Consider the following 62,251-nt stretch of genomic DNA (forward strand, 5'->3'; position numbering starts at 1 on the left):
TGCACGCCCCTGTCGTTTTTTAAATAATTCTGCACCACCAAATTCAATGTATGTGCAAAACATGGGACGTGCTGGAATTTGCCCAGATGTAATGCACGCACAATATTGGTGGCGTTGTCCGATGTCACAAATCCCCAGGAGAGTCAAATTGGGGTAAGCCATTCTGCGATGATGTTCCTCAGTTTCCGTAAGAGGTTGTCAGCTGTGTGCCTCTTATGGAAAGCGGTGATACAAAGCGTAGCCTGCCTAGGAACGAGTTGGCATTTGCGAGATGCTGCTACTGGTGCCGCCGCTGCTGTTCTTGCTGCGGGAGGCAATACATCTACCCAGTGGGCTGTCACAGTCATATAGTCCTGAGTCTGCCCTGCTCCACTTAACCACGGACATGTGGACTAGTGGACATTGGGTACAACTGCATTTTTTAGGACACTGGTGACTCTTTTTCTGAGGTCTTTGTACATTTTCGGTATCGCCTGCCTAGAGAAATGGAACCTAGATGGCATTTGGTACCGGGGACACAGTACCTCAATCAAGTCTCTAGTTGCCTCTGAATTAACGATGGATACCGGAACCACGTTTCTCACCACCCAGGCTGACAAGACCTGAGTTATCCGCTTTGCAGCAGGATGACTGCTGTGATATTTCATCTTCCTCGCAAAGGACTGTTGGACAGTCAATTGCCTACTGGAAGTAGTACAAGTGGTCTTCCGACTTCCCCTCTGGGATGACGATCGACTCCCAGCAGCAACAACAGCAGCGCCAGCAGCAGTAGGCGTTACACTCAAGGATGCATCGGAGGAATCCCAGGCAGGAGAGGACTCGTCAGACTTGCCAGTGACATGGCCTGCAGGACTATTGGCTCTCCTGTCTAAGAAGGAAATTGACACTGAGGGAGTTGGTGGTGTGGTTTGCAGGAGCTTGGTTACAAGAGGAAGGGATTTAGTGGTCAGTGGACTGCTTCCGCTGTCATCCAAAGTTTTTGAACTTGTCACTGACTTATGATTAATGCGCTGCAGGTGACGTATAAGGGAGGATGTTCTGAGGTGGTTAACATCCTTACCCCTACTTATTACAGCTTGACAAAGGCAACACACGGCTTGACACCTGTTGTCCGCATTTGTGTACAGGATGCATACCTTCATGTCCAAATTTATCCATCTCATCAGTCGTACCTCAGATTTGCGGTACAGGACTGTCATTGCCAATTTCAGACGTTGCTGTTTGGTCTCTCCACTGCCCAGAGAATTTTCACCAAGGTAATGGTGGAAATGATGGTTCTCCTGCGCAAGCAATGTGTCACAATTATCCCGTACTTGAGCGATCTCATAAAAGCGAGATCAAGAGAGCAGTTGCTGAACAGCGTATCACTTTCACTGAAAGTGTTACAGCAACACGGCTGGATTTTCAATATCCCAAAGTCGCAGTTGGTTCCTACGACTCGTCTGTCTTTCTTGGGCATGATTCTGGACACAGACCAGAAGAGGGTTTATCTCCCGATAGAAAAGGCCCAGGAACTCATGACTCTTGTCAGGAACCTATTGAAACCAAAACTTGTGTCAGTGCATCACTGCACTCGAGTCCTGGGAAAGATGGTGGCATCATACAAAGCCATTCCATTCGGCAGGTTCCATGCGAGGACTTTCCAATGGGACCTACTGGACAAGTGGTCTGGGTCACATTTACAGATGCATTGGTTGATCACCCTGTCCCCCAGGGTCAGGGTATCACTCCTGTGGTGGCTGCAGAGTGCTCACCTTCTCGAGTGACGCAGATTCGGCATTCAGGACTGGATCCTGGTGACCACAGATGCAAGCCTCCAAGGTTGGGGAGCAGTCACACAGGGAAGAAATTTCCAAGGTCTTTGGTCAAGTCAAGAGACTTGTCTTCACATCAACATCCTGAAACTAGGGGCCATATACAATGCCCTACGTCAAGCGGAGACCTTACTTTGCGACCAACCGGTTCTGATCCAGTCAGACAACGTCACCGCAGTGGCTCATGTAAACCGCCAAGGCGGCACAAGGAGCAGAGTGGCGATGGCACAAGCTGCCTTTGCATTTTTCTCCCAAACGAAGGACACTAGAATGAAAATTTTAAAGCCTCCTGTTAGTGCTTCATCTACACGGTATAGCCCTGAATTTTCCAATGCGTAGCTCTTTGCAAAAGAGAGATATTGGCAAGGAAAAGCTGTCTTGTACCTTTGCATTTTTCTCCCAAACGAAGGACACTAGAAAGAAAATTTTAAAGCCTCCTGATAGGCCATCAGCTACACGGCATAGCCCTGAATTTTCCAATGCGTAGCTCTTTGCAAAAGAGAGATATTGGCAAGGAAAAGCTGTCTTGTACCTTTGCATTTTTCTCCCAAACGAAGGACACTAGAAAGAAAATTTTAAAGCCTCCTGTTAGGCCATCATCTACACGGCATAGCCCTGAATTTTCCAATGTGCAGCTCTTTGCAAAAGAGAGATATTGGCAAGGAAAAGCTGTCTTGTACCTTTGCATTTTTCTCCCAAACGAAGGAAACTAGAATGAAAATTTTAAAGCCTCCTGTTAGTGCTTCATCTACACGGTATAGCCCTGAATTTTCCAATGCGTAGCTCTTTGCAAAAGAGAGATATTGGCAAGGAAAAGCTGTCTTTCAACTCTTCCACAACTGAAAAACAGATAGTGTTCCCAAGCCTTCCATCCTGTAATATCTTCAGTCTCTCGTCAATGAAGAAAACAATCCCTCCAGCAGACTCTTCAACCACGATACAAGATCACAGCCAAAAGGGCGAGAAGCAACTACACTTGCGTTTAACCAAAATGGCTAAAACTTAGTGGAGGAAAGTGCAGTGCACCAAAACATAAGCTGACACAATCATGGAGAATGCGCCAGCATATATGCTCTTCTATCTATATTTTGCAAACCTGCTCTTGTCCCCTCCAGCTGCTCCATGTAGATTTGACGCCTGGCAAGGTGCATAACCCACTGACAAGCAGGCACACTCCTGCATGAGTTTTCACTCTCACTAGCAGGATGATACACATTCATTTGCATGTGCTCCACCTCTGACACACCGCCCACCCAACCACCCAGTCACCAGAGCCACCCACAAGCCAACTGGCTCCGTGATTTAATTTGCACAGTGCAGTCATCCAGGCAGCATGTCCTTCTCAATGGAATAATCTCTGGTTCCATGGAATCTTCCGCATTGGAATGCTGCGGAACAAAAAGGATTTAAACATTCAGCTTGCTAGCATTCAATGTACCTGCGGCTTGGCTCTAGCACATGGGTCTTCATCCTGTGGCCCTCCAGCTGCTGTGAAACTACACATCCCAGCATGCCCTGCCACAGTTTTGCTATTAAGGTATGCTAAAACTGAGGCAGGGCATGCTGGTATATGTAGTTCCACAGCAGCTGGAGGGTCGCAGGTTGAAGACCCATATTCTAGCATGCCTGTTCTATGATGCATGTTCCGTGATGTCACAATCAGCTTGGAATGGGGTGTCTAGCATGCATTTGCTGACAGCCACTTGAGGGAGACACACATCAGGAGATGCAGCATATCGGAGGTCTTCGATGCCTTTCCAGCAAATGCACACCACCAGCTGCTGGTCTGGACACAAAACAATACCCACAATTGAAGGCTCAAAATGCCCAACTACAGGATTAATGTAAGTAGTGAATTTAGGAATTAATTTAGAAGTAGGAAATTAAGTTAGTTCACAAGTACATTCAAATTCCGATCTAAAGTCTAGGTAGGCCTCACGTCCTGGCAGCCCCCAGCATTTAAAAATGCCTTGATTAGAGGTAGGGAATTAAATGTAGATAAGAAGTAGACACAAAATAACACTCCACAGAGCAATTATCAGGTGTCTTTATCAATTGTTGCATTTAAAAAATCAAGCAATTAGGGAACACAATGTTGCGACAATGTAACCCTATTTGCAAAATAGTACTAAATAAGTTTGTCGATGTAAGACATTTGCAAAGGCGCAAACAAAACACGCTGGAAAATGCAACTGAATCTGTTTTTGGAGGTTAGAATAGATGCAGGATCAAGTAGCTCAATGGGTAGGGTGTTTGATTAGAATTCAACAGGTTATAGATTTGAATCCTGGGTATGATAGTTTGAGGTGTTATTTAATAAAGTATGTTTATATATTAGTCACACATGGCTTACTTTTACAAATGGCATGTCACCAGTTAGTGCTGACTGCTGATATGCCATTTGCACAAACACCCCATGTGTGACTGTATATGCATTTAAGGAGGGCACCCCGGCAATACCACAAACCATTGAGTGTCAAGTATACTAGATATATCTTCATATCTCATGTGCTTTCTCTGAGACCAATCTTGTTATGCCCCTTCCCCACAAGGCATGCGCCTTTTGTCCATATTGCAAAAATGGGGAGGGGAGGGGGGGGGGGCATATAATTCTCTGTCACAGGGCACCAAAAAGTCTAGTTATGGCTCTGGTATGCATTATGTAATCTGGCAGACCATATCTCCAACACTGGCTGGTTGGAATAGAAATCCGGTTATCTATGTGAGCAAATGACCATCAACGATTTACTCTCAAACACTAGAAAATGGACAAACATGGTCCCCTAAACAAATTGGTTAAATTTTGGGTTTAACCAATTTGTGTAATGACCATTTTTGACCACTTTTCTAGTGTTTGGGAGCAAATGGTTAATTGACATTTGCTACTATACATTACCATATTTTCATTCCACCCATCCAGACTGGATAGATAGCCTGACAGATAATTGTGTAGTGTACGCCCAGGATAACTGTCAGTTGTGCTTTCTTTTATGACGGCACATAAATGGGTGGGCAGATCCAGAGCAAGCACTGCCCACTCATGCATAGTTGTCAACTGATGTGAAGTTCCAGGGGGCAATCTCAGTTATAAAGAAAAGTATCTGGAAATTGTCCCTAGTTTAAAAAAAAATTAAAAAAAAAATTGATCAACTCCATTTATTTAGTATGATATCCCAGCAGTCAGAACAACATACTTTATTAAATAACACATTTCAAACTACCATACCCAGGATTCAAACCTATAACCTGTTGAATTCTAATCAAACACCCTACCTATTGAGCTATTTGATCCTGCATAAAAATTGTGAACATTATATGAAGCTATTGGTACTTTGCAAAAAAAAAGTATCAGCATTACAACGCAGCAGATCCATGCAGTTTGCAGCCACACACTACATGTATCTGCTCAGCCACAATGCTGATTATTTCTTCACAAAGTACAAGGTGAGCTCCAAACAGAATTCTCTAGCTTAGAATTATACCTTTCTATGCCAAACCTAGAAGTCGGGCCCCCCACCCTGGGATCCCCCAGAGGGAGGCCTGCACCGTCATGCGGCAGGCTTGTCCGTTTTGGAAGCAGGCTGATGGGCAGCCCAGGCTTGCTTCAGTCTGGGCTTGGCAGGTCTGGAAGCATGAGCTTGCTTTGGGTATGCCTGACCTTGGGTACGCTTTACCTGAGGGATGAAAGGGCCAAGGGAAAGTACTTTTAGCCTTCTGCGTGGTAGGAGTCATACGAGGTAGGCAAGCTGTTTTAGCAGTAGCCAGATCAGCTACAATCTTATTGAGGTCTTCTCCAAAGAGAGTGTCTCCCTTGAAAGGAAGCACCTCCAGGGTTTTCTTGGAATCCATATCCACCGACCAGGATCTCAACCAGCTGTATAAAGTATTACCTTGGAACTGGCTCTCCACTCCCCATTATCTGGTTATCATGGCTTCCTCCGCCAGTGTCCAGACTCGCTTGCTGAAGCTCGGCCACTTCTTCCTAGCAGCAGGCTCCTGGATCACTGGGCAGCAGAGGTGCTTGGGAGCCGGAAGGGGGCGGAGCAATCAGGCAGGCAGTTGCAGTGCTGCCCAGCTATCTGTGGTGTGAGAAGAAGCAGGGGCACCCCACCGCTGGCAGTGCTGCAGCTAGCGGTGGTGGCAGCGGCGAGGCTGCTGGGCTGGGTCTTGAAAAAGGTGGAAAGAAGGGTTTTACGGCATGGAATGTACAAACTGCGAGACCCTGCTGGTAGCGCCTTTGTCTATTTAGTAGGAAGGGCACGTAACAGCCGGGGGGCAATGGAGGAAGCCCCTTTAGGGCTGGAGCCCATTCAGGGCTGGAGCCCGGCGGCAACTGACTCCGTTGTCTCTGGCAGTTCTGCCCCTGGACTAGAGGAATGGTCAAGAACATGGCAACATTTAATGCCAAAAAATGCAAAATCATACATGTCTCAAAAATGCAAAGGCTAACTATAATATTAAGGGCATTATAATGGCAAGAGGAAAGCTATCTAAGTATTACTATTTCAGGTGAGCAATGTAACAAAGCAATAGGAAAGGCAAGTCAGATGCTTGTTTGCATAGGTTAAAGAACCAGTAGCAGAAAAAAGTAATACAGGTTGAGTATCCCATATGCAAATATTCCGAAATACGGAATATTCCGAAATACGGACTTTTTTGAGTGAGACTGAGATAGTGAAACCTTTGTTTTTTGATGGCTCAGTGTACACAAACTTTGTTTAATACTCAAAGTTATTAAAAATATTGTATTAAATGAACTTCAGACTGTGTGTATAAGGTGTATATGACACATGAATGAATTCTGTGAATGTACACACACTTTGTTTAATGCACAAAGTTATAAAAAATATTGGCTAAAATGACCTTCAGGCTGTGTGTATAAGGTGTATATGAAACATAAATGCATTCTGTGCTTAGATTTAGGTCCCATCACCATAATATCTCGTTATGGTATGCAATTATTCCAAAATACAGAAAAATCCGATATCCAAAATTCCTCTGGTCCCAAGCATTTTGGATGAGGGATACTCAACCTGTAATGCCACTGTATAGGTCCTTGGTACAGCCACATTTAGAATCCTGTGTTCAGTTCCAGAAGCCATATCTCCAGAAGGCTGTAAATACATTAGGGCAACTAAAATTGTGAATGGCCTACATCACAAAACTTACCTGGAAATACTAAAAAATGTTGATGTGTATAGTTTGGAGAAGGGAAGAGGGAACATACAGTAATAGAAACATTTAAATATATAGGGAGGAATGTAATAGGGTGTGAGAATCAGAAAGTGAGAGATTTTGTGTTTTTTCCTGTTGTTTTTTTTTTTTTTTATTGTTTGTTTTTTAAAGTGGCAATCCTTTACATGGCAAAACCAGGTTGATATTTGCCATGTAAAGGATTGCCACCGTGGGCATGTGTAGGAGGGGCACTGCTACTGTTGGCATTATGTGTGTAAGCTGCACTGATATGGTGGTTATGTGTATAAAGGGCACTGCGACTGTGGGTATTATTATTATTATTATTATTATTATTACATGCGGTGTAATGACAATAAGATAGTGCTACTGTGTGGCGTATTTTGATTTGGGGTGCTATTGTGTGGCCATGCCCCTTCCTTGTGATACCACACCTTCTTTTTTTAAGGAGCGCACTGTCCCTTTATTAAGTATTGGAGAGAGGGCCCAAATTAATAGTTTGCAGGGAGGCGCCAAACACCCTAGCACTGGCCCTTTGGTAGGGGACAGGATTTGCTTCTGCTTGTGCACATATGTTATGATTGCCAGCCAACAGCACTGGTTTTGCCTATAACACTAACTATAAATATTTTGAATTGGTCCTGGACCATCAATCCAAGGCACCCCTGCAAGTGTCCTGAGGCACCCCAGGGTGCAGTTTGAGAACCACTGGTCTAGTGAGTACCCAGGATAATTATTGTAGCTGGTCTGCGGGTAACAGCTCTCAGATCCACTTCTAGAAAAAATGCAGCAATGTAATTTGAGTGACAAACTGCAGAGATGAACCCTTTCTGTGACTGCTGCACAGGGATCACACAAACTCTATTCATAGGGCTGACTTCACTTAGGGGAGATGTTCTCACCCCGCAAAGAAGTGCGAGTATATACCGCACTTACGGTACCATTGGATTTACAGATATTTTCTTGCAATACACTATGGGGGTCATTCTGAGTTGATTGCTCGCTAGCAGTTTTTAGCAGCCATGCAAACGCATTGTCGCTGCCCACTGGAGAGTGTATATTCACTTTGGAGAAGTGCGAACACTTGAGCAGCAGAGCGCCTGCAAAATCGTTTCAAAATAAGACCAGCACTGTAGTTACACTTCGTGTGCGTTGATTCTAACAACCGAGGACGGCTTTTGATGTCACACACCCATCCAGCGAATGCCCAGCCACGTCTGCATTTCTTCTGCCACGCCTGCATTTTTCCAAGCACTCCCTGAAAACGGTCAGTTGACACCCAGAAACGCCCTCTTTCTGTCAATCTCCTTGTGGCCTGTTCTGTGATTGGAATAATCGCTAGAACTAGTGCAAAACCACAATGGACTTTGTACCCGTACGATGCGCATGCACATTACGGAGCATGCGCATGCACAGATTAGCCATTTTTTTTCAACTGATTGCTACGCAGCGAACAACGGCAGCAAGCGATCAACTCGGAATGACCCCCTATATACATAGAAACATGGATTTTTACTGCAGGAATTATGGTTAGTTTAGGGGTATCGGTTAGGGTCAACAGAGGTGTAGCTAGGGGTCCAAGCGCCCCTGGCAAAGTAAGGGACTGGCGCCCCCCCTTTCGATAAAGCATTGCAGTCCATTGGCGGTTACCATGTTGGAGCCACAGCAACTGACCCCCTCCCCCACACGCTGCCCTACATCATCGGCTGGGATTCACTGTTGGTGTGAAGCCACTGGGAACATTCTGGTAGCATTAGCAGCAGTCTGTGTCATAGATAGGGAAGGCAGAAGGATAACTAGCTAATAGCAGTCTGTTGGCAGCAGAGGCTGGGCGGGGGGCTGAGAATGAGCCAACGCTGATCAGTGTCCAGTCTGCTCAGACAAAAATATTTTGTGATCAAGGCTGGTTTCTAGACCAAAGGAGCCAATGGCAAAAATTTCCTTTGGCACCCCCCCCCCCCCCACACACACACATACACACACACACACACACACACACACACACACACACACACACCAAAAAAGAACATATCCCAGTTTAACATAACGCTATGTGGTGCAAGGTGTGGAGCTGGTCACTTGTATCAGACCTCTGACATTTGCCTTTTCACCCATATTGCATACTTTTTCTTGCAGGTTGTGTCTTAATTCAAGAAGTGTTCTAAGTACTTCAGCTTAGTATCTTTACTGACCCCTCTTTACCCCACACTACATAACTGACCCCTCTATACCCTACACTACATCACTGACCTTTCTATAACCATCACTGCATTACTGACCCCTCTATACAGTACACTGACCTCTATATACCTGCTAGTACATCCCTGATGCCTATATTCCCTAAGCTAAATCCCTGACGCCTCTATTCCCTACGCTACATCCCTGATGCCTCTATTCCCTATGCTACATCCCTGACGACTCTATACCCTACGCTACATCCCTGATGCCTCTATTCCCTACGCTACATTCCTGATGCCTCTATAACCTACGCTACATCCCTGACGCCTCTATACCCTACGCTACATCCCTGACGCCTCTATACAGTACAATGCATTACTGATCCCTCTAGACCATACATCCTCATTACATCAGAGAGATAGTGAAACACTGGAAAAAATAAGGATAAAGTGGACTACAGAAACTGATGCTCTAAACAAAGGAGAGAGAGAGAAAAGCACAAGGGAAAGTGGGCAATCGGAACACCATAGAGAGAGGAGAGATAGAAATGCCTGAAAAAGTAAAGGGGGTTGGGTATGGCATCCGGCGCTCGGGATTCCAGCAGTCACATGATACCTAATCCTAATCCTAACCCTCTGGGGGGGTGGCGGATAGGGCTAACCCTCAGGGGGTGGCAGCTAGGACTAACCCCCCCCCTCCTAGTGCCTTCCCTAACACCCCCTCCCCCGGTCCTAACCCTCCCTCCAATACTCGCCTTCGGGATGTTGGCTGTCTGTGTGCCGGCACCAGTCTCCCAAGTGGTGTCAGGATTCCAACATCGGTCAAATGACCGCCGGTATACCGTCTGCCGGGATGGTAAATGTATCCTGAGGACAGGTAGTGAGTGTGGAGGGATAGGTGGTTCAGTAAAATGTAACAGCTCAAACTGCGATCATTCACTGATAAATTGATTTATAGCTCTCCCTTTTTAACCATTGCAGTCATAAAAGCAATGTTTTTTAAACTTTTAAATAAAGCTTGTTAGCATCCCCAGCACACTGTATATGCTGGGAGATGTAGTTCTCAATATGAAAACATTTAATTACTGTATGAACTCTAATTCCCCAACTGAAACCTCTCACAAACACACACTCCTAAATCTAGTACACACACACACACACACACACACACACACACACACACACACACACACACATTTCCCCAGTACTGACAACTCTCATCACTTCCACACACTGACAACTCCCTCCTGCTCCTCTCCCCACTGACACTGACAGCTCCCTCACAGTCACACACATCCTCCACCCCCCCCCCCCCGTCCCCACACACACACACTGATAGCACACATGCACAAATCCCCCCCTCCTCGACACTAACTGTCACGGACTGCTTGGGCAGCAGGGGGCAGGCTCTGACTTGAAGTGCTGAAATTCAACAGCTCTCTCGAACTTGCAAGGCATGGCTGTGCAGCTGTCTCCAGCCATCTCCTTGCCCACTGTGCAAAGGGGCAGAGCTAGGAGTGAAGCAGTGGACAGCAGTTGAGGGGCGTTTCAAACTGTAACAGGGTTGGGACAATTTCAGTATCCTTCCCTCACCGTCTAATTGGTCAGTCCCATGCTGATTGCCATAGCGCCCTTTCGAGACTGCAGTACTCTATCCCTTAGCCACGGTTGGCACAGCTGGATGGTGCCCCTGGCAAGTGCCATCCTGGCCAAGGGGTAGATACGCCCCTGAGGGTCAGGGCCAGAAACAGAAATCTCGGGGCCCAGTACACTGATATCTCTGGGGCCCCCTCAACCCCCCCTTAACTTGGCAGAGGGATCTTTAAAAAAAAATGGAGCCTTTGACTCGGACCGTCAGTGAGGCCGGCAGGTGGTTTTCATACTGGGCTATCCAGCTCTTCGGTGGCGGTGGCAGGGACATTCAGAAAAGGGCCAGCACAGCAACATGCATAATAATGGCAATACAGTATGGACCACAGGGACTGGACAAAGTGATGGGGTAAAAGGAGGGGGGAGGGTTTAGTTGGCCTGTTAATTGTTTTCCTGCTTAAATTGAGCAGTTGGTGGATACACTTTAAAAAGCAATATTGGCACTGTGGCCCCATTATTTCTGTTCTTAATACTTGGAGCCCTGAACAAGTGTCCCCTTTGTCCCCCCTGTCACCGGGCCTGTTCAGGCGTTACCTATGGAGAAGCTGCGACATGACATCCTAGGACACGATACTGCACCATGCATCACCATTATATTTCAGTGTGCCTTGTCAATATTTAAATCTTGTTCTGTGTGACGTGAGTTGTAAATGGTTGAAAATCTCTGTGCTACAGAATCGTCACCATGTAGTTATAACAACACCGCAAAACCACCAAAAGATGTGTTTTGGTAGAGGGACTGCTGGAGGGGCCCATTGGGGCCCCCAGTTTGCTACCCCACCCCAGTATACCTGTGCTGTAGCCAGTGGAAGGGGCACTATCTTCCCGGTGATCTCTTCGGGAAGATGGTGCCGCACATAGAAAGCAAAGACTCTGGCTGCACTCTCCTGCCCTCGCTCTAAGCAAGGTGATCGGGCCACAAAAGGACCCCTGTCGGACCCCTACCGGACCCCGGACTGTGGGCCACAAAAGGATGCATTGGGGGCGGCATGCGGCCCATGGGTTTGACACCCCTGCCCTAGAGTATCAAAATTTGTTTCACGGCACCCCTAGGCCAAAGTTTTTTTTATTGAGAAATTCAGAAAAAAATATAAAATTAAGTAAATTGTGTTTATAGCATGTCATCCTCAGGTTCAGTTATGTTGTGAGGGAATGGTTTTGCCAATTTAATAAAGTATAAATAATTTTAATTGGTCCTGGACCACCAAACTATGCTACCAGTGCAAGAACCCCAGTTTGGAAACTACTGCCATAAAATAAACCTTTTTTGTTTTTTTTAAACTACATGTAATACACCTTAGAGCTCAGTTCCTAAAAGGTTTTAAACCCTTGCATACAGTAAACTACACATATTTAAAAATCCTACACCGGGCACAAGTGCTCACGGGCCAATTTCATGGCAGTCTCGGATAGGAGGGCATTGTGGATTCACCAAGGGAATGCTGATGCTGACTCCAAGAAGAAAGGGAGTCTCTTCCCTATGAAGGTGAAGCCTTGTTTGGCGACGGCCTAGTTAATTTGATCTCGGCAGCTCCCGCAGGTAAGTCATCCTTCTTGCCCTATGTTCCCTCTCAACGGATGAAGACGCATCATTATCTGAAGCAGTCATTTCGGCCCAATAGATATGCAAGAAGTTAAGATTCCCCTTTCATTGCAGGTAGAGGAAGGAAAAGAGGGAAGAGGTCTGTAGCCTCTTCAAGATCGCAGGAGCAGAGATCGTCCTCTGCTTCTGCCAAATCCACTGCATGACGCTGGGGCTCTCTTGCAGGAGCCCGCACCAGTGGGGGGCACGTCTAAAACTCTTCAGTCAGTTCTGGATTCATTCGGACCTGGACTCGTGGGTTTTACAAATAGTGTCCCAAGGGTACAAACTGGGGTTTCAAGACGTTCCCCCTCACCGATTGTTCAAATCAGCCTTAGTCAGCAGGGAGAAGGTTTTTATTCAAGCCTCTTCGTGGTCCCGAAGCCGGACGGCTCAGTCAGACCAATCTTAAATCTGAAATCCCTTAATTTCTACCTAAAGAAATTCAATTTCAAGATGGAATCTCTCAGGGTAGTGATCTCCAGTCCGGGGGATAAAGGAGATTTCATGGTTTTGGTAGACATAAAGGATGCCTACTTATATGTTCCCATTTAGCCACTGCATCAAGCTACCTGAGGTTTGCAATTCAGGATTGTCATTACCAATTTCAGACGTTGCCGTTTGGTCTGTCCACGGCTCCGAGGATTTTCACCAGGGTGATGGCGGAAATGATGGTTCTCCTTCGCAAGCAAGGAGTCACAATTATCCCGTACTTGGATGATCTCCTGATAAAGGCAAGATCCAGGGACCAGTTGGTGCAAAACATCTACTCTCCCTGACAGTTCTTCAACAACATGGTTGGCTCCTAAACTTGCCAAAATCGCTGTTGGTCCCAATGACGCGGTTGTTGTTTTTGGGAGTGATACTGGACACAGAAGAGGTTTTCTTCTAGTGGAAAGGCTCTGGAGATCCAGAGTCTGGTCAAACAAATTCTGAAACCAGCAAGAGTGTTAATCCATCAATGCATTCAGTTGCTGGTGAAGATGGTTGCGGCCTACGAGGCCATTCAGTTTGGCAGGTTCCATGCCAGAGTGTTCCAGTGGGACCTGTTGGACAAGTGGTCCGGATCCCACCTACACATGCACCGGAGGATAATCCTGTCTTCCAAGACCAGAATCTCACTCCATTGGTGGCTGCACAGTTCTCACCACCTAGAGGGGCGATGGTTCGGGATCCAGGACGGGATCCTAGGGACCACGGATGCAACCCTCCGAGGCTGGAGAGCAGTCACACAGGGGGAAAACATCCAAGGAAGATGGTCAAGTCTTCCTTGGATGTTTTCATCTCCACATAAATGTTCTGGAGTTAAGGGCCATTTAATAACTGCAGACACAGTACGCACTGGGACGGGTGCCCAGCATCCTCTACGGACTAAGAGAAAAGGATTTACCGGTAGGTATTAAAATCCTATTTTCTCTAACGTCCTAGAGGATGCTGTGGACTCCGTAAGGACCATGGGGATAGACGGGCTCCGCAGGAGACATGGGCACTTTAAGAAAGACTTTAGTTCTGGGTGTGCACTGGCTCCTCCCTCTATGCCCCTCCTCCAGACCTCAGTTTGATACTGTACCCAGTGGAGACTGGGTGCTTTTCAGGAGCTCTCCTGAGCTTTCTGACAGAAAGTATTTTGTTAGGTTTTTCATTTTCAGGGAGCACTGCTGGCAACAGACTCCCTCATCGAGGGACTGAGGGGAGAGAAGCAGCCCTACTCTCTGAGTTGCAAGGTCCTGCTTCTTAGGCTACTGGACACCATTAGCTCCAGTGGGACTGGTACGCAGGATCTCACCCTCGCCGTCCGTCCCAGAGCCGCGCCGCCGTCCCCCTCGCAGAGCCGGAAGATAGAAGCCGGGTGAGTATGAGAAGAAAAGAAGACTTCAGAGGCGGCAGAAGACTTCATGATCTTCACTGAGGTAACGCACAGCACTGCAGCTGTGCGCCTTTGCTCCCATACACCTCACATACTCCGGTCACTGTAAGGGTGCAGGGCGCAGGGGGGGCGCCCTGGGCAGCAATATAAACCTCTTTCGCAAAAATATAACATATATACAGCTGGGCACTTTATATATGTATAAGCCCCCACCAATTTTACAGTTTAAGCGGGACAGACGCCCGCCTCCGAGGGGGCGGGGCTTCTCCCTCAGCACTCACCAGCGCCATTTTTTCTCCACAGCACCGCTGAGAGGAAGCTCCCCGGACTCTACCCTGCTTATACCACGTTAGACAAGAGGGTTGAAAAGAGGGGTGGGGGGGGCACATAATTCGCAAATTACATACAGCAGCACTACTGGGCAAACATTAAGTTACTGTTTTATTCCTGGGTTATATAGCGCTGGGGGGTGTGCTGGCATACTCTCTCTCTGTCTCTCCAAAGGGCCTTGTGGGGAAACTGTCTTCAGAAAAAGCATTCCCTGTGTGTGTAGTGTGTCGGTACACGTGTGTCGACATGTCTGAGGAAGAAGGCTATATTAGAGAGGAGCGGGAGCAAATGAATGTGGTGTCTCCGCCGACAGCTGATTGGATGGATATGTGGAATGTTTTAAATGCTAGTGTAAACTCATTGCACAAAAGATTAGACAAGGCAGAAGCTTTGGGACAGTCAGGGTTTCAACCCATGCCTGATCCTATGTTGCAGGGACTGTCAGGGTCTCATAAGCGCCCACTATCCCAGATTGTTGACACAGATACCGACACGGATTCTGACTAGAGATGAGCGCCTGAAATTTTTCGGGTTTTGTGTTTTGGTTTTGGGTTCGGTTCCGCGGCCGTGTTTTGGGTTCGAACGCGTTTTGGCAAAACCTCACCGAATTTTTTTTGTCGGATTCGGGTGTGTTTTGGATTCGGGTGTTTTTTTCAAAAAACACTAAAAAACAGCTTAAATCATAGAATTTGGGGGTCATTTTGATCCCAAAGTATTATTAACCTCAAAAACCATAATTTACACTCATTTTCAGTCTATTCTGAATGCCTCACACCTCACAATATTATTTTTAGTCCTAAAATTTGCACCGAGGTCGCTGTGTGAGTAAGATAAGCGACCCTAGTGGCCGACACAAACACCGGGCCCATCTAGGAGTGGCACTGCAGTGTCACGCAGGATGTCCCTTCCAAAAAACCCTCCCCAAACAGCACATGACGCAAAGAAAAAAAGAGGCGCAATGAGGTAGCTGTGTGAGTAAGATTAGCGACCCTAGTGGCCGACACAAACACCGGGCCCATCTAGGAGTGGCACTGCAGTGTCACGCAGGATGTCCCTTCCAAAAAACCCTCCGCAAACAGCACATGACGCAAAGAAAAAAAGAGGCGCAATGAGGTAGCTGACTGTGTGAGTAAGATTAGCGACCCTAGTGGCCGACACAAACACCGGGCCCATCTAGGAGTGGCACTGCAGTGTCACGCAGGATGTCCCTTCCAAAAAACCCTCCCCAATCAGCACATGATGCAAAGAAAAAGAAAAGAAAAAAGAGGTGCAAGATGGAATTGTCCTTGGGCCCTCCCACCCACCCTTATGTTGTATAAACAAAACAGGACATGCACACTTTAACCAACCCATCATTTCAGTGACAGGGTCTGCCACACGACTGTGACTGATATGACGGGTTGGTTTGGACCCCCCCCAAAAAAGAAGCAATTAATCTCTCCTTGCACAAACTGGCTCTACAGAGGCAAGATGTCCACCTCATCTTCACCCTCCGATATATCACCGTGTACATCCCCCTCCTCACAGATTATCAATTCGTCCCCACTGGAATCCACCATCTCAGCTCCCTGTGTACTTTGTGGAGGCAATTGCTGCTGGTCAATGTCTCCGCGGAGGAATTGATTATAATTCATTTTAATGAACATCATCTTCTCCACATTTTCTGGATGTAACCTCGTACGCCGATTGCTGACAAGGTGAGCGGCGGCACTAAACACTCTTTCGGAGTACACACTTGTGGGAGGGCAACTTAGGTAGAATAAAGCCAGTTTGTGCAAGGGCCTCCAAATTGCCTCTTTTTCCTGCCAGTATAAGTACGGACTGTGTGACGTGCCTACTTGGATGCGGTCACTCATATAATCCTCCACCATTCTATCAATGTTGAGAGAATCATATGCAGTGACAGTAGACGACATGTCCGTAATCGTTGTCAGGTCCTTCAGTCCGGACCAGATGTCAGCATCAGCAGTCGCTCCAGACTGCCCTGCATCACCGCCAGCGGGTGGGCTCGGAATTCTGAGCCTTTTCCTCGCACCCCCAGTTGCGGGAGAATGTGAAGGAGGAGATGTTGACAGGTCGCGTTCCGCTTGACTTGACAATTTTGTCACCAGCAGGTCTTTCAACCCCAGCAGACCTGTGTCTGCCGGAAAGAGAGATCCAAGGTAGGCTTTAAATCTAGGATCGAGCACGGTGGCCAAAATGTAGTGCTCTGATTTCAACAGATTGACCACCCGTGAATCCTTGTTAAGCGAATTAAGGGCTGCATCCACAAGTCCCACATGCCTAGCGGAATCGCTCCCTTTTAGCTCCTTCTTCAATGCCTCCAGCTTCTTCTGCAAAAGCCTGATGAGGGGAATGACCTGACTCAGGCTGGCAGTGTCTGAACTGACTTCACGTGTGGCAAGTTCAAAGGGCATCAGAACCTTGCACAACGTTGAAATCATTCTCCACTGCACTTGAGACAGGTGCATTCCACCTCCTATATCGTGCTCAATTGTATAGGCTTGAATGGCCTTTTGCTGCTCCTCCAACCTCTGAAGCATATAGAGGGTTGAATTCCACCTCGTTACCACTTCTTGCTTCAGATGATGGCAGGGCAGGTTCAGTAGTTTTTGGTGGTGCTCCAGTCTTCTGTACGTGGTGCCTGTACGCCGAAAGTGTCCCGCAATTTTTCTGGCCACCGACAGCATCTCTTGCACGCCCCTGTCGTTTTTTAAAAAATTCTGCACCACCAAATTCAAGGTATGTGCAAAACATGGGACGTGCTGGAATTTGCCCATATTTAATGCACACACAATATTGCTGGCGTTGTCCGATGCCACAAATCCACAGGAGAGTCCAATTGGGGTAAGCCATTCCGCGATGATCTTCCTCAGTTGCCGTAAGAGGTTTTCAGCTGTGTGCGTATTCTGGAAAGCGGTGATACAAAGCGTAGCCTGCCTAGGAAAGAGTTGGCGTTTGCGAGATGCTGCTACTGGTGCCGCCGCTGCTGTTCTTGCGGCGGGAGTCCATACATCTACCCAGTGGGCTGTCACAGTCATATAGTCCTGACCCTGCCCTGCTCCACTTGTCCACATGTCCGTGGTTAAGTGGACATTGGGTACAACTGCATTTTTTAGGACACTGGTGAGTCTTTTTCTGACGTCCGTGTACATTCTCGGTATCGCCTGCCTAGAGAAGTGGAACCTAGATGGTATTTGGTAACGGGGGCACACTGCCTCAATAAATTGTCTAGTTCCCTGTGAACTAACGGCGGATACCGGACGCACGTCTAACACCAACATAGTTGTCAAGGACTCAGTTATCCGCTTTGCAGTAGGATGACTGCTGTGATATTTCATCTTCCTCGCAAAGGACTGTTGAACAGTCAATTGCTTACTGGAAGTAGTACAAGTGGGCTTACGACTTCCCCTCTGGGATGACCATCGACTCCCAGCGGCAACAACAGCAGCGCCAGCAGCAGTAGGCGTTACACGCAAGGATGCATCGGAGGAATCCCAGGCAGGAAAGGACTCGTCAGAATTGCCAGTGACATGGCCTGCAGGACTATTGGCATTCCTGGGGAAGGAGGAAATTGACACTGAGGGAGTTGGTGGGGTGGTTTGCGTGAGCTTGGTTACAAGAGGAAGGGATTTACTGGTCAGTGGACTGCTTCCGCTGTCACCCAAAGTTTTTGAACTTGTCACTGACTTATTATGAATGCGCTGCAGGTGACGTATAAGGGAGGATGTTCCGAGGTGGTTAACGTCCTTACCCCTACTTATTACAGCTTGACAAAGGGAACACACGGCTTGACACCTGTTGTCCGCATTTCTGGTGAAATACCTCCACACCGAAGAGCTGATTTTTTTGGTATTTTCACCTGGCATGTCAACGGCCATATTCCTCCCACGGACAACAGGTGTCTCCCCGGGTGCCTGACTTAAACAAACCACCTCACCATCAGAATCCTCCTGGTCAATTTCCTCCCCAGCGCCAGCAACACCCATATCCTCCTCATCCTGGTGTACTTCAACACTGACATCTTCAATCTGACTATCAGGAACTGGACTGCGGGTGCTCCTTCCAGCACTTGCAGGGGGCGTGCAAATGGTGGAAGGCGCATGCTCTTCACGTCCAGTGTTGGGAAGGTCAGGCATCGCAACCGACACAATTGGACTCTCCTTGTGGATTTGGGATTTCGAAGAATGCACAGTTCTTTGCTGTGCTGCTTTTGCCAGCTTGAGTCTTTTCATTTTTCTAGCGAGAGGCTGAGTGCTTCCATCCTCATGTGAAGCTGAACCACTAGCCATGAACATAGGCCAGGGCCTCAGCCGTTCCTTGCCACTCCGTGTGGTAAATGGCATATTGGCAAGTTTACGCTTCTCCTCCGACAATTTTATTTTAGGTTTTGGAGTCCTTTTTTTACTGATATTTGGTGTTTTGGATTTGACATGCTCTGTACTATGACATTGGGCATCGGCCTTGGCAGACGACGTTGCTGGCATTTCATCGTCTCGGCCATGACTAGTGGCAGCAGCTTCAGCACGAGGTGGAAGTGGATCTTGATCTTTCCCTAATTTTGGAACCTCAACATTTTTGTTCTCCATATTTTAATAGGCACAACTAAAAGGCACCTCAGGTAAACAATGGAGATGGATGGATTGGATACTAGTATACAATTATGGACGGGCTGCCGAGTGCCGACACAGAGGTAGCCACAGCCGTGAACTACCGCACTGTACTGTGTCTGCTGCTAATATAGACTGGTTGATAAAGAGAAAGTATACTCGTAACTAGTATGTATGTATAAGGAAAGAAAAAAAAACCACGGTTAGGTGGTATATACAATTATGGACGGGCTGCCGAGTGCCGACACAGAGGTAGCCACAGCCATGAACTACCGCACTGTACTGTGTCTGCTGCTAATATATAGACTGGTTGATAAAGAGATAGTATACTCGTAACTAGTATGTATGTATAAGGAAAGAAAAAAAAACCACGGTTAGGTGGTATATACAATTATGGACGGGCTGCCGAGTGCCGACACAGAGGTAGCCACAGCCGTGAACTACCGCACTGTACTGTGTCTGCTGCTAATATATAGACTGGTTGATAAAGAGATAGTATACTCGTAACTAGTATGTATGTATAAAGAAAGAAAAAAAAACCACGGTTAGGTGGTATATACAATTATGGACGGGCTGCCGAGTGCCGACACAGAGGTAGCCACAGCCGTGAACTACCGCACTGTACTGTGTCTGCTGCTAATATATAGACTGGTTGATAAAGAGATAGTATACTCGTAACTAGTATGTATGTATAAAGAAAGAAAAAAAAACCACGGTTAGGTGGTATATACAATTATGGACGGGCTGCCGAGTGCCGACACAGAGGTAGCCACAGCCGTGAACTACCGCACTGTACTGTGTCTGCTGCTAATATATAGACTGGTTGATAAAGAGATAGTATACTCGTAACTAGTATGTATGTATAAAGAAAGAAAGGCTTTAAAAATGATTATACGATACATTATATATCATATCATTGTATGGTTGTAAAATACAACTTAAAAACTTTAATGAATAAATACATAAAGTAGCTTTTATGTAACCTTTTTAAACCTATTAGCATAGACCGAATCTCATCGTGTGTATAGGCCTTTAGTTCAACAACAGCATGGGACCAGTTAGTGTGTTTTGACCACTGCACAGCACCTGGTGTTATATAGTAAGCACCACTATGGCATAGTATACAGCATTATGGGCCTGATATGAGTGTGACCAGCGGTGATGTGGAATGCAGTAGGAGGTGCTGTTTAGCAAGCACCACTTCTATATTCACCATGCAGTATATTGTGTGAATATAGAAGTGTTGGCTGTGTTATGTATTAGAGTAATTATTGCAGCTCCCAGCTAAAATTGCAACAATGTAATTTAGTGACAAGCTGCAGAGATTAACCCTTTCTGTGGCTGCTGCACAACCTCTATTCATATCGCTGAATTCAATTAGGGAGATGTTCTCACCCCGCGAGCAAGCGCAGGTAAATGCCACACTTAAATGTATGGGTATGGTCTCCATAAAATGAGCGTAGCCTTGCAGGCAAAGACTACCTTACACCCCAGTTCTTGACCCTGCACCAACAGACCTCGGCCACCACAGGGAAAAAAGTACAGTAATTTCCACCATGTTAAGCCCCACACATTAATGCCCTTTGGAACATATTATGTCACTCACCACAATATCTGTGATACACTATGCCCTACAGTAAAGCTTCTAATTACTTTTACAAAAACTGCTCAACGCCAAGAGTTTCACGTGCTGGGTGTCATGCTCATTGCCAGGGGTTTCACTCTCTGGGTGTCATGCTCATTGCCAGGGGGAACGCAGTAGGAGGTGTTATATAGTAAGCACCACTATGGCATAGTATATAGCATTATATATATTGTGAGCACTGGTGATGTTGAGTGCAGTAGAGCTGCTGCTGGGTAATTACAATTTACTACAACCACCAATATATTCTGCTGCACTATATATATGCAAAGCTAATTCTGCTGGGTAATTACAATTGACTACAACCACCAATATATTCTGCTGCACTATATCTATATTTGCAAAGCTAATTCTGCTGGGTAATTACAATTGACTACAACCACCAATATATTCTGCTGCACTATATCTATATATGCAAAGCTAATTCTGCTGAGTAATTACAATTGACTACAACCACCAATATATTCTGCTGCACTATATCTATATATGCAAAGCTAATTCTGCTGGGTAATGCAAATTGAAACATTATTGCATAGTATGTGATTTTGAAGTACTTTTTTAAAGTTTTGAATGATATAGAACCAGTTTAATCTTTGTGGAATGCCTGGTTGTTGTTTTTAAGGTAATTTATTGCCTGGCATTTGAGGTGGGGGGGGTTTGGTTACAGATTTAAATTATTGGTTTTACTTGTAATAGTCTTCTACTTAAGTCCAATGGTGTAGGCTGTGCAAAGCCGTTTGGCTGTGCATTTATTGATCCAAGCGTGCATTTTTATCAAAGCGTGATAAAATTGACACATAACAGCAGCGTTCAATCAGCGTTAATTTATCTTCAGCTGATATCGATTGTGAATTGACGTTTCTTCTCTTCTTGTCACCTACAGTTAATTACAATTGACTACAACCACCAATATATTCTGCTGCACTATATCTATATATGCAAAGCTAATTCTGCTGGGTAATGCAAATTGAAACATTATTGCATAGTATGTGATTTTGAAGTACTTTTTTAAAGTTTTGAATGATATAGACCCAGTTTAATCTTTGTGGAATGCCTGGTTGTTGTTTTTAAGGTAATTTATTGCCTGGCATTTGAGGGGGTGGGGTGTGGTTACAGATTTCAATTATTGGTTTCACTTGTAATAGTCTTCTACTTAAGTCCAATGGTGTAGGCTGTGCAAAGCCGTTTGGCTGTGCATTTATTGATCTAAGCGTGCATTTTTATCAAAGCGTGATAAAATTGACACATAACAGCAGCGTTCAATCAGCGTTAATTTATCTTCAGCTGATATCGATTGTGAATTGACGTTTCTTCTCTTCTTGTCACCTACAGGTAATTACAATTGACTACAACCACCAATATATTCTGCTGCACTATATCTATATATGCAAAGCTAATTCTGCTGGGTTATGCAAATTGAAACATTATTGCATAGTATGTGATTTTGAAGTACTTTTTTAAAGTTTTGAATGATATAGACCCAGTTTAATCTTTGTGGAATGCCTGGTTGTTGTTTTTAAGGTAATTTATTGCCTGGCATTTGAGGGGGTGGGGTGTGGTTACAGATTTCAATTATTGGTTTCACTTGTAATAGTCTTCTACTTAAGTCCAATGGTGTAGGCTGTGCAAAGCCGTTTGGCTGTGCATTTATTGATCTAAGCGTGCATTTTTATCAAAGCGTGATAAAATTGACACATAACAGCAGTGTTCAATCAGCATTAATTTATCTTCAACTGATATCAATTGTGAATTGACGTTTCTTCTCTTCTTGTCACCTACAGGTAATTACAATTGACTACAACCACCAATATATTCTGCTGCACTATATCTATATATGCAAAGCTAATTCTGCTGGGTAATGCAAATTGAAACATTATTGCATAGTATGTGATTTTGAAGTACTTTTTTAAAGTTTTGAATGATATAGACCCAGTTTAATCTTTGTGGAATGCCTGGTTGTTGTTTTTAAGGTAATTTATTGCCTGGCATTTGAGGGGGTGGGGTGTGGTTACAGATTTCAATTATTGGTTTCACTTGTAATAGTCTTCTACTTAAGTCCAATGGTGTAGGCTGTGCAAAGCCGTTTGGCTGTGCATTTATTGATCTAAGCATGCATTTTTATCAAAGCGTGATAAAATTGACACATAACAGCAGTGTTCAATCAGCATTAATTTATCTTCAGCTGATATCGATTGTGAATTGACGTTTCTTCTCTTCTTGTCACCTCCAGGTAATTACAATTGACTACAACCACCAATATATTCTGCTGCACTATATCTATATATGCAAAGCTAATTCTGCTGGGTAATGCAAATTGAAACATTATTGCATAGTATGTGATTTTGAAGTACTTTTTTAAAGTTTTGAATGATATAGACCCAGTTTAATCTTTGTGGAATGCCTGGTTGTTGTTTTTAAGGTAATTTATTGCCTGGCATTTGAGGGTGTGGGGTGTGGTTACAGATTTCAATTATTGGTTTCACTTGTAATAGTCTTCTACTTAAGTCCAATGGTGTAGGCTGTGCAAAGCCATTTGGCTGTGCATTTATTGATCTAAGCGTGCATTTTTATCAAAGCGTGATAAAATTGACACATAACAGCAGTGTTCAATCAGCGTTCAATCGAAGTGAAAAAGAAGGAAAACAGAAGCACACCAATCTAACAAAACAAAGAAAACTGAAGAACTAATAACAAATGTGAGTCACTTACTCCTCAGATCACTCACCTCCTGATTGTTGCATCTGATTACATAGCACAGAACTACCTTACTTGGACATTTCATAAACCATCCATTTCACCTACAAATGCCTGTATCTGTATTATTGTAATTTTGTTTTTTAAGCACAGCTGCACCAATGCAATTTTACCTGCAAACACTTAAAACATCTAACATAATTACCATTGCTTCTTAAACCTCTCACAATCCTTTCATTTCTTACACTCCAAATACATTTCTGCACCCACTTTATCTACGCTTTTGACTCATTTCATACTAAATCTACACCCCTTGAGCCTACACTGCTTTTCTCACCTGCATTTCTGCAATTCTTCTGCTCGGATTGCCTTACTGTCTCCTCTCCTACTTCCACTACTTCAACCTATTTACCTACTTAACACTATGTCAAGGTTTTCTTATACTCCCCACATCACTCAGTGTCTACCTAATAATGTATCTTTATCCTTCCCCCACTAGTCTCCTCCACCTCCTCCTCTCTCCCCTCCTCTGTCTCCCCTCCATCCCTCTGTTTCCTTCCCCCACCTTTCCTGTTACCCCACTTTCATTCACCTCTGCCCCATGGTCCTGCTACCCCACAACTCAGCCCTGCTCCCTCTCTCCATTCCCTGTCACCTCCCCACACCCCCATCCACATCACACTGACCTCCCTCCCTGCCCACCTCCTGCAGTTTCCCCTCCTAGCTCAGGCACCCGTACCATCACTACTCTCTCATCATCCCTGCCCTCAAAGTTAATCCCACCTCATCGCTACAGCAACCATGAAAATCTAATTCACATCTCTCCCACAAACTCATACCCCCTATCCTGTGCCCTCTGGAATGCCAGATCTGTTTGTAACAAACTGGTCCCCACTCATGACCTTTTCATTTCCAACTCCCTACACCTACTAGCCATTACTGAAACTTGGATTACGCCCTCTGACACTACTTCTGCTGCTGCTCTCTCTGCTGGGGGCCTTACATTCACACACACACCCCGACCTGGGGGTCGCCATGGGGGTGGTGTTGGGGTCCTTTTACCTTCTAGTTACTCCTACCAACTCATACCACCAGAACCATCCCTTATATTCTCTACATTTGAGGTCCACGCCATATGCCTCTTCCAACCAGTCCATCTTAGAGTAGCTGTCATTTACCGCCACCCTGGCACTGCTTCCAAATTCATCGACAACTTTGCTTCCTGGCTTCCTCACTTCCTCTCTTCTGACATTCCCACCATTATCCTAGGCGATTTCAACATCCCTATTGACATCCCCACACAATCCCCTGCCTCTAAACTCCTTAACCTCACCTCTTCACTTGGTCTCTCCCAGTGGACCTCCTCACCCTCCCATGTGAATGGGAGCACACTGGATCTGGTCTTCACTCACCGCTGTGATATTTCTGATTTTTCCAACTCCCCATTTCCCCTCTCTGACCACCACCTGCTCTCCTTCAACCTATCTCTCTCGACTTCCCCATCTCTACCTCCTAAGGCTACCATCACTAAGCGTAACATTGAAGCTATTGACACCACATTCCTTTCCTCCCTGTTTGACTCACTTCTCTCTCCTATTCTCTCTCTCTCATGCCCTGAACAAGCCACTTCCACATACAATGCTTCCCTTACTTCTGCTCTTGACTCTGTTGCTCCACCAACGACTATTCACCCTTGCAAATTAACACCTCAACCCTGGCACACCAAATGCACCAGATATCTGCAAAAATGCTCATGTACTGCTGAGCGACACTGGAGGAAATCACGCTCTAAGGCAGACTTCCTCCATTTCAAACTTATGCTCTCATCCTTCAGTGCTGCCCTTTCTCTTGCTAAACAGTCATACTTCAAGAACCTAATCTCCTCCCAGTCTTCCAACCCCCGGCGCCTCTTTGCCACTCTCAACTCACTCCTCTGCCCACCTCCACCTCATCTCCCTTCCTCACTCTCTGCTCTTGACTTTGCCACTTACTTCACATCCAAAATTGACTCCATACGTCAGGACATCACATCACACCAGACTATCAGTAACCAGCCTTCTCCCATCCCTTACCAACCCTCCCCATCCCTCGCACCAACTCTGTCATCTTTCTCCCATGCATCTGGAGAGGAAGTCATGGCCCTCATTCGTTCCTGTCCCCTCACCACTTGACCCTATCCCCTCCCGCCTCCTTTGCCACCTCTCTTCTTCTGCTTGTTCCCATCTTTCCCACCTTCTCAATCTCTCCCTCTCATCAGGCACTGTCCCCTCTGCCTTCAAGCACGCTCTCATCTCTCCTATTCTTAAAAAACCTACCCTTGATCCAAACACTCTCTCCAACTACCGACCCATCTCTCTCCTCCCTTTTGCCTCCAAACTCCTTGAGCGTATTGTCTACAACCGCCTTACTTCCTTTCTTTCCTCACACTCACTGCTTGACCCATTCCAGTCTGGCTTCCGTCCTCTCCACTCCACTCCACTGAAACTGCCCTTACAAAAGTATGCAATGACCTCCATGCTGCTAAATCTAAGGGACACTACTCTCTACTTATTCTACTTGATCTCTCTGCTGCTTTTGACACTGTAGACCATCCTCTCCTACTGCAAATCCTTCACTCCATTGGTCTGCGTAACACTGCCCTCTCTTGGTTGTCGTCCTACCTTTCTGACCGTTCATTCTCTGTCTCCTCTCATGACTCCACCTCCCCCTCACTTCCACTAACTGTAGGGGTACCCCAAGGTTCTGTCCTTGGTCCTCTTCTCTTCTCTCTCTATACGTCCTCACTAGGTAAGCTCATTAGTTCTTTTGGTTTCCAATATCATCTCTATGCTGATGACACTCAAATCTATCTTTCCTCTCCAGACCTCTCCCCTACTCTCCTCACTCGTATCTCCAACTGTCTCTCTGCTATCTCTTCCTGGATGTCCCAGCGCTTTCTTAAACTTAACATGTCTAAGACCGAGCTGATCATCTTCCCTCCCTCCCGCATAATCTCACCTCCTACAATCTCATTATCTATTGATGGCACTACTATCTCCTCTACCCCCCAAGCGCGCTGTCTTGGAGTAATCCTTGACTCCTCCCTCTCCTTCAAACCACACATTCAGCACCTCTCACAAACCTGCCGTTTTCATCTAAAAAATATTTCCAGGATCAGACTTTTTCTGACCCAGGATGCTACTAAGACTCTTATCCACTCACTGGTCATCTCCAGACTGGACTGCTGTAATCTCTTCCTGACTGGCATTCCTGACAAATACCTCTCTCCACTCCAATCTATCCTCAATGCTGCTGCCCGGCTCATTTTCCTCACTGCAGCGGAGGCTCCGGTTTCTTCCTAAGGTCAGTCACACACACACCGCCCTCCGGGATCACGAGGCCGCTGATGAAAGGGAGGTAAGGGACTTCTGTGCCCACACTATACCGTGATCCAGCGTGGCTGTAGGGGGCGGGCCATGTGCGCACTGGCGTGGACACTGATTACTGGGCAGCCGCTCCACTAGCCACCAGGGACAGTTAAGGAGCACAGCTCTGGGGGGTTTTCTCTTATATTAACCCCATTTTGTACTACCCGCAGTGCATTGTGATAGGTAATAGAGCCTGATTCAGGTTGGATTGCAATCGCAATAAGCAGTCCAACTGCAAAAATTGCTAAGAGCATACGCATGCGCCTGCATTTTCTGCGGCACCCCGCAGTTAATGCAATCGCCTCTGACTGTCAATCGGTGCTGGGGGGGGGGGTCAGCAACACTCCATTTCCAAGTCGGAGATGGAGCGGTGCGTGGGCAGGGCTTCAAAATGGGGTCGGCAACGGAGAAACAGGAGGCGTGGTCAGAGCGGTTGCATGACATCACATGCAGCAGCTGCGATCACAAAAATGGTGGCGGCTTCCTGCGCACACATACAGTCTGCACCAACAGGAGGCTAACCCATTTTTTATGATCACGCTGAACTGCACTGCGACTGCAATTTCAGCGTGGTCAAGAAGGGAGGCGGCATGCTGGGTGGCCCCAGCATGCGAACCAAAGGATTGCAAATTCTGTTACTTAGCAGAATTTGCAATCCTTACTGAATTAGGCCCATTGATTACAAAATTTATTTGTAAATATTTGAAGTTTTTCTTCAGGGACTAACACAAAAGATGCTTGGGGCTACTAACACATGGGTAAGCCACGTAAAGCTTCCCATTGGTCAGTGGCATCACAACGGGGTTGCGGCCCACACCCGAGTGTCACCCGCCAAGGGGGGTGACACCAAAGTGCCGGCTCCTCTTCAGTGACAGAATATGGGTGTTTCACTGTGACATTACGTGCAACACCCAGTTTCTGTCACTGTGCAGGAGCCAGCACCACTCACACACTAGTCCCCGGGTACAAGTACAATAACTTTTACCATTTTAATTTGTTTTAATAGTATATTGACAGTATTGTTTTCTTTCAAAAATCCACTTCATTTTCTTTACCCTATTATTAAAATGGTAATTGACAAAAACAAACTACATTGTCACCAGAAGAGCAATACAAAATGTACAAGTGATATATTAAAATCATCTTTCCAGCTTGAATTTCAATGATGCATTGGGTCAACAATTTTGTGAGAAACATCTTCACCCTTAAATAAAGATTTTCTTAATTCCTTACCTGTGTGCTAATTAGATATCACCTTGTTTTCACATTAAACAGACTTCCACATGAGAAAGCAGCAAGGATGCAGTGGCGTTAATGTTTCCTGGTGTCAACCTGTATTATTTCAGTAGACATTGAAATGAGGATACATCTTGCTGCCTTTCCAATGAAGCAAGTTTAATTTAGTAATAGGTGAAAAACCATCCCTACAAAGGTGTTAATCAGAGACTTGGCTTTGTGGACACTTTTCAGAGAACAAATTTGTTAGCATAAAAATAAAGCCAGAAAATGAAGAGCTGTTTAATCACGCAATTTGATTTTTTTGCCAGCATATTTCTTTTTCTCTGCAACCCAATGCTAAATTGTGCTTCCTAGATGTTTTTATAAAATCACTGAATCAAATCTAACTCTGATTACATCAGAGAAGGCCAGGTACCCTACACCATAACAGGGGGTATGAAATTTGACTTGTCTACTTAAAGATCACCAAAATCTGATAACAAGGTCAATTAGGTCCCTGGGTGGGATTGAACCACCAACCTTTTGGTTAATAGCCGTACATACTAACTGATTGCACCACAGAGACACTTTGCAAAAGTCCATACTGACAAAGGCTAATAAGCATTCATCTAAAACGTTTCCTAGAAAAACTTTAAAAAGTCAATAATCTGGAGAGTTTTTGTAAGATGTTTCTTCCATCAACCAACGAAGAAACACATTGGTACTTTCCCATGATGAGTGAGTGCTTCAGGATCTCTTGAACTTACATGTGCAGCAGAGTACTGCAATGGAAGCATGCTGGGCTCATAACCGAGAGGTAGGCAGATTGAAACTATCCTCTGCTATATGCATTTTTTTTTTGTTAATTAAAGTAATCCAAAACTGGGATTGATATTTTGTCTCTTTTATTTTTACTTAAAGTACAATAACTTTTACCATTTTAATTTGTTTTAATAGTATATTGACAGTATTGTTTTCTTTCAAAAATCCACTTCATTTTCTTTACCCTATTATTAAAATGGTAATTGACAAAAACAAACTACATTGTCACCAGAAGAGCAATACAAAATGTACAAGTGATATATTAAAATCATCTTTCCAGCTTGAATTTCAATGTTGCATTGGGTCAACAATTTTGTGAGAAACATCTTCACCCTTAAATAAAGATTTTCTTAATTCCTTACCTGTGTGCTAATTAGATATCACCTTGTTTTCACATTAAACAGACTTCCACATGACCACATGAGAAAGCAGCAAGGATGCAGTGGCGTTAATGTTTCCTGGTGTCAACTTGTATTATTTCAGTACACATTGAAATGAGGATGCATCTTGCTGTCTTTCCAATGAAGCAAGTTTAATTTAGTAATAGGTGAAAAACCATCCTTACAAAGGTGTTAATCAGAGACTTGGCTTTGTGGACACTTTTCAGAGAACAAATTTGTTAGCATAAAAATAAAGCCAGAAAATGAAGAGCTGTTTAATCACTCAATTGGATTTTTTTGCCAGCATATTTCTTTTTCTCTGCAACCCACTGCTAAATTGTGCTTCCTAGCTGTTTTTTTATAAAATCACTGAATCAAATCTAACTCTGATTACATCAAAGAAGGCCATGTACCCTACACCATAACAGGGGGTATGAAATTTGACTTGTCTACTTAAAGATCACCAAAATCTGATAACAAGGTCAATTACATCCCTGGGTGGGATTGAACCACCAACCTTTTGGTTAATAGCCGTACACACTAACTGATTGCGCCACAGAGACACTTTGCAAAAGTACATACTGACAAATGCTAATAAGCATTCATCTAAAACGTTTCCTAGAAAAACTTAAAAAAATCAATAATCTGGAGAGTTTTTGTAAGATGTTTCTTCTATCAACCAACGAAGAAACACATTGGTACTTTCCCATGATGAGTGAGTGCTTCAGGATCTCTTGCACTTACATGTGCAGCAGAGTACAGCAATGGAAGCATGCTGGGCCCATAACCCAGAGGTAGGCAGATTGAAACTATCCTCTGCTATATGCATTTTTTTGTTTGTTAATTAAAGTAATCCAAAACTGGGATTGATATTTTGGCTCTTTTATTTTTACTTAAAGTACAATAACTTTTACCATTTTAATTTGTTTTAATAGTATATTGACAGTATTGTTTTCTTTCAAAAATCCACTTAATTTTCTTTACCCTATTATTAAAATGGTAATTGACAAAAACAAACTACATTGTCACCAGAAGAGCAATACAAAATGTACAAGTGATATATTAAAATCATCTTTCCAGCTTGAATTTCAATGATGCATTGGGGCAACGATTTTGTGAGAAACATCTTCACCCTTAAATAAAGATTTTCTTAATTCCTTACCTGTGTGCTAATTAGATATCACCTTGTTTTCACATTAAACAGACTTCCACATGAGAAAGCAGCAAGGATGCAGTGGCGTTAATGTTTCCTGGTGTCAACCTGTATTATTTCAGTAGACATTGAAATGAGGATGCATCTTGCTGCCTTTCCAATGAAGCAAGTTTAATTTAGTAATAGGTGAAAAACCATCCTTACAAAGGTGTTAATCAGAGACTTGGCTTTGTGGACACTTTTCAGAGAACAAATTTGTTAGCATAAAAATAAAGCCAGAAAATAAAGAGCTGTTTAATCACTCTATTGGATTTTTCTGGCAGCATATTTTTTTTTTCTGCAACCCACTGCTAAATTGTGCTTCCTAGCTGTTTTTATAAAATCACTGAATCAAATCTAACTCTGATTACATCAGAGAAGGCCAGGTACCCTACACCATAACAGGGGGTTTGAAATTTTGACTTGTCTACTTAAAGATCACCAAAATCTGATAACAAGGTCAATTAGGTCCCTCGGTGGGATTGAACCACCAACCTTTTGGTTAATAGCCGTACATACTAACTGATTGCGCCACAGAGACACTTTGCAAAAGTCCATACTGACAAAGGCTAATAAGCATTCATCTAAAACGTTTCCTAGAAAAACTTTAAAAAGTCAATAATCTGGAGAGTTTTTGTAAGATGTTTCTTCCATCAACCAACGAAGAAACACATTGGTACTTTCCCATGATGAGTGAGTGCTTCAGGATCTCTTGAACTTACATGTGCAGCAGAGTACTGCAATGGAAGCATGCTGGGCCCATAACCCAGAGGTAGGCAGATTGAAACTATCCTCTGCTATATGCATTTTTTTTTTGTTAATTAAAGTAATCCAAAACTGGGATTGATATTTTGTCTCTTTTATTTTTACTTAAAGTACAATAACTTTTACCATTTTAATTTGTTTTAATAGTATATTGACAGTATTGTTTTCTTTCAAAAATCCACTTCATTTTCTTTACCCTATTATTAAAATGGTAATTGACAAAAACAAACTACATTGTCACCAGAAGAGCAATACAAAATGTACAAGTGATATATTAAAATCATCTTTCCAGCTTGAATTTCAATGATGCATTGGGTCAACAATTTTGTGAGAAACATCTTCACCCTTAAATAAAGATTTTCTTAATTCCTTACCTGTGTGCTAATTATATATCACCTTGTTTTCACATTAAACAGACTTCCACATGAGAAAGCAGCAAGGATGCAGTGGCGTTAATGTTTCCTGGTGTCAACTTGTATTATTTCAGTAGACATTGAAATGAGGATGCATCTTGCTGCCTTTCCAATGAAGCAAGTTTAATTTAGTAATAGGTGAAAAACCATCCTTACAAAGGTGTTAATCAGAGACTTGGCTTTGTGGACACTTTTCAGAGAACAAATTTGTTAGCATAAAAATAAAGCCAGAAAATAAAGAGCTGTTTAATCACTCAATTGGATTTTTCTGCCAGCATATTTTTTTTCTCTGCAACCCACTGCTAAATTGTGCTTCCTAGCTGTTTTTATAAAATCACTGAATCAAATCTAACTCTGATTACATCAGAGAAGGCCAGGTACCCTACACCATAACAGGGGGTTTGAAATTTTGACTTGTCTACTTAAAGATCACCAAAATCTGATAACAAGGTCAATTAGGTCCCTGGGTGGGATTGAACCACCAACCTTTTGGTTAATAGCCGTACATACTAACTGATTGCGCCACAGAGACACTTTGCAAAAAGTACATACTGACAAATGCTAATAAGCATTCATCTAAAACGTTTCCTAGAAAAACTTAAAAAAGTCAATAATCTGGAGAGTTTTTGTAAGATGTTTCTTCTATCAACCAACGAAGGAACACATTGGTACTTTCCCATGATGAGTGAGTGCTTCAGGATCTCTTGCACTTACATGTGCAGCAGAGTACAGCAATGGAAGCATGCTGGGCCCATAACCAAGAGGTAGGCAGATTAAAACTATCCTCTGCTATATGCATTTTTTTTTTGTTAATTAAAGTAATCCAAAACTGGGATTGATATTTTGGCTCTTTTATTTTTACTTAAAGTACAATAACTTTTACCATTTTAATTTGTTTTAATAGTATATTGACAGTATTGTTTTCTTTCAAAAATCCACTTCATTTTCTTTACCCTATTATTAAAATGATAATTGACAAAAACAAACTACATTGTCACCAGAAGAGCAATACAAAATGTACAAGTGATATATTAAAATCATCTTTCCAGCTTGAATTTCAATGATGCATTGGGTCAACAATTTTGTGAGAAACATCTTCACCCTTAAATAAAGATTTTCTTAATTCCTTACCTGTGTGCTAATTAGATATCACCTTGTTTTCACATTAAACAGACTTCCACATGAGAAAGCAGCAAGGATGCAGTGGCGTTAATGTTTCCTGGTGTCAACCTGTATTATTTCAGTAGACATTGAAATGAGGATACATCTTGCTGCCTTTCCAATGAAGCAAGTTTAATTTAGTAATAGGTGAAAAACCATCCCTACAAAGGTGTTAATCAGAGACTTGGCTTTGTGGACACTTTTCAGAGAACAAATTTGTTAGCATAAAAATAAAGCCAGAAAATGAAGAGCTGTTTAATCACGCAATTTGATTTTTTTGCCAGCATATTTCTTTTTCTCTGCAACCCAATGCTAAATTGTGCTTCCTAGATGTTTTTATAAAATCACTGAATCAAATCTAACTCTGATTACATCAGAGAAGGCCAGGTACCCTACACCATAACAGGGGGTATGAAATTTGACTTGTCTACTTAAAGATCACCAAAATCTGATAACAAGGTCTATTAGGTCCCTGGGTGGGATTGAACCACCAACCTTTTGGTTAATAGCCGTACATACTAACTGATTGCACCACAGAGACACTTTGCAAAAGTCCATACTGACAAAGGCTAATAAGCATTCATCTAAAACGTTTCCTAGAAAAACTTTAAAAAGTCAATAATCTGGAGAGTTTTTGTAAGATGTTTCTTCCATCAACCAACGAAGAAACACATTGGTACTTTCCCATGATGAGTGAGTGCTTCAGGATCTCTTGAACTTACATGTGCAGCAGAGTACTGCAATGGAAGCATGCTGGGCTCATAACCGAGAGGTAGGCAGATTGAAACTATCCTCTGCTATATGCATTTTTTTTTTGTTAATTAAAGTAATCCAAAACTGGGATTGATATTTTGTCTCTTTTATTTTTACTTAAAGTACAATAACTTTTACCATTTTAATTTGTTTTAATAGTATATTGACAGTATTGTTTTCTTTCAAAAATCCACTTCATTTTCTTTACCCTATTATTAAAATGGTAATTGACAAAAACAAACTACATTGTCACCAGAAGAGCAATACAAAATGTACAAGTGATATATTAAAATCATCTTTCCAGCTTGAATTTCAATGTTGCATTGGGTCAACAATTTTGTGAGAAACATCTTCACCCTTAAATAAAGATTTTCTTAATTCCTTACCTGTGTGCTAATTAGATATCACCTTGTTTTCACATTAAACAGACTTCCACATGACCACATGAGAAAGCAGCAAGGATGCAGTGGCGTTAATGTTTCCTGGTGTCAACTTGTATTATTTCAGTACACATTGAAATGAGGATGCATCTTGCTGCCTTTCCAATGAAGCAAGTTTAATTTAGTAATAGGTGAAAAACCATCCTTACAAAGGTGTTAATCAGAGACTTGGCTTTGTGGACACTTTTCAGAGAACAAATTTGTTAGCATAAAAATAAAGCCAGAAAATGAAGAGCTGTTTAATCACTCAATTGGATTTTTTTGCCAGCATATTTCTTTTTCTCTGCAACCCACTGCTAAATTGTGCTTCCTAGCTGTTTTTTTATAAAATCACTGAATCAAATCTAACTCTGATTACATCAAAGAAGGCCATGTACCCTACACCATAACAGGGGGTATGAAATTTGACTTGTCTACTTAAAGATCACCAAAATCTGATAACAAGGTCAATTACATCCCTGGGTGGGATTGAACCACCAACCTTTTGGTTAATAGCCGTACACACTAACTGATTGCGCCACAGAGACACTTTGCAAAAGTACATACTGACAAATGCTAATAAGCATTCATCTAAAACGTTTCCTAGAAAAACTTAAAAAAATCAATAATCTGGAGAGTTTTTGTAAGATGTTTCTTCTATCAACCAACGAAGAAACACATTGGTACTTTCCCATGATGAGTGAGTGCTTCAGGATCTCTTGCACTTACATGTGCAGCAGAGTACAGCAATGGAAGCATGCTGGGCCCATAACCCAGAGGTAGGCAGATTGAAACTATCCTCTGCTATATGCATTTTTTTGTTTGTTAATTAAAGTAATCCAAAACTGGGATTGATATTTTGGCTCTTTTATTTTTACTTAAAGTACAATAACTTTTACCATTTTAATTTGTTTTAATAGTATATTGACAGTATTGTTTTCTTTCAAAAATCCACTTAATTTTCTTTACCCTATTATTAAAATGGTAATTGACAAAAACAAACTACATTGTCACCAGAAGAGTAATACAAAATGTACAAGTGATATATTAAAATCATCTTTCCAGCTTGAATTTCAATGATGCATTGGGGCAACGATTTTGTGAGAAACATCTTCACCCTTAAATAAAGATTTTCTTAATTCCTTACCTGTGTGCTAATTAGATATCACCTTGTTTTCACATTAAACAGACTTCCACATGAGAAAGCAGCAAGGATGCAGTGGCGTTAATGTTTCCTGGTGTCAACCTGTATTATTTCAGTAGACATTGAAATGAGGATGCATCTTGCTGCCTTTCCAATGAAGCAAGTTTAATTTAGTAATAGGTGAAAAACCATCCTTACAAAGGTGTTAATCAGAGACTTGGCTTTGTGGACACTTTTCAGAGAACAAATTTGTTAGCATAAAAATAAAGCCAGAAAATAAAGAGCTGTTTAATCACTCTATTGGATTTTTCTGGCAGCATATTTTTTTTTTCTGCAACCCACTGCTAAATTGTGCTTCCTAGCTGTTTTTATAAAATCACTGAATCAAATCTAACTCTGATTACATCAGAGAAGGCCAGGTACCCTACACCATAACAGGGGGTTTGAAATTTTGACTTGTCTACTTAAAGATCACCAAAATCTGATAACAAGGTCAATTAGGTCCCTCGGTGGGATTGAACCACCAACCTTTTGGTTAATAGCCGTACATACTAACTGATTGCGCCACAGAGACACTTTGCAAAAGTCCATACTGACAAAGGCTAATAAGCATTCATCTAAAACGTTTCCTAGAAAAACTTTAAAAAGTCAATAATCTGGAGAGTTTTTGTAAGATGTTTCTTCCATCAACCAACGAAGAAACACATTGGTACTTTCCCATGATGAGTGAGTGCTTCAGGATCTCTTGAACTTACATGTGCAGCAGAGTACTGCAATGGAAGCATGCTGGGCCCATAACCCAGAGGTAGGCAGATTGAAACTATCCTCTGCTATATGCATTTTTTTTTTGTTAATTAAAGTAATCCAAAACTGGGATTGATATTTTGTCTCTTTTATTTTTACTTAAAGTACAATAACTTTTACCATTTTAATTTGTTTTAATAGTATATTGACAGTATTGTTTTCTTTCAAAAATCCACTTCATTTTCTTTACCCTATTATTAAAATGGTAATTGACAAAAACAAACTACATTGTCACCAGAAGAGCAATACAAAATGTACAAGTGATATATTAAAATCATCTTTCCAGCTTGAATTTCAATGATGCATTGGGTCAACAATTTTGTGAGAAACATCTTCACCCTTAAATAAAGATTTTCTTAATTCCTTACCTGTGTGCTAATTATATATCACCTTGTTTTCACATTAAACAGACTTCCACATGAGAAAGCAGCAAGGATGCAGTGGCGTTAATGTTTCCTGGTGTCAACTTGTATTATTTCAGTAGACATTGAAATGAGGATGCATCTTGCTGCCTTTCCAATGAAGCAAGTTTAATTTAGTAATAGGTGAAAAACCATCCTTACAAAGGTGTTAATCAGAGACTTGGCTTTGTGGACACTTTTCAGAGAACAAATTTGTTAGCATAAAAATAAAGCCAGAAAATAAAGAGCTGTTTAATCACTCAATTGGATTTTTCTGCCAGCATATTTTTTTTCTCTGCAACCCACTGCTAAATTGTGCTTCCTAGCTGTTTTTATAAAATCACTGAATCAAATCTAACTCTGATTACATCAGAGAAGGCCAGGTACCCTACACCATAACAGGGGGTTTGAAATTTTGACTTGTCTACTTAAAGATCACCAAAATCTGATAACAAGGTCAATTAGGTCCCTGGGTGGGATTGAACCACCAACCTTTTGGTTAATAGCCGTACATACTAACTGATTGCGCCACAGAGACACTTTGCAAAAAGTACATACTGACAAATGCTAATAAGCATTCATCTAAAACGTTTCCTAGAAAAACTTAAAAAAGTCAATAATCTGGAGAGTTTTTGTAAGATGTTTCTTCTATCAACCAACGAAGGAACACATTGGTACTTTCCCATGATGAGTGAGTGCTTCAGGATCTCTTGCACTTACATGTGCAGCAGAGTACAGCAATGGAAGCATGCTGGGCCCATAACCCAGAGGTAGGCAGATTAAAACTATCCTCTGCTATATGCATTTTTTTTTTGTTAATTAAAGTAATCCAAAACTGGGATTGATATTTTGGCTCTTTTATTTTTACTTAAAGTACAATAACTTTTACCATTTTAATTTGTTTTAATAGTATATTGACAGTATTGTTTTCTTTCAAAAATCCACTTCATTTTCTTTACCCTATTATTAAAATGGTAATTGACAAAAACAAACTACATTGTCACCAGAAGAGCAATACAAAATGTACAAGTGATATATTAAAATCATCTTTCCAGCTTGAATTTCAATGATGCATTGGGGCAACGATTTTGTGAGAAACATCTTCACCCTTAAATAAAGATTTTCTTAATTCCTTACCTGTGTGCTAATTAGATATCACCTTGTTTTCACATTAAACAGACTTCCACATGAGAAAGCAGCAAGGATGCAGTGGCGTTAATGTTTCCTGGTGTCAACCTGTATTATTTCAGTAGACATTGAAATGAGGATGCATCTTGCTGCCTTTCCAATGAAGCAAGTTTAATTTAGTAATAGGTGAAAAACCATCCTTACAAAGGTGTTAATCAGAGACTTGGCTTTGTGGACACTTTTCAGAGAACAAATTTGTTAGCATAAAAATAAAGCCAGAAAATGAAGAGCTGTTTAATCACTCGATTGGATTTTTCTGCCAGCATATTTTTTTTCTCTGCAACCCACTGCTAAATTGTGCTTCCTAGCTGTTTTTTATAAAATCACTGAATCAAATCTAACTCTGATTACATCAGAGAAGGCCATGTACCCTACACCATAAGAGGAGGTTTGAAATTTTGACTTGTCTACTTAAATATCACCAAAATCTGATCACAAGGTTAATTACGTCCCTGGGTGGGATTGAACCACCAACCTTTTGGTTAATAGCCAAACACACTAACCGATTGCGCCACAGAGACACTTTGCAAAAGTCCATACTGACAAAGGCTAATAAGCATTCATCTAAAACGTTTCCTAGAAAAACTTTAAAAAGTCAATAATCTGGAGAGTTTTTGTAAGATGTTTCTTCCATCAACCAACGAAGAAACACATTGGTACTTTCCCATGATGAGTGAGTGCTTCAGGATCTCTTGCACTTACATGTGCAGCAGAGTACTGCAATGGAAGCATGCTGGGCCCATAACCCAGAGGTAGGCAGATTGAAACTATCCTCTGCTATATGCATTTTTTTTGTTAATTAAAGTAATCCAAAACTGGGATTGATATTTTGTCTCTTTTATTTTTACTTAAAGTACAATAACTTTTACCATTTTAATTTGTTTTAATAGTATATTGACAGTATTGTTTTCTTTCAAAAATCCACTTCATTTTCTTTACCCTATTATTAAAATGGTAATTGACAAAAACAAACTACATTGTCACCAGAAGAGCAATACAAAATGTACAAGTGATATATTAAAATCATCTTTCCAGCTTGAATTTCAATGATGCATTGGGTCAACAATTTTGTGAGAAACATCTTCACCCTTAAATAAAGATTTTCTTAATTCCTTACCTGTGTGCTAATTAGATATCACCTTGTTTTCACATTAAACAGACTTCCACATGAGAAAGCAGCAAGGATGCAGTGGCGTTAATGTTTCCTGGTGTCAACCTGTATTATTTCAGTAGACATTGAAATGAGGATACATCTTGCTGCCTTTCCAATGAAGCAAGTTTAATTTAGTAATAGGTGAAAAACCATCCCTACAAAGGTGTTAATCAGAGACTTGGCTTTGTGGACACTTTTCAGAGAACAAATTTGTTAGCATAAAAATAAAGCCAGAAAATGAAGAGCTGTTTAATCACGCAATTTGATTTTTTTGCCAGCATATTTCTTTTTCTCTGCAACCCACTGCTAAATTGTGCTTCCTAGATGTTTTTATAAAATCACTGAATCAAATCTAACTCTGATTACATCAGAGAAGGCCAGGTACCCTACACCATAACAGGGGGTATGAAATTTGACTTGTCTACTTAAAGATCACCAAAATCTGATAACAAGGTCAATTACGTCCCTGGGTGGGATTGAACCACCAACCTTTTGGTTAATAGTCGTACACACTAACTGATTGCGCCACAGAGACACTTTGCAAAAGTACATACTGACAAATGCTAATAAGCATTCATCTAAAACGTTTCCTAGAAAAACTTAAAAAAATCAATAATCTGGAGAGTTTTTGTAAGATGTTTCTTCTATCAACCAACGAAGAAACACATTGGTACTTTCCCATGATGAGTGAGTGCTTCAGGATCTCTTGCACTTACATGTGCAGCAGAGTACAGCAATGGAAGCATGCTGGGCCCATAACCCAGAGGTAGGCAGATTGAAACTATCCTCTGCTATATGCATTTTTTTGTTTGTTAATTAAAGTAATCCAAAACTGGGATTGATATTTTGGCTCTTTTATTTTTACTTAAAGTACAATAACTTTTACCATTTTAATTTGTTTTAATAGTATATTGACAGTATTGTTTTCTTTCAAAAATCCACTTCATTTTCTTTACCCTATTATTAAAATGGTAATTGACAAAAACAAACTACATTGTCACCAGAAGAGCAAAACAAAATGTACAAGTGATATATTAAAATCATCTTTCCAGCTTGAATTTCAATGTTGCATTGGGTCATCAATTTTGTGAGAAACATCTTCACCCTTAAATAAAGATTTTCTTAATTCCTTACCTGTGTGCTAATTAGATATCACCTTGTTTTCACATTAAACAGACTTCCACATGAGAAAGCAGCAAGGATGCAGTGGCGTTAATGTTTCCTGGTGTCAACCTGTATTATTTCAGTAGACATTGAAATGAGGATACATCTTGCTGCCTTTCCAATGAAGCAAGTTTAATTTAGTAATAGGTGAAAAACCATCCCTACAAAGGTGTTAATCAGAGACTTGGCTTTGTGGACACTTTTCAGAGAACAAATTTGTTAGCATTAAAATAAAGCCAGAAAATGAAGAGCTGTTTAATCACGCAATTTGGTTTTTTTGCCAGCATATTTCTTTTTCTCTGCAACCCACTGCTAAATTGTGCTTCCTAGATGTTTTTATAAAATCACTGAATCAAATCTAACTCTGATTACATCAGAGAAGGCCAGGTACCCTACACCATAACAGGGGGTATGAAATTTGACTTGTCTACTTAAAGATCACCAAAATCTGATAACAAGGTCAATTACGTCCCTGGGTGGGATTGAACCACCAACCTTTTGGTCAATAGCCGTACACACTAACTGATTGCGCCACAGAGACACTTTGCAAAAAGTACATACTGACAAATGCTAATAAGCATTCATCTAAAACGTTTCCTAGAAAAACTTAAAAAAGTCAATAATCTGGAGAGTTTTTGTAAGATGTTTCTTCTATCAACCAACGAAGAAACACATTGGTACTTTCCCATGATGAGTGAGTGCTTCAGGATCTCTTGCACTTACATGTGCAGCAGAGTACAGCAATGGAAGCATGCTGGGCCCATAACCCAGAGGTAGGCAGATTGAAACTATCCTCTGCTATATGCATTTTTTTGTTTGTTAATTAAAGTAATCCAAAACTGGGATTGATATTTTGGCTCTTTTATTTTTACTTAAAGTACAATAACTTTTACCATTTTAATTTGTTTTAATAGTATATTGACAGTATTGTTTTCTTTCAAAAATCCACTTCATTTTCTTTACCCTATTATTAAAATGGTAATTGACAAAAACAAACTACATTGTCACCAGAAGAGCAAAACAAAATGTACAAGTGATATATTAAAATCATCTTTCCAGCTTGAATTTCAATGATGCATTGGGGCAACGATTTTGTGAGAAACATCTTCACCCTTAAATAAAGATTTTCTTAATTCCTTACCTGTGTGCTAATTAGATATCACCTTGTTTTCACATTTAACAGACTTCCACATGAGAAAGCAGCAAGGATGCAGTGGCGTTAATGTTTCCTGGTGTCAACCTGTATTATTTCAGTAGACATTGAAATGAGGATGCATCTTGCTGCCTTTCCAATGAAGCAAGTTTAATTTAGTAATAGGTGAAAAACCATCCTTACAAAGGTGTTAATCAGAGACTTGGCTTTGTGGACACTTTTCAGAGAACAAATTTGTTAGCATAAAAATAAAGCCAGAAAATAAAGAGCTGTTTAATCACGCAATTGGATTTTTCTGCCAGCATATTTTTTTTCTCTGCAACCCACTGCTAAATTGTGCTTCCTAGCTGTTTTTATAAAATCACTGAATCAAATCTAACTCTGATTACATCAGAGAAGGCCAGGTACCCTACACCATAACAGGGGGTTTGAAATTTTGACTTGTCTACTTAAAGATCACCAAAATCTGATAACAAGGTAAATTAGGTCCCTGGGTGGGATTGAACCACCAACCTTTTGGTTAATAGCCGTACATACTAACTGATTGCGCCACAGAGACACTTTGCAAAAGTCCATACTGACAAAGGCTAATAAGCATTCATCTAAAACGTTTCCTAGAAAAACTTTAAAAAGTCAATAATCTGGAGAGTTTTTGTAAGATGTTTCTTCCATCAACCAACGAAGAAACACATTGGTACTTTCCCATGATGAGTGAGTGCTTCAGGATCTCTTGAACTTACATGTGCAGCAGAGTACTGCAATGGAAGCATGCTGGGCTCATAACCGAGAGGTAGGCAGATTGAAACTATCCTCTGCTATATGCATTTTTTTTTTGTTAAAGTAATCCAAAACTGGGATTGATATTTTGTCTCTTTTATTTTTACTTAAAGTACAATAACGTTTACCATTTTAATTTGTTTTAATAGTATATTGACAGTATTGTTTTCTTTCAAAAATCCACTTCATTTTCTTTACCCTATTATTAAAATGGTAATTGACAAAAACAAACTACATTGTCACCAGAAGAGCAATACAAAATGTACAAGTGATATATTAAAATCATCTTTCCAGCTTGAATTTCAATGTTGCATTGGGTCAACAATTTTGTGAGAAACATCTTCACCCTTAAATAAAGATTTTCTTAATTCCTTACCTGTGTGCTAATTAGATATCACCTTGTTTTCACATTAAACAGACTTCCACATGAGAAAGCAGCAAGGATGCAGTGGCGTTAATGTTTCCTGGTGTCAACTTGTATTATTTCAGTAGACATTGAAATGAGGATGCATCTTGCTGCCTTTCCAATGAAGCAAGTTTAATTTAGTAATAGGTGAAAAACCATCCTTACAAAGGTGTTAATCAGAGACTTGGCTTTGTGGACACTTTTCAGAGAACAAATTTGTTAGCATAAAAATAAAGCCAGAAAATGAAGAGCTGTTTAATCACTCGATTGGATTTTTCTGCCAGCATATTTTTTTTCTCTGCAACCCACTGCTAAATTGTGCTTCCTAGCTGTTTTTTATAAAATCACTGAATCAAATCTAACTCTGATTACATCAGAGAAGGCCATGTACCCTACACCATAAGAGGAGGTTTGAAATTTTGACTTGTCTCCTTAAATATCACCAAAATCTGATCACAAGGTTAATTACATCCCTGGGTGGGATTGAACCACCAACCTTTTGATTAATAGCCAAACACACTAACCGATTGCGCCACAGAGACACTTTGCAAAAGTCCATACTGACAAAGGCTAATAAGCATTCATCTAAAACGTTTCCTAGAAAAACTTTAAAAAGTCAATAATCTGGAGAGTTTTTGTAAGATGTTTCTTCCATCAACCAACGAAGAAACACATTGGTACTTTCCCATGATGAGTGAGTGCTTCAGGATCTCTTGCACTTACATGTGCAGCAGAGTACTGCAATGGAAGCATGCTGGGCCCATAACCCAGAGGTAGGCAGATTGAAACTATCCTCTGCTATATGCATTTTTTTTGTTAATTAAAGTAATCCAAAACTGGGATTGATATTGTGTCTCTTTTATTTTTACTTAAAGTACAATAACTTTTACCATTTTAATTTGTTTTAATAGTATATTGACAGTATTGTTTTCTTTCAAAAATCCACTTCATTTTCTTTACCCTATTATTAAAATGGTAATTGACAAAAACAAACTACATTGTCACCAGAAGAGCAATACAAAATGTACAAGTGATATATTAAAATCATCTTTCCAGCTTGAATTTCAATGATGCATTGGGTCAACAATTTTGTGAGAAACATCTTCACCCTTAAATAAAGATTTTCTTAATTCCTTACCTGTGTGCTAATTAGATATCACCTTGTTTTCACATTAAACAGACTTCCACATGAGAAAGCAGCAAGGATGCAGTGGCGTTAATGTTTCCTGGTGTCAACCTGTATTATTTCAGTAGACATTGAAATGAGGATACATCTTGCTGCCTTTCCAATGAAGCAAGTTTAATTTAGTAATAGGTGAAAAACCATCCCTACAAAGGTGTTAATCAGAGACTTGGCTTTGTGGACACTTTTCAGAGAACAAATTTGTTAGCATAAAAATAAAGCCTGAAAATGAAGAGCTGTTTAATCACGCAATTTGATTTTTTTGCCAGCATATTTCTTTTTCTCTGCAACCCACTGCTAAATTGTGCTTCCTAGATGTTTTTATAAAATCACTGAATCAAATCTAACTCTGATTACATCAGAGAAGGCCAGGTACCCTACACCATAACAGGGAGTATGAAATTTGACTTGTCTACTTAAAGATCACCAAAATCTGATAACAAGGTCAATTAGGTCCCTGGGTGGGATTGAACCACCAACCTTTTGGTTAATAGCCGTACACGCTAACTGATTGCACCACAGAGACACTTTGCAAAAGTCCATACTGACAAAGGCTAATAAGCATTCATCTAAAACGTTTCCTAGAAAAACTTTAAAAAGTCAATAATCTGGAGAGTTTTTGTAAGATGTTTCTTCCATCAACCAACGAAGAAACACATTGGTACTTTCCCATGATGAGTGAGTGCTTCAGGATCTCTTGAACTTACATGTGCAGCAGAGTACTGCAATGGAAGCATGCTGGGCTCATAACCGAGAGGTAGGCAGATTGAAACTATCCTCTGCTATATGCATTTTTTTTTGTTAAAGTAATCCAAAACTGGGATTGATATTTTGTCTCTTTTATTTTTACTTAAAGTACAATAACGTTTACCATTTTAATTTGTTTTAATAGTATATTGACAGTATTGTTTTCTTTCAAAAATCCACTTCATTTTCTTTACCCTATTATTAAAATGGTAATTGACAAAAACAAACTACATTGTCACCAGAAGAGCAATACAAAATGTACAAGTGATATATTAAAATCATCTTTCCAGCTTGAATTTCAATGTTGCATTGGGTCAACAATTTTGTGAGAAACATCTTCACCCTTAAATAAAGATTTTCTTAATTCCTTACCTGTGTGCTAATTAGATATCACCTTGTTTTCACATTAAACAGACTTCCACATGAGAAAGCAGCAAGGATGCAGTGGCGTTAATGTTTCCTGGTGTCAACTTGTATTATTTCAGTACACATTGAAATGAGGATGCATCTTGCTGCCTTTCCAATGAATCAAGTTTAATTTAGTAATAGGTGAAAAACAATCCTTACAAAGGTGTTAATCAGAGACTTGGCTTTGTGGACACTTTTCAGAGAACAAATTTGTTAGCATAAAAATAAAGCCAGAAAATGAAGAGCTGTTTAATCACTCGATTGGATTTTTCTGCCAGCATATTTTATTTCTCTGCAACCCACTGCTAAATTGTGCTTCCTAGCTGTTTTTTATAAAATCACTGAATCAAATCTAACTCTGATTACATCAGAGAAGGCCATGTACCCTACACCATAAGAGGAGGTTTGAAATTTTGACTTGTCTCCTTAAATATCACCAAAATCTGATCACAAGGTTAATTACATCCCTGGGTGGGATTGAACCACCAACCTTTTGGTTAATAGCCAAACACACTAACCGATTGCGCCACAGAGACACTTTGCAAAAGTCCATACTGACAAAGGCTAATAAGCATTCATCTAAAACGTTTCCTAGAAAAACTTTAAAAAGTCAATAATCTGGAGAGTTTTTGTAAGATGTTTCTTCCATCAACCAACGAAGAAACACATTGGTACTTTCCCATGATGAGTGAGTGCTTCAGGATCTCTTGCACTTACATGTGCAGCAGAGTACTGCAATGGAAGCATGCTGGGCCCATAACCCAGAGGTAGGCAGATTGAAACTATCCTCTGCTATATGCATTTTTTTTGTTAATTAAAGTAATCCAAAACTGGGATTGATATTGTGTCTCTTTTATTTTTACTTAAAGTACAATAACTTTTACCATTTTAATTTGTTTTAATAGTATATTGACAGTATTGTTTTCTTTCAAAAATCCACTTCATTTTCTTTACCCTATTATTAAAATGGTAATTGACAAAAACAAACTACATTGTCACCAGAAGAGCAATACAAAATGTACAAGTGATATATTAAAATCATCTTTCCAGCTTGAATTTCAATGATGCATTGGGTCAACAATTTTGTGAGAAACATCTTCACCCTTAAATAAAGATTTTCTTAATTCCTTACCTGTGTGCTAATTAGATATCACCTTGTTTTCACATTAAACAGACTTCCACATGAGAAAGCAGCAAGGATGCAGTGGCGTTAATGTTTCCTGGTGTCAACCTGTATTATTTCAGTAGACATTGAAATGAGGATACATCTTGCTGCCTTTCCAATGAAGCAAGTTTAATTTAGTAATAGGTGAAAAACCATCCCTACAAAGGTGTTAATCAGAGACTTGGCTTTGTGGACACTTTTCAGAGAACAAATTTGTTAGCATAAAAATAAAGCCAGAAAATGAAGAGCTGTTTAATCACGCAATTTGATTTTTTTGCCAGCATATTTCTTTTTCTCTGCAACCCACTGCTAAATTGTGCTTCCTAGATGTTTTTATAAAATCACTGAATCAAATCTAACTCTGATTACATCAGAGAAGGCCAGGTACCCTACACCATAACAGGGGGTATGAAATTTGACTTGTCTACTTAAAGATCACCAAAATCTGATAACAAGGTCAATTACGTCCCTGGGTGGGATTGAACCACCAACCTTTTGGTTAATAGCCGTACACGCTAACTGATTGCGCCACAGAGACACTTTGCAAAAGTACATACTGACAAATGCTAATAAGCATTCATCTAAAACGTTTCCTAGAAAAACTTAAAAAAATCAATAATCTGGAGAGTTTTTGTAAGATGTTTCTTCTATCAACCAACGAAGAAACACATTGGTACTTTCCCATGATGAGTGAGTGCTTCAGGATCTCTTGCACTTACATGTGCAGAAGAGTACAGCAATGGAAGCATGCTGGGCCCATAACCCAGAGGTAGGCAGATTGAAACTATCCTCTGCTATATGCATTTTTTTGTTTGTTAATTAAAGTAATCCAAAACTGGGATTGATATTTTGGCTCTTTTATTTTTACTTAAAGTACAATAACTTTTACCATTTTAATTTGTTTTAATAGTATATTGACAGTATTGTTTTCTTTCAAAAATCCACTTAATTTTCTTTACCCTATTATTAAAATGGTAATTGACAAAAACAAACTACATTGTCACCAGAAGAGCAATACAAAATGTACAAGTGATATATTAAAATCATCTTTCCAGCTTGAATTTCAATGATGCATTGGGGCAACGATTTTGTGAGAAACATCTTCACCCTTAAATAAAGATTTTCTTAATTCCTTACCTGTGTGCTAATTAGATATCACCTTGTTTTCACATTAAACAGACTTCCACATGAGAAAGCAGCAAGGATGCAGTGGCGTTAATGTTTCCTGGTGTCAACCTGTATTATTTCAGTAGACATTGAAATGAGGATGCATCTTGCTGCCTTTCCAATGAAGCAAGTTTAATTTAGTAATAGGTGAAAAACCATCCCTACAAAGGTGTTAATCAGAGACTTGGCTTTGTGGACACTTTTCAGAGAACAAATTTGTTAGCATAAAAATAAAGCTAGAAAATGAAGAGCTGTTTAATCACGCAATTTGGTTTTTTTGCCAGCATATTTCTTTTTCTCTGCAACCCACTGCTAAATTGTGCTTCCTAGATGTTTTTATAAAATCACTGAATCATATCTAACTCTGATTACATCAGAGAAGGCCAGGTACCCTACACCATAACAGGGGGTATGAAATTTGACTTGTCTACTTAAAGATCACCAAAATCTGATAACAATGTCAATTACGTCCCTGGGTGGGATTGAACCACCAACCTTTTGGTTAATAGCCGTACACACTAACTGATTGCGCCACAGAGACACTTTGCAAAAATTACATACTGACAAATGCTAATAAGCATTCATCTAAAACGTTTCCTAGAAAAACTTAAAAAAGTCAATAATCTGGAGAGTTTTTGTAAGATGTTTCTTCTATCAACCAACGAAGAAACACATTGGTACTTTTCCATGATGAGTGAGTGCTTCAGGATCTCTTGCACTTACATGTGCAGCAGAGTACAGCAATGGAAGCATGCTGGGCCCATAACCCAGAGGTAGGCAGATTGAAACTATCCTCTGCTATATGCATTTTTTGTTTGTTAATTAAAGTAATCCAAAACTGGGATTGATATTTTGTCTCTTTTATTTTTACTTAAAGTACAATAACTTTTACCATTTTAATTTGTTTTAATAGTATATTGACAGTATTGTTTTCTTTCAAAAATCCACTTCATTTTCTTTACCCTATTATTAAAATGGTAATTGACAAAAACAAACTACATTGTCACCAGAAGAGCAATACAAAATGTACAAGTGATATATTAAAATCATCTTTCCAGCTTGAATTTCAATGATGCATTGGGGCAACGATTTTGTGAGAAACATCTTCACCCTTAAATAAAGATTTTCTTAATTCCTTACCTGTGTGCTAATTAGATATCACCTTGTTTTCACATTAAACAGACTTCCACATGAGAAAGCAGCAAGGATGCAGTGGCGTTAATGTTTCCTGGTGTCAACCTGTATTATTTCAGTAGACATTGAAATGAGGATGCATCTTGCTGCCTTTCCAATGAAGCAAGTTTAATTTAGTAATAGGTGAAAAAACATTCTTACAAAGGTGTTAATCAGAGACTTGGCTTTGTGGACACTTTTCAGAGAACAAATTTGTTAGCATAAAAATAAAGCCAGAAAATGAAGAGCTGTTTAATCACGCAATTTGATTTTTTTGCCAGCATATTTCTTTTTCTCTGCAACCCACTGCTAAATTGTGCTTCCTAGATGTTTTTATAAAATCACTGAATCAAATCTAACTCTGATTACATCAGAGAAGGCCAGGTACCCTACACCATAACAGGGGGTATGAAATTTGACTTGTCTACTTAAAGATCACCAAAATCTGATAACAATGTCAATTACGTCCCTGGGTGGGATTGAACCACCAACCTTTTGGTTAATAGCCGTACACACTAACTGATTGCGCCACAGAGACACTTTGCAAAAAGTACATACTGACAAATGCTAATAAGCATTCATCTAAAACGTTTCCTAGAAAAACTTAAAAAAGTCAATAATCTGGAGAGTTTTTGTAAGATGTTTCTTCTATCAACCAACGAAGAAACACATTGGTACTTTCCCATGATGAGTGAGTGCTTCAGGATCTCTTGCACTTACATGTGCAGCAGAGTACAGCAATGGAAGCATGCTGGGCCCATAACCCAGAGGTAGGCAGATTGAAACTATCCTCTGCTATATGCATTTTTTTGTTTGTTAATTAAAGTAATCCAAAACTGGGATTGATATTTTGTCTCTTTTATTTTTACTTAAAGTACAATAACTTTTACCATTTTAATTTGTTTTAATAGTATATTGACAGTATTGTTTTCTTTCAAAAATCCACTTCATTTTCTTTACCCTATTATTAAAATGGTAATTGACAAAAACAAACTACATTGTCACCAGAAGAGCAATACAAAATGTACAAGTGATATATTAAAATCATCTTTCCAGCTTGAATTTCAATGATGCATTGGGGCAACGATTTTGTGAGAAACATCTTCACCCTTAAATAAAGATTTTCTTAATTCCTTACCTGTGTGCTAATTAGATATCACCTTGTTTTCACATTAAACAGACTTCCACATGAGAAAGCAGCAAGGATGCAGTGGCGTTAATGTTTCCTGGTGTCAACCTGTATTATTTCAGTAGACATTGAAATGAGGATGCATCTTGCTGCCTTTCCAATGAAGCAAGTTTAATTTAGTAATAGGTGAAAAACCATCCTTACAAAGGTGTTAATCAGAGACTTGGCTTTGTGGACACTTTTCAGAGAACAAATTTGTTAGCATAAAAATAAAGCCAGAAAATGAAGAGCTGTTTAATCACGCAATTTGATTTTTTTGCCAGCATATTTCTTTTTCTCTGCAACCCACTGCTAAATTGTGCTTCCTAGATGTTTTTATAAAATCACTGAATCAAATCTAACTCTGATTACATCAGAGAAGGCCAGGTACCCTACACCATAACAGGGGGTATGAAATTTGACTTGTCTACTTAAAGATCACCAAAATCTGATAACAAGGTCAATTACGTCCCTGGGTGGGATTGAACCACCAACCTTTTGGTTAATAGCCGTACACACTAACTGATTGCGCCACAGAGACACTTTGCAAAAGTACATACTGACAAATGCTAATAAGCATTCATCTAAAACGTTTCCTAGAAAAACTTAAAAAAGTCAATAATCTGGAGAGTTTTTGTAAGATGTTTCTTCCATCAACCAACGAAGAAACACATTGGTACTTTCCCATGATGAGTGAGTGCTTCAGGATCTCTTGCACTTACATGTGCAGCAGAGTACAGCAATGGAAGCATGCTGGGCCCATAACCCAGAGGTAGGCAGATTGAAACTATCCTCTGCTATATGCATTTTTTTTTGTTAATTAAAGTAATCCAAAACTGGGATTGATATTTTGTCTCTTTTATTTTTACTTAAAGTACAATAACTTTTACCATTTTAATTTGTTTTAATAGTATATTGACAGTATTGTTTTCTTTCAAAAATCCACTTCATTTTCTTTACCCTATTATTAAAATGGTAATTGACAAAAACAAACTACATTGTCACCAGAAGAGCAATACAAAATGTACAAGTGATATATTAAAATCATCTTTCCAGCTTGAATTTCAATGATGCATTGGGGCAACGATTTTGTGAGAAACATCTTCACCCTTAAATAAAGATTTTCTTAATTCCTTACCTGTGTGCTAATTAGATATCACCTTGTTTTCACATTAAACAGACTTCCACATGAGAAAGCAGCAAGGATGCAGTGGCGTTAATGTTTCCTGGTGTCAACCTGTATTATTTCAGTAGACATTGAAATGAGGATACATCTTGCTGCCTTTCCAATGAAGCAAGTTTAATTTAGTAATAGGTGAAAAACCATCCCTACAAAGGTGTTAATCAGAGACTTGGCTTTGTGGACACTTTTCAGAGAACAAATTTGTTAGCATAAAAATAAAGCTAGAAAATGAAGAGCTGTTTAATCACGCAATTTGGTTTTTTTGCCAGCATATTTCTTTTTCTCTGCAACCCACTGCTAAATTGTGCTTCCTAGATGTTTTTATAAAATCACTGAATCAAATCTAACTCTGATTACATCAGAGAAGGCCAGGTACCCTACACCATAACAGGGGGTATGACATTTGACTTGTCTACTTAAAGATCACCAAAATCTGATAACAATGTCAATTACGTCCCTGGGTGGGATTGAACCACCAACCTTTTGGTTAATAGCCGTACACACTAACTGATTGCGCCACAGAGACACTTTGCAAAAAGTACATACTGACAAATGCTAATAAGCATTCATCTAAAACGTTTCCTAGAAAAACTTAAAAAAGTCAATAATCTGGAGAGTTTTTGTAAGATGTTTCTTCTATCAACCAACGAAGAAACACATTGGTACTTTCCCATGATGAGTGAGTGCTTCAGGATCTCTTGCACTTACATGTGCAGCAGAGTACAGCAATGGAAGCATGCTGGGCCCATAACCCAGAGGTAGGCAGATTGAAACTATCCTCTGCTATATGCATTTTTTTGTTTGTTAATTAAAGTAATCCAAAACTGGGATTGATATTTTGTCTCTTTTATTTTTACTTAAAGTACAATAACTTTTACCATTTTAATTTGTTTTAATAGTATATTGACAGTATTGTTTTCTTTCAAAAATCCACTTCATTTTCTTTACCCTATTATTAAAATGGTAATTGACAAAAACAAACTACATTGTCACCAGAAGAGCAATACAAAATGTACAAGTGATATATTAAAATCATCTTTCCAGATTGAATTTCAATGATGCATTGGGGCAACGATTTTGTGAGAAACATCTTCACCCTTAAATAAAGATTTTCTTAATTCCTTACCTGTGTGCTAATTAGATATCACCTTGTTTTCACATTAAACAGACTTCCACATGAGAAAGCAGCAAGGATGCAGTGGCGTTAATGTTTCCTGGTGTCAACCTGTATTATTTCAGTAGACATTGAAATGAGGATACATCTTGCTGCCTTTCCAATGAAGCAAGTTTAATTTAGTAATAGGTGAAAAACCATCCCTACAAAGGTGTTAATCAGAGACTTGGCTTTGTGGACACTTTTCAGAGAACAAATTTGTTAGCATAAAAATAAAGCTAGAAAATGAAGAGCTGTTTAATCACGCAATTTGGTTTTTTTGCCAGCATATTTCTTTTTCTCTGCAACCCACTGCTAAATTGTGCTTCCTAGATGTTTTTATAAAATCACTGAATCAAATCTAACTCTGATTACATCAGAGAAGGCCAGGTACCCTACACCATAACAGGGGGTATGACATTTGACTTGTCTACTTAAAGATCACCAAAATCTGATAACAATGTCAATTACGTCCCTGGGTGGGATTGAACCACCAACCTTTTGGTTAATAGCCGTACACACTAACTGATTGCGCCACAGAGACACTTTGCAAAAAGTACATACTGACAAATGCTAATAAGCATTCATCTAAAACGTTTCCTAGAAAAACTTAAAAAAGTCAATAATCTGGAGAGTTTTTGTAAGATGTTTCTTCTATCAACCAACGAAGAAACACATTGGTACTTTCCCATGATGAGTGAGTGCTTCAGGATCTCTTGCACTTACATGTGCAGCAGAGTACAGCAATGGAAGCATGCTGGGCCCATAACCCAGAGGTAGGCAGATTGAAACTATCCTCTGCTATATGCATTTTTTTGTTTGTTAATTAAAGTAATCCAAAACTGGGATTGATATTTTGTCTCTTTTATTTTTACTTAAAGTACAATAACTTTTACCATTTTAATTTGTTTTAATAGTATATTGACAGTATTGTTTTCTTTCAAAAATCCACTTCATTTTCTTTACCCTATTATTAAAATGGTAATTGACAAAAACAAACTACATTGTCACCAGAAGAGCAATACAAAATGTACAAGTGATATATTAAAATCATCTTTCCAGCTTGAATTTCAATGATGCATTGGGGCAACGATTTTGTGAGAAACATCTTCACCCTTAAATAAAGATTTTCTTAATTCCTTACCTGTGTGCTAATTAGATATCACCTTGTTTTCACATTAAACAGACTTCCACATGAGAAAGCAGCAAGGATGCAGTGGCGTTAATGTTTCCTGGTGTCAACCTGTATTATTTCAGTAGACATTGAAATGAGGATGCATCTTGCTGCCTTTCCAATGAAGCAAGTTTAATTTAGTAATAGGTGAAAAACCTTCCTTATAAAGGTATTAATCAGAGACTTGGCTTTGTGGACACTTTTCAGAGAACAAATTTGTTAGCATAAAAATAAAGCCAGAAAATGAAGAGCTGTTTAATCACGCAATTTGATTTTTTTGCCAGCATATTTCTTTTTCTCTGCAACCCACTGCTAAATTGTGCTTCCTAGATGTTTTTATAAAATCACTGAATCAAATCTAACTCTGATTACATCAGAGAAGGCCAGGTACCCTACACCATAACAGGGGGTATGAAATTTGACTTGTCTACTTAAAGATCACCAAAATCTGATAACAAGGTCAATTACGTCCCTGGGTGGGATTGAACCACCAACCTTTTGGTTAATAGCCGTACACACTAACTGATTGCGCCACAGAGACACTTTGCAAAAAGTACATACTGACAAATGCTAATAAGCATTCATCTAAAACGTTTCCTAGAAAAACTTAAAAAAGTCAATAATCTGGAGAGTTTTTGTAAGATGTTTCTTCTATCAACCAACGAAGAAACACATTGGTACTTTCCCATGATGAGTGAGTGCTTCAGGATCTCTTGCACTTACATGTGCAGCAGAGTACAGCAATGGAAGCATGCTGGGCCCATAACCCAGAGGTAGGCAGATTGAAACTATCCTCTGCTATATGCATTTTTTTGTTTGTTAATTAAAGTAATCCAAAACTGGGATTGATATTTTGTCTCTTTTATTTTTACTTAAAGTACAATAACTTTTACCATTTTAATTTGTTTTAATAGTATATTGACAGTATTGTTTTCTTTCAAAAATCCACTTCATTTTCTTTACCCTATTATTAAAATGGTAATTGACAAAAACAAACTACATTGTCACCAGAAGAGCAATACAAAATGTACAAGTGATATATTAAAATCATCTTTCCAGCTTGAATTTCAATGATGCATTGGGGCAACGATTTTGTGAGAAACATCTTCACCCTTAAATAAAGATTTTCTTAATTCCTTACCTGTGTGCTAATTAGATATCACCTTGTTTTCACATTAAACAGACTTCCACATGAGAAAGCAGCAAGGATGCAGTGGCGTTAATGTTTCCTGGTGTCAACCTGTATTATTTCAGTAGACATTGAAATGAGGATGCATCTTGCTGCCTTTCCAATGAAGCAAGTTTAATTTAGTAATAGGTGAAAAACCATCCTTACAAAGGTGTTAATCAGAGACTTGGCTTTGTGGACACTTTTCAGAGAACAAATTTGTTAGCATAAAAATAAAGCCAGAAAATGAAGAGCTGTTTAATCACGCAATTTGATTTTTTTGCCAGCATATTTCTTTTTCTCTGCAACCCACTGCTAAATTGTGCTTCCTAGATGTTTTTATAAAATCACTGAATCAAATCTAACTCTGATTACATCAGAGAAGGCCAGGTACCCTACACCATAACAGGGGGTATGAAATTTGACTTGTCTACTTAAAGATCACCAAAATCTGATAACAAGGTCAATTACATCCCTGGGTGGGATTGAACCACCAACCTTTTGGTTAATAGCCGTACACACTAACTGATTGCGCCACAGAAACACTTTGCAAAAGTACATACTGACAAATGCTAATAAGCATTCATCTAAAACGTTTCCTAGAAAAACTTAAAAAAGTCAATAATCTGGAGAGTTTTTGTAAGATGTTTCTTCCATCAACCAACGAAGAAACACATTGGTACTTTCCCATGATGAGTGAGTGCTTCAGGATCTCTTGCACTTACATGTGCAGCAGAGTACAGCAATGGAAGCATGCTGGGCCCATAACCCAGAGGTAGGCAGATTGAAACTATCCTCTGCTATATGCATTTTTTTGTTTGTTAATTAAAGTAATCCAAAACTGGGATTGATATTTTGGCTCTTTTATTTTTACTTAAAGTACAATAACTTTTACCATTTTAATTTGTTTTAATAGTATATTGACAGTATTGTTTTCTTTCAAAAATCCACTTAATTTTCTTTACCCTATTATTAAAATGGTAATTGACAAAAACAAACTACATTGTCACCAGAAGAGCAATACAAAATGTACAAGTGATATATTAAAATCATCTTTCCAGCTTGAATTTCAATGATGCATTGGGGCAACGATTTTGTGAGAAACATCTTCACCCTTAAATAAAGATTTTCTTAATTCCTTACCTGTGTGCTAATTAGATATCACCTTGTTTTCACATTAAACAGACTTCCACATGAGAAAGCAGCAAGGATGCAGTGGCGTTAATGTTTCCTGGTGTCAACCTGTATTATTTCAGTAGACATTGAAATGAGGATGCATCTTGCTGCCTTTCCAATGAAGCAAGTTTAATTTAGTAATAGGTGAAAAACCATCCTTACAAAGGTGTTAATCAGAGACTTGGCTTTGTGGACACTTTTCAGAGAACAAATTTGTTAGCATAAAAATAAAGCCAGAAAATAAAGAGCTGTTTAATCACTCAATTGGATTTTTCTGCCAGCATATTTTTTTTCTCTGCAACCCACTGCTAAATTGTGCTTCCTAGCTGTTTTTTGTAAAATCACTGAATCAAATCTAACTCTGATTACATCAGAGAAGGCCATGTACCCTACACCATAAGAGGAGGTTTGACATTTTGACTTGTCTACTTAAATATCACCAAAATCTGATCACAAGGTTAATTACGTCCCTGGGTGGGATTGAACCACCAACCTTTTGGTTAATAGCCAAACACACTAACCGATTGCGCCACAGAGACACTTTGCAAAAAGTACATACTGACAAAGGCTAATAAGCATACATCTAGAACGTTTCCTAGAAAAACATAAAAAAATCAATAATCTGGAGAGTTTTTGTAAGATGTTTCTTCCATCAACCAACGAATAAACACATTGGTACTTTCCCATGATGAGTGAGTGCTTCAGGATCTCTTGCACTTACATGGGCAGCAGAGTACTGCAATGGAAGCATGCTGGACCCATAACCCAGAGGTAGGCAGATTGAAACTATCCTTTGCTATATGCATTTTTTTTGTTAATTTAAGTAATCAAAACTGGGATTGATATTTTTGCTCTTTTATTTTTACTTAAAGTACAATAACTTTTACCATTTTAATTTGTTTTAATAGTATATTGACAGTATAGTTTTCTTTCAAAAATCCACTTAATTTTCTTTACCCTGTTATTAAAATGGTAATTGACAAAAAAACTACATTGTCACCAGAAGAGCAATACAAAATGTACAAGTGATATATTAAAATCATCTTTCCAGCTTGAATTTCAATGATGCATTGGGGCAACAATTTTGTGAGAAACATCTTCACCCTTAAATAAAGATTTTCGTAATTCCTTACCTGTGTGCTAATTAGATATCACCTTGTTTTCACATTAAACAGACTTCCACATGAGAAAGCAGCAAGGATGCAGTGGCGTTAATGTTTCCTGGTGTCAACCTGTATTATTTCAGTAGACATTGAAATGAGGATGCATCTTGCTGCCTTTCCAATGAAGCAAGTTTAATTTAGTAATAGGTGAAAAAACATCCTTACAAAGGTGTTAATCAGAGACTTGGCTTTGTGGACACTTTTCAGAGAACAAATTTGTTAGCATAAAAATAAAGCCAGAAAATGAAGAACTGTTTAATCACTCAATTGGATTTTTCTGCCAGCATATTTTTTTTCTCTGCAACCCACTGCTAAATTGTGCTTCCTAGCTGTTTTTTTTTAAATCACTGAATCAAATCTAACTCTGATTACATCAGAGAAGGCCAGGTACCCTACACAATAAGAGGGGGTTTGAAATTTTGACTTGTCTACTTAAAGATCACCAAAATCTGATCACAAGGTCAATTACGTCCCTGGGTGGGATTGAACCACCAAACTTTTGGTTAATAGCTGAACACACTAACCGATTGCGCCACCGAGACACTTTGCAAACAGTACATACTGACAAAGGCTAATAAGCATACATCTAGAACGTTTCCTAGAAAAACATTAAAAAATCAATAATCTGGAGAGTTTTTGTAAGATGTTTCTTCCATCAACCAATGAATAAACACATTGGTATTTTCCCATGATGAGTGAGTGCTTCAGGATCTCTTGCACTTACATGTGCAGCAGAGTACTGCAATGGAAGCATGCTGGACCCTTAACCCAGAGGTAGGCAGATTGAAACTATCCTTTGCTATATGCATTTTTTTTGTTAATTTAAGTAATCAAAACTGGAATTGATATTTTTGCTCTTTTATTTTTACTTAAAGTACAATAACTTTTACCATTTTAATTTGTTTTAATAGTATATTGACAGTATAGTTTTCTTTCAAAAATCCACTTAATTTTCTTTACCCTATTATTAAAATGGTAATTCACAAAAAAAACTACATTGTCACCAGAAGAGCAATACAAAATGTACAAGTGATATATTAAAATCATCTTTCCAGCTTGAATTTCAATGATGCATTGGGGCAACAATTTTGTGAGAAACATCTTCACCCTTAAATAAAGATTTTCTTAATTCCTTACCTGTGTGCTAATTAGATATCACCTTGTTTTCACATTAAACAGACTTCCACATGAGAAAGCAGCAAGGATGCAGTGGCGTTAATGTTTCCTGGTGTCAACCTGTATTATTTCAGTAGACATTGAAAAGAGGATGCATCTTGCTGCCTTTCCAATGAAGCAAGTTTAATTTAGTAATAGGTGAAAAACCATCCCTACAAAGGTGTTAATCAGAGACTTGGCTTTGTGGACACTTTTCAGAGAACAAATTTGTTAGCATAAAAATAAAGCCAGAAAATGAAGAGCTGTTTAATCACGCAATTTGATTTTTTTGCCAGCATATTTCTTTTTCTCTGCAACCCACTGCTAAATTGTGCTTCCTAGATGTTTTTATAAAATCACTGAATCAAATCTAATTACATCAGAGAAGGCCAGGTACCCTACACCATAACAGGGGGTATGAAATTTGACTTGTCTACTTAAAGATCACCAAAATCTGATAACAAGGTCAATTTGGTCCCTGGGTGGGATTGAACCACCAACCTTTTGGTTAATAGCCGTACATACTAACTGATTGCGCCACAGAGACACTTTGCAAAAGTTCATACTGACAAAGGCTAATAAGCATTCATCTAAAACGTTTCCTAGAAAAACTTAAAAAATCAATAATCTGGAGAGTTTTTGTAAGATGTTTCTTCTATCAACCAACGAAGAAACACATTGGTACTTTCCCATGATGAGTGAGTGCTTCAGGATCTCTTGCACTTACATGTGCAGCAGAGTACAGCAATGGAAGCATGCTGGGCCCATAACCCAGAGGTAGGCAGATTGAAACTATCCTCTGCTATATGCATTTTTTTGTTTGTTAATTAAAGTAATCCAAAACTGGGATTGATATTTTGGCTCTTTTATTTTTACTTAAAGTACAATAACTTTTACCATTTTAATTTGTTTTAATAGTATATTGACAGTATTGTTTTCTTTCAAAAATCCACTTAATTTTCTTTACCCTATTATTAAAATGGTAATTGACAAAAACAAACTACATTGTCACCAGAAGAGCAATACAAAATGTACAAGTGATATATTAAAATCATCTTTCCAGCTTGAATTTCAATGATGCATTGGGGCAACGATTTTGTGAGAAACATCTTCACCCTTAAATAAAGATTTTCTTAATTCCTTACCTGTGTGCTAAATAGATATCACCTTGTTTTCACATTAAACAGACTTCCACATGAGAAAGCAGCAAGGATGCAGTGGCGTTAATGTTTCCTGGTGTCAACCTGTATTATTTCAGTAGACATTGAAATGAGGATGCATCTTGCTGCCTTTCCAATGAAGCAAGTTTAATTTAGTAATAGGTGAAAAACCATCCTTACAAAGGTGTTAATCAGAGACTTGGCTTTGTGGACACTTTTCAGAGAACAAATTTGTTAGCATAAAAATAAAGCCAGAAAATAAAGAGCTGTTTGATCACTCAATTGGATTTTTCTGCCAGCATATTTTTTTTCTCTGCAACCCACTGCTAAATTGTGCTTCCTAGCTGTTTTTATAAAATCACTGAATCAAATCTAACTCTGATTACATCAGAGACGGCCAGGTACCCTACACCATAACAGGAGGTTTGAAATTTTGACTTGTCTACTTAAAGATCACCAAAATCTGATAACAAGGTCAATTAGGTCCCTGGGTGGGATTGAACCACCAACCTTTTGGTTAATAGCCATACATACTAACTGATTGCGCCACAGAGACACTTTGCAAAAGTCCATACTGACAAAGGCTAATAAGCATTCATCTAAAACGTTTCCTAGAAAAACTTTAAAAAGTCAATAATCTGGAGAGTTTTTGAAAGATGTTTCTTCCATCAACCAACGAAGAAACACATTGGTACTTTCCCATGATGAGTGAGTGCTTCAGGATCTCTTGCACTTACATGTGCAGCAGAGTACTGCAATGGAAGCATGCTGGGCCCATAACCCAGAGGTAGGCAGATTGAAACTATCCTCTGCTATATGCATTTTTTTTTTGTTAATTAAAGTAATCCAAAACTGGGATTGATATTTTGTCTCTTTTATTTTTACTTAAAGTACAATAACTTTTACCATTTTAATTTGTTTTAATAGTATATTGACAGTATTGTTTTCTTTCAAAAATCCACTTCATTTTCTTTACCCTATTATTAAAATGGTAATTGACAAAAACAAACTACATTGTCACCAGAAGAGCAATACAAAATGTACAAGTGATATATTAAAATCATCTTTCCAGCTTGAATTTCAATGATGCATTGGGTCAACGATTTTGTGAGAAACATCTTCACCCTTAAATAAAGATTTTCTTAATTCCTTACCTGTGTGCTAATTAGATATCACCTTGTTTTCACATTAAACAGACTTCCACATGAGAAAGCAGCAAGGATGCAGTGGCGTTAATGTTTCCTGGTGTCAACCTGTATTATTTCAGTAGACATTGAAATGAGGATGCATCTTGCTGCCTTTCCAATGAAGCAAGTTTAATTTAGTAATAGGTGAAAAACCATCCCTACAAAGGTGTTAATCAGAGACTTGGCTTTGTGGACACTTTTCAGAGAACAAATTTGTTAGCATAAAAACAATGCCAGAAAATGAAGAGCTGTTTAATCACGCAATTTGATTTTTTTGCCAGCATATTTCTTTTTCTCTGCAACCCACTGCTAAATTGTGCTTCCTAGATGTTTTTATAAAATCACTGAATCAAATCTAACTCTGATTACATCAGAGAAGGCCAGGTACCCTACACCATAACAGGGGGTATGAAATTTGACTTGTCTACTTAAAGATCACCAAAATCTGATAACAAGGTCAATTAGGTCCCTGGGTGGGATTAAACCACCAACCTTTTGGTTAATAGCCATACATACTAACTGATTGCACCACAGAGACACTTTGCAAAAGTTCATACTGACAAAGGCTAATAAGCATTCATCTAAAACGTTTCCTAGAAAAACTTTAAAAAGTCAATAATCTGGAGAGTTTTTGTAAGATGTTTCTTCCATCAACCAACGAAGAAACACATTGGTACTTTCCCATGATGAGTGAGTGCTTCAGGATCTCTTGCACTTACATGTGCAGCAGAGTACAGCAATGGAAGCATGCTGGGCCCATAACCCAGAGGTAGGCAGATTGAAACTATCCTCTGCTATATGCATTTTTTTGTTTGTTAATTAAAGTAATCCAAAACTGGGATTGATATTTTGGCTCTTTTATTTTTACTTAAAGTACAATAACTTTTACCATTTTAATTTGTTTTAATAGTATATTGACAGTATTGTTTTCTTTCAAAAATCCACTTAAATTTCTTTACCCTATTATTAAAATGGTAATTGACAAAAACAAACTACATTGTCACCAGAAGAGCAATACAAAATGTACAAGTGATATATTAAAATCATCTTTCCAGCTTGAATTTCAATGATGCATTGGGGCAACGATTTTGTGAGAAACATCTTCACCCTTAAATAAAGATTTTCTTAATTCCTTACCTGTGTGCTAATTAGATATCACCTTGTTTTCACATTAAACAGACTTCCACATGAGAAAGCAGCAAGGATGCAGTGGCGTTAATGTTTCCTGGTGTCAACCTGTATTATTTCAGTAGACATTGAAATGAGGATGCATCTTGCTGCCTTTCCAATGAAGCAAGTTTAATTTAGTAATAGGTGAAAAACCATCCTTACAAAGGTGTTAATCAGAGACTTGGCTTTGTGGACACTTTTCAGAGAACAAATTTGTTAGCATAAAAATAAAGCCAGAAAATAAAGAGCTGTTTAATCACTCAATTGGATTTTTCTGCCAGCATATTTTTTTTCTCTGCAACCCACTGCTAAATTGTGCTTCCTAGCTGTTTTTATAAAATCACTGAATCAAATCTAACTCTGATTACATCAGAGAAGGCCAGGTACCCTACACCATAACAGGGGGTTTGAAATTTTGACTTGTCTACTTAAAGATCACCAAAATCTGATAACAAGGTCAATTAGGTCCCTGGGTGGGATTGAACCACCAACCTTTTGGTTAATAGTCATACATACTAACTGATTGCGCCACAGAGACACTTTGCAAAAGTCCATACTGACAAAGGCTAATAAGCATTCATCTAAAACGTTTCCTAGAAAAACTTTAAAAAGTCAATAATCTGGAGAGTTTTTGTAAGATGTTTCTTCCATCAACCAACGAAGAAACACATTGGTACTTTCCCATGATGAGTGAGTGCTTCAGGATCTCTTGAACTTACATGTGCAGCAGAGTACTGCAATGGAAGCATGCTGGGCCCATAACCCAGAGGTAGGCAGATTGAAACTATCCTCTGCTATATGCATTTTTTTTTTGTTAATTAAAGTAATCCAAAACTGGGATTGATATTTTGTCTCTTTTATTTTTACTTAAAGTACAATAACTGTTACCATTTTAATTTGTTTTAATAGTATATTGACAGTATTGTTTTCTTTCAAAAATCCACTTCATTTTCTTTACCCTATTATTAAAATGGTAATTGACAAAAACAAACTACATTGTCACCAGAAGAGCAATACAAAATGTACAAGTGATATATTAAAATCATCTTTCCAGCTTGAATTTCAATGATGCATTGGGGCAACGATTTTGTGAGAAACATCTTCACCCTTAAATAAAGATTTTCTTAATTCCTTACCTGTGTGCTAATTAGATATCACCTTGTTTTCACATTAAACAGACTTCCACATGAGAAAGCAGCAAGGATGCAGTGGCGTTAATGTTTCCTGGTGTCAACCTGTATTATTTCAGTAGACATTGAAATGAGGATGCAT

General features: G+C 39.7%; 3 non-coding genes across 3 annotated transcripts; all 3 read right to left on the reverse strand.

Annotated features, from left to right (window-relative positions):
• Positions 1–38,073: 38,073 nt before the first annotated feature.
• TRNAN-AUU (transfer RNA asparagine (anticodon AUU)) lies at positions 38,074–38,147 on the reverse strand. Its single transcript has one exon. It is a non-coding gene; the product is annotated as a tRNA-Asn (tRNA).
• A 6,932-nt stretch (positions 38,148–45,079) lies between these two features.
• Positions 45,080–45,153, reverse strand: TRNAN-AUU (transfer RNA asparagine (anticodon AUU)). The gene has a single exon. It is a non-coding gene; the product is annotated as a tRNA-Asn (tRNA).
• Positions 45,154–55,609: 10,456 nt separating this feature from the next.
• TRNAN-AUU (transfer RNA asparagine (anticodon AUU)) lies at positions 55,610–55,683 on the reverse strand. Its single transcript has one exon. It is a non-coding gene; the product is annotated as a tRNA-Asn (tRNA).
• Between the last annotated feature and the right edge of the window lie 6,568 nt (positions 55,684–62,251).

Source organism: Pseudophryne corroboree, unplaced genomic scaffold (assembly GCF_028390025.1).
Source record: "Pseudophryne corroboree isolate aPseCor3 unplaced genomic scaffold, aPseCor3.hap2 scaffold_1169, whole genome shotgun sequence".
Lineage (NCBI taxonomy): Eukaryota > Metazoa > Chordata > Amphibia > Anura > Myobatrachidae > Pseudophryne > Pseudophryne corroboree.